At 39.6% G+C, this 72089-nt stretch overlaps 1 protein-coding gene and 3 long non-coding RNA genes across 12 annotated transcripts; 2 read left to right on the top strand and 2 right to left on the bottom strand.

Moving 5' to 3' along the window:
• On the top strand, positions 11578-12538 carry LOC109706831. 4 transcript variants are annotated; one of them, XR_002215330.1, is made up of 4 exons: positions 11578-11792; positions 12052-12118; positions 12216-12283; positions 12430-12538. It is a non-coding gene; the product is annotated as an uncharacterized LOC109706831 (long non-coding RNA). The 4 variants fall into 4 exon arrangements; XR_002215328.1 differs by having other exon boundaries at positions 12049-12118; XR_002215327.1 differs by lacking the exon at positions 11578-11792 and having other exon boundaries at positions 11829-12118.
• On the bottom strand, positions 18393-18985 carry LOC109706798. Its single transcript, XR_002215318.1, has 3 exons — positions 18946-18985; positions 18782-18849; positions 18393-18666 (listed from the first exon to the last, which is right to left on the bottom strand). It is a non-coding gene; the product is annotated as an uncharacterized LOC109706798 (long non-coding RNA).
• LOC109703689 (small RNA degrading nuclease 1-like) lies at positions 33508-65470 on the top strand. 6 transcript variants are annotated; one of them, XM_020224419.1, is made up of 17 exons: positions 33508-33882; positions 34963-35047; positions 35464-35550; positions 35623-35704; positions 37749-37830; positions 37983-38064; positions 44811-44990; positions 45091-45180; positions 56797-56865; positions 58810-58950; positions 59129-59245; positions 59326-59395; positions 59517-59617; positions 60626-60760; positions 60826-60933; positions 61013-61120; positions 64712-65470. In XM_020224419.1, the coding sequence occupies exons 6-17, from the start codon at positions 37996-37998 to the stop codon at positions 65057-65059; spliced, it is 1536 nt and encodes a 511-aa protein (XP_020080008.1). In that variant the 5' UTR covers positions 33508-33882; positions 34963-35047; positions 35464-35550; positions 35623-35704; positions 37749-37830; positions 37983-37995; the 3' UTR covers positions 65060-65470. The 6 variants fall into 6 exon arrangements, with proteins under 6 accessions (XP_020080008.1, XP_020080013.1, XP_020080001.1 ...); XM_020224424.1 differs by lacking the exon at positions 35623-35704 and having other exon boundaries at positions 61016-61120; XM_020224412.1 differs by lacking the exon at positions 35623-35704.
• LOC109703726 lies at positions 54896-55739 on the bottom strand. Its single transcript, XR_002214001.1, has 3 exons — positions 55648-55739; positions 55084-55572; positions 54896-54996 (listed from the first exon to the last, which is right to left on the bottom strand). It is a non-coding gene; the product is annotated as an uncharacterized LOC109703726 (long non-coding RNA).

The following is a 72089-nucleotide window of genomic DNA, read 5'->3' as shown; positions in this document are numbered from 1 at the left end:
AACATTAAATTGCCTAAGTGTCATCAAGGGGCACTAGGCGTTGTGAGTGTTTGGAACCTCTTGTAACTTAAACTAGATCTTCGGGATGCTAGTGACGATACCATGTTAGAGACATGAGGATTGGATGCTTGAGACTTGGACTATACTTGCTTGCCATTTGTGCTCTTTCGCACATGCTTGTGAGGGTCGCTCCCCACAAGCCGGCACTCCGGAGTTAGCCTATACGACTTATGTTCGCTCGTGCGGTATTGAGAAGCCTACGGGGTCGAGTGGGACAGACACATTCCAAGAGTAGGGATGTTGGGCTACCACAGGCACTTAGGCGGCACAAGCTGGACTACCTTTGGTAGGTCCTTAATTGGAAATTGAAATCGACGCAGTATTGATAATGACTAATCACTACTCGATAGGTTTAGTAGTTGGGTTACTTGACATGCTCATGACATAGCATTGGGATACATAGTATACTTGCCTGTTTCATTCATCGCATCTTAGCATACTGGGTTGCTTTGATAGAGCTTACTCCTTTTGCATTGACATATTGCATCGTGAAGTTTACTTGTTTATGATGTTATGGCCTATTAGTATAGCATTTCATTTATGCTTTCTTTCAGCAGTTCTTATACTCTCTCTTTATTGTTTATCATTATTGTTGTTACTTACCCTTTTCCTTTGGGGCCTAGTGGTGCATTGAGCTGAGGTCAGTAATTGCCCACTGGGAACTATAAAATATAGTTCTCACGCCCCCTGTTTTATATTTTCTTTCAGAGCCTTCCACGCCGGAAGAGGCTAGGGACCGAGGGAAGGGCGTGGCTTCGAGCTAGCTCTTCTGCGAGAGACGAGTAGCTAGGTGGTCTACCTCTCGATGTTTTTATTTTGGAGAGGTTGAGAGCTGTACCAGTGTACTAGAGACCACCCTTTTTGTGTACCTTTGGGACAGATACTGTACTACCTTATGGCTACTTTTATTGTCTAGTTATGTTTCTTTTACTCTGGTTTAGATGATAGAACTTTACTCGCTCTGATATCATTAGTTGCTATTTATTCTATTTGTTCTATTTCTTGCTTTTACTTCCGCTTTTATTGTAGACGCCTTATATGTGTAGACATATGGCGGGTCTGGGCACGCTACCGGAAGGGCCTCCGTCATTCCCGGGGCGTGACAATGTCTTTCAAATCATGTATTTCAAATTTTGGTTTGTCAATAGATCCAGACGGAAAAAAAAATGATTCCTCTTTGCTTACGTAAAATAAATAACGTAATGAAATAAACTTTTAATTTCTCTTTATCTCTAAAATAGAAAATGAATATATTTATCCAAATTTTTGCTAACTGAAAAATATCTACTGTAAATCTATATTTTAATTCAAAATTTATTTAATTTTGTATCTCTAAACTAGAAAAAATTTATGCTTATCCAAATTCTTGTCATAATATCTCCTATAAATTTATATCTGTCACGCCCCGGATTACTTCCCCAGACACGCCAACAGACCCGCCGTATACATAGAAATTTTTCCTGTATACGAAGCGAAGCTGTAACTGTACCTGTAATCATACAATACTACAACCAGTAGTATAGAGCTGCTAGGAAAATGAACATAAGTATAAACAGAAGTTGATTATACATACATTAAATCCAGGTGTACAAAAGGCTCGCCCAGCGAGATACAACAGAAGTATGTATATGAACTCAAAAACTACAACTACCTGTAACTGGTGATCCTCTAGCTCTGTGACTCGTCTGGAAGGGCTCTAGCTCGCAATGCCCTTGCCACGATCGGTCTCGGTAGATGCAGCAACTGGAACAGAAGGCTTTGCAAAAGAGGGGTAACAACTGGGCGTGAGAACTACTGTAAAAACAAGTAGTCCTCAGTTGGTACCGCCCGCAAGATCATCGATTCACCCACCAAGTCTACAGAAATCAGCAGGGATAGTAATAAAAGCTGGAATAAAATCTACAGCTAAATGTCACTATACTACCATGCTCTAACACTAACTATCATAGAACAATGAATCCTGACCCAATCTCACTAGGGACTGTAGGCATACCCGTCCTAGGGACTGCGAACACGCCCATCTCGCCTGCCAAAGTTAAAGCTACCTTCACCACTAAGCAGTCCGTGGAGAGCAAGTCTAACCAGGACATAACGACACCAACGCAAGCGCACAAAGCCCGACTCCGGAGTGGCACTCGTGGGCGTTACCCAACCGAATATGCAAGCGTGTCTCTGTCGTGCTCAATCAGGCTCTAGTCAAGTAAACAGGGTCGAACTGGTCTAACAACCAAAACACACGTGCCCTAGGCACAATCTGATACAACATCAATAATCTGGGTCTACCGTCAACCCCCAACGGCACTCGACAGTCTGAAACAGTCTGAACACTACTGTAAAAATACACTTGGCATCTCAGCACGAGCGTAAATGCATTCTAAACTACCCTGGGTATCTACCACTCTGAAACTGCGGTGATACAAAATAACAACGGCTCTTAGAGCTAAATCAGGTAGTTGAAGCATATGACCGGTGATAATCGCGGGTTTTCTCCTAAGTCATATCCAAGTCCAACATGTACAAGTATTTTTAGTCAAGTACTAGGCTCCAATTTAGACTTTATAGATAAATATGCCAAATCCATGAATTGAGCAACTTCAATATGCTAAACAACACAACGAGCACATGTCGACAACATATATGCTGAGAAGGTAAACCGACGATTAACCCACCTCGAAAGCTACTCCCAATCCGGCGCGAAGTCGAGAATGGCAGAACCACACGCTTGCCCGGCCTCCAAACGCTGCGACAACGACGCCCGCGTACTCGAACGGCTCCCCGGCGCGACGTCGGCGTCGATCCGAACTCCCTCCGCAAGCTCCACCACGAACGGCTTCAACATAGAGAGAGAGGGGAGAAGGTTGCATGAAGACCCTTCTCTCAGCCTCTCTACACGTATATGAAGGAGTGGGGTAGAGGATGACAACAACGAGGTGAGAAATTCTCAAAAAGCCCCTCACCTACCCTGGTGTACCGGTACAACATCAATGTTGTACCAGTACACGCAGTAGAGATGGCAAACCCGAGAGCAGTCTGGCAAAAACATGTGTGGGGTACCGGTACACCCCTGATGTTGTACTGGTACAACAAGCAGAAAACCTAAATTTTGTAAATTTCCGTGCTAACTTCCTGCTCTCGTGTCGCACTGAGTCCGTTTTGCGTCTATTTCGCGCCAACGCGACTCGGACTTGTCCCGACACTTTCCAGAGCTGTCGACAAGCCTCAACTACTGTACTCCAGGGATACTACAATATCTCAATTCAAAATATAAAATTAGTTTTAAAATTTAAATTTTGGGACTATCAACATATTACAAAGAAAATAATTTAAAAAGATAGATTAGTTGATAAATGTGTAAATCATATTTTTGAATTAATACGATGTACAAATTTAAATTTAAGTTTAAATTATGAATTAAATTTAAATTTAAGTTTAAATTATGAATTAAATTAAATTTTTTATTTTTAATATCAAATATATTCATCTATTTTACATTAAAATTAAAATTTGAGTTTAAATCGTGAATAAAATTTAATTTTTGATTTTTGAAATCAAAATTAAATTAATTATATAATGAATCAAAATTAAATTTTAAATTTTGAAATAAATGTCAATTAAATTTTGATACTTTTAGTTTAAAATACTTATTTAAATTTTAGATTTATTAGAAATAAAAAATATATAAAAATATTTAATGTATATAAAAAAAGAACATATTGTAGATATTTACAAACTATTTTATTCTAATTTTTGAATAAATATGATTTGTAATTTTTTATTGATTTAAAATAAATTAAAATAATTGTTATGTATATTTGTACGTACACTCAACTACTATATATATATATCTATACATATATATGTATATATATATATANGAAATTGAAGGAATATATAAAATTCAGAGTTTACAGGAGAACATGTGCAAGTAAGTGACTGCGCAAGACATATATATAGAACTAGGCTGGAATACTATTAATAGTACCAATGACTTGGTGCTATTAAGTTTTCTGCCCTTGAATTAAAAGATGTGCGGTTAGGATGAGGTGGGCCCTCTAGGGTTGAGTGGGTGGTTTGTTGAATAGTATAATCGAACGGATAAAAATGATAAAAGAGGAAAATCTAACGACAGAAAACTTGATAGCACCAAATACTTCGTGCTATCGATAGCATTCCAACCGGACTCTATATATATATATATATATATATAGATATATATATATATATATATGTCACGCCCCGAGCCCGATCCCTTTTGGCCGGTTCGAGAGCGTCGAACAGACGCCGAACGGACAGAGCCTCCCCTGCCCGCCCAAGACTCAACAACAGGTAGAGTATGGAGATTGCATAAGCGGAAGCATACACAATGGCTTGCACGAGGGCAAGCAATAGCCAAGAGTGAAAGTAAACAACTACACTTAAGGAATCAATTACAATTTTCATCATTTCTTTTCTTTACATCACAGGATCTCAAAATATCATTTCTTGCATTTAAATATAAGGATCTTTTACTTCATACATGTTCTTCCTTTAACAACTAAATCATCAAAGTACAAAAGATGATATAATAAAAGGGGTATGCAACTAGAGTAAGTAGACATCTCGGGCGGTCTCTACCTAGGGCGCGATGCCCTTACCGCGATCGTCCGCCGGCTAGCTGGGTCCCGCCTCTGTGGAAATAGGAGTGTGAGAACTACAACAAAGTTCCCAGTGGGTTCGGCAACCAACCACGCGACTATCCCACTAGGTCTAATCAGGCATAATAGAATGAAAGAAAGTAAGTAACCAATTAGCAAATGCAACTAATATGCCTGAACAATATAAAATGATATGCACAATGTAAAGCTCATGATGGATGCAAAGTCATAATGTCAATACCCAATCTCTTGGCTAACCCGTAGGTTTCGCCCTCAACAAACTCACCAACTCAAAATCCCAATAATCGGGGAGATACTCGCTACACCCGATGGGACCGTCCTCTGGGGAAATACTCGCTACACCCAGTGATGTCGACTCCGGAGCACATCGCCCGAGGGGGAGCTACCACAATCTCGAGCAAGGACTAAAGTGAGTACGATCAATCCTACATTCGAGGATTACAAGTTCAATCCATTCCTTGACTTTAAGGAAAACCATGCTCAAATGACCCTTACACTAAGGTTGAAATGTCATGTTATCTCAATCATTCTTTCCTTTGCATTCTTTACTATCACTAATGTCATATACACTATCAAGTTCTTGTACTCATGCCACACTTGTTCCCTAAGTGCTAGATTCTTGTCCTCATGCCAAATGCCACACTTGTTTACTAAGGGTTCTAGACTTGTCGATGTCACTTGCTAGATCTATGTCAAAGTGTCACTTTTCGTTTACTAACCCTTCTAGATTCTTGTCACAATCATGCATACATAGGGATCATCATTCTCACATTCTTACAAACATTCAACATGCATTTGAATTTACATTAGACTATAAAAAGCTCACAATTAATCCTATTATGCAAGATGCTCAAAATGCACATATGCTCAAAATATGACACTTAGACATAAAGAGATTTCCGATGTCCTTGGAATACACCACCCACCTTAGACGGTTACAACGATGCTACGGTGAATTTCTTGGAATTTTTGAAGCCCTAGTCCGCGTGCTGCGGCTATCTATACGGAAAATGACGTTTTTGTCAATAACTTTGCGTACACTCGTCGGATTGCCGAACCGAGCGTTCCAAAGCGTTTAAAATACCCTCAATTAGGTTTCTACATGATCAAAATAGATCAAAACCCAACTTGGGCAAAACCCCTCTTTGGGATGCCCTAACATGTCATTTTTGCATTTCTCCGAGATTGATCTCATTCCTAAGCAAAAGATAGCTTAGATTCACTTGGGAAGCTCTCTAATAAGATTTCTAAGCTTTTAGAACCATCCCTAGGGCATCTACTTTGAGCCCTACTGATCCACCATGAGAGGGGTCCAAGAAAACCATATTTTTCATGGAGTCATGGTCTTTAGAGGATTTCTAGGTAAATTAGAGGATCAAAACTCTAAATCCCAAGGTTTAAAACCAAACCATAGAGTTCTATGAGCAAAGGAACTCACCTTTGCCACGAGCTCACCCAAGTCCACCTTGTTGGAGAGCCACAAGATCTTCTCCAAGCTTTTCTTCTTCTCCTCCTTGCTTCTTCTCCTTCTTTCCCAAACCCTAGCCTAAGCTTTAGAGAGAGAGAGAGGGAAAATGAGAAAGAAAGAGGGGAAGGGTGTGTGTGCTGCTGTGAGGAAAGGGTTGGCCAAATATTATGTTGTAACAATTGCATTTAGGCCCTTCAACTTTCTATTCTGCAGCAGGCTTACCCCTGCTGCCAGAGGCTCTGCGTACCGGTACACGGGCTCCTGTAACGGTACGGCCCTGTGCAAAAGTCCAAACCCGAGAGCAAGGTCTCTCGGTTTCGCAGCTTGTGTATCGGTACACGGGTCCCGTACCAGTACACCTTCGCGCAGACTCAAACCCGAGAGCAACCTGTGCTCAGGTTACTTGCTGTACCGGTACAACCACCATGGTGTACCGGTACACAATGCTCCATATTGATGTTTCGGCTTCGACTCGACTCTACTTCGCGTCATTCGATGCCAAAACCATTTCAACACTTCTTTAACTCATTTTTGCCCTTCCAAACTCGTTGGAATGCAAAATGGAACTCACCAATCTATTTCTCTCGACACTTTAACCAATTTGATCAAAGTTCGATTATCGTTTTCGGGTTTCGATATGTTACATTCTCCACCCCTTAAATTTAGTTTTGTCCGCAAAACTAGCTTAATTTAAGCCCGAACTCGATTCGTACCTTAGTTCAGCTCGTCGAAGAGATGAGGGTAATGTTCCCGCATTGCGCTCTCAAGCTCCCAAGTAGCTTCCCGGTCGTCGTGATTGCACCAACGAATTTTAACATACGAAATCTCGCGATTTCGTAGTTTCCTTACTTCTCGATCGATGATGTATGCCGGGAACTCCTCATAGGTCATGTCCTCTTGAATCTCGGATGGTTCAAACGAGAGAACATGCTCGGGATCGTGCACATACTTGCGGAGGCGAAACACATCGTGCACTCCCGCAAGTCTTGGTGGTAGTGCTATCCTATATGCTACCGCGCCGACCCGCTCCAACACCTCAAACGGTCCAAGGTACCGGGGACTTAGCTTCCCACAGATACCAAATCGTTTAATCCCTTACATTGGCGACACCCTTAGGAACACGTGGTCTCCAACGGCAAACTCTATATCTTTCCTCCGTTTGTCGGCATAACTCTTTTGCCGGGATTGCGCCGTAGCAAGTCGTTGGCGAGCAAGACGAACTTTCTCCTCCGCCTCCCGCACTACATCGGGGCCAAGAGCCGCCCTCTCGCCCACATCGCTCCAGTGAATTGGGGAGCGACACTTCTTTCCATAAAGGGCCTCGAATAGCGCCATCGCGGGGCTGTGCATGAATGGCATAGTTGAGGGTGTTTTGTGCAATTTTGCACTAATAAGAGGGTATAGAGGCAAGGGCTCTCTTCATCTCTCTCATTTCTCATGCCCTAAGCCAAAAACACACACTCTCTCTCTCTCTCTCTAGAGCTCTCTTTCTCTCTCTTCAAGGTGGGAAGGAGGAGAAGGATTGGAGGAGAAGAAGCAAGAAGAAGGATCATCATCTTCTTCATTTTCTTCCTTTGCTTTGGAGCAAGCTTTTGAGGTACGCTTGATGCCCTCTAATGGTAGATTTCTAGAGCTTTGTTTGTATGCTTTGGAAATGGTTTTAGTAGAACCCATTGATGCTAGATAGATGATTATTGCATGAATCTAAAGTTTTATTAGAGTATGCTTGCAATAATTGTAAGCTAGGGTTCTAAATGGGATTTTGTAAAGTGAAGGGGTTTGATCTAAATTGAACCCATGTAAACCTAATTGATAGGTTTCCTGACGCGCTGGTGAAGTCAGTTCGGCGATCCGACGAACCTACGAGGAGATATTGCCGAAAAAGGTGTTTTCAGCTTCGTTTCTGCCTGGAGGGCCGAGGCGACGTCCAAAAATCATGAAAACGGATTCCTAGCATCGCGACATCAAGCTAAAGCCCTTTAAAACCCGAGGCCGCGGATTGATGCACGGTTGTTGATCGTTGGCAAGATTGGGCCGAACCGGACAATGAGTGCCGCGGGAGGCCGATTGCAAGTGACTACAAGCAATCGGAACGCGATAATAGATAGGTTGTGCTTCACCGAAGCGACTAGGTCGCCTCCATGTCAAAGTGGATATGAATTCGTATTGATGCATATAATGGTAGTTTGTAGCATTTATGAATGCACGTGATAGATGCTAAATATGTATAAACTGCCATTAGATGATGACATAGTCATGGGCATGAAATGCTAGAGAGCATATGCATGTAAAGGTAGAAAATATATGCTAGATGATAATTGCAAATTGACATGTTGAAATACATGTTAGGAGAATGCATAATGACTTAATGTAGAAATGCTAAATGAAATACCTGAATGACATATTGTGGAATATATGCTAGGTGCATTTTAGCATTATGAGAGCATGTTAGATAAGATGTATGTTGGCATTGTGAGCATATGCTAGACTATATATATATATATATATATATATATATATATGCATGCGGACTTGGGTCGATAACTCTAGGTTGTTAGAGAACTCGACATTGGAAATGAGAATGTATAACTATAGTACTCGATGTGGACAATTAGGATGTCGAGTAGATCGAGTGGCATTGAACCTAGTATTATGAAACATAGGTTGGATACGAATGATATTGAACCTAGTGTTAGTAGACATAGGTTGGATATAAGTGGCATTAAACCTAGTGTTAAAGAACATAGGTTGAGAATTGAACCTAGAGTCAAGTAAATCTAGCTTACGTAATAAAGGTATTGAACCTAGAGTCAAATGGACCTAGGATGGAAAGGACATTAGACCTACATAGGTCGACACTATAGGGTTTAAGACCAACCCTTGAGCTATGTGAAGTGGATTCCGGAATCTCAAAACTTGTGAACTCGATAATTCTTGGCCGCGGGTGTGTGTGGCATATTCCCCTCCCACCGGGAGAACTTTGGACCGCTAGGGTGTGTGTGGCATGTTCCCCTCCCTAGGAGTATAGGGAAATGAAAGAACCAAATTGTATTAAAATTGTAATAACTCGGATTGTATTTTGGAAGAAAAATGTAATATGTAATTGTGATGTAAAATGGATCTAATGTGAATGCTTGTAATAGCTAGTTGTTTTATGTTTTTGATACTTCCTTATGCAATCTGTATGTTGACTACTGTTCCTGGTTGGAACCTTTTGTATTGTATTGATTGCGACACCCAGGACGTACAGGAAAAACTCTATCCGTTCGGCGGTCTGTTGGCGTCTCTGAATCTGACCAAATAGGCGGGTGTCGGGGCGTGACAATAATAAGCAAGTACGACACAAGCAACACAAGAGAGAGAGAGTGTTCTAACTATTACATTGCATTCAACCATTTTACATGTTTCTACTCATTATACATCATTGATTTACTCCTTGCATCAAATAAGTAGATCATTCATCTTATAATACATGGATCACTAGCAACCTCACAAAAATACATAAGTCACTCGAACCATAATACATAATCTCTCAAAATGGTACCCGACTCTAATGCACATAGGAGGTAACTAGCTAGCTAGGGCGCTATGCCCTTACTGCGGTCCTCGACCTGTCCGCCTGTACTCAGTCGTGCAACAAAGTAGGATGAGAACTAATAAATAGTTTCCAGTGGGTTCGGCCACCGATGCCGCCGATTTTTCCACTAGGTCTAAGCAGGCATAAGTAGTAAAAGGGTTAGCGATAAACATATAAACATCTAGCATGCTACTATGCCTTTGCAATATGAAATGAGAAGCAAGTAAGGTAAACAAGAAGTACCAACTAGTATGCTCATGATGCATGCCACTTGTCTTGTTTCCATAACCCAATCGCGCATTGTGAGGAGACGTCCGCTACGCTCACCCGGAGCCGTCTGCGGGACAACTACGTCTGTCCCTAAACGTGAAGTGCTTTGAAGACCACAGCTTGGGTGGAGCTACCACTGCCAAGCTAACGGACGAATGTGAGTATGATCCAATCCTCTAGCCCGAGGATACCTTACCAACTAGTGGTAATCAAATCCGGGAACAACACCAGTCCCAATCCTCATATCCGAGTAGTCACATTGTTTCTAGCTAATGCCACAAGTTCACATTGCCTCTAGCTAATGCCACAATGTCGAGTTGTCTCTAGCTAATGCCACAAGTTCACATTGCCTCTAGCTAATGTCACAATGTCGAGTTTGTCTCTAGCTAATGCCACAAGTTCACATTTTCATGTCAATTACCCCTATCAAAGCCACAATATTCAAGTTCTTTATCATGCCATTATTGTCACGCCCCCGCCCCGAGGTCGATACCAATTTGGTCCGGTTCGGGCGCGGCGAACGGACCGCCGAACGGACAGCACCTCCTCTATCCGCCCAAGGCTCGAACAACTAGATTGTATACAACAAGTTCCCAGGATACAACTTGAATACATACACAATCATACAACAACCACGAGAGCACAAACAGTGCTTAACAATCAAGAGCAAGCAACACATGTAATGCATACAAGTGATAAGAGAGAGAGATGTACTTAACTATTAACTCATTAAACTTTATACAATTATTACACTTGCATTCTTCCAAACTTGTACAATGTATATACAATTCTCTCAAAACCTCACCCTATACAACAATCTATTCTCAAATAAGTACAGGGTGCAACTAATGCATAAAGAAAGGTAGCCTCTGCTAATATCACTAGGGCGCTACGCCCTTGCTGCAATCCTCACTAGGGGCGCTCGAACTCGGACCTGCAACATGGTGGAGTCAGAACTACGAATAGTTCCCAGTGGGTTCGGCCGCCGACTCCGCCGATCTCCCCACTAGGTCTAAGCAGGCACAGATAGATATGCAGATATATAGGAATATGAAACTGAAAGCAGTAATGTAATACACTGAATTTCGGCAAACTGTGAATTTGAGGGTTGGAATAGTGATTGGAACTCTTCTACAACTTTTGTAGGATTGTTGAGAGGCTTTAGCAAATTACTGGAGCAAGCAGATATCTGGAAGTGGAAAAGTGCATTGCAAGTGCATTATCCTATTGCAATGCTCTGAAATTGGTCAATTACGAAGTTCGAAGGTGGGAAATGGTAAATGAAACTGCCCTACATATTCTAAAGGGTTTGGATAAGTTTCTGATTAAGTTAGAGAGTGATTGGATGGCTAAAAGCAAGAAAGTGCATTGCTGTGGCTTTCTCTCGAATTTTTGCATTGTGTACCGGTACAACATCAATGCTGTACCGGTACAGCAAGCAGCAGTTGCAGCAACTGCGTGGCAGCAGGGAGAATTTGGTCATTTCACTACCTAAGCTTATCTACAAGCTCCCTGCTCGACCCCTGATGTTCAGATAAACATGCTGGAGTTCTGAAAAAGCTTCTCCCACCTTCTCCCTCTTTCTCTCTCTAGGGTTTTTCTCTCTCTACGAGAAAGTCGCCGATTCGCGTCGATTTCGCGTTCCGCTTGATGTTTGCTGACCTGGAGACTTGAAGGAAGCTCTTGGAACGTGGGGAGGTGGTGTTTCACTGAGTTTTTCGTGAGTATATTATTAGAGAAGCTGAATTTCAGCTGTCGAAAGGTATATGGCTTAAAATCTCTCTAGTTTCAGATTTAGTATCGGATTTTGAATCGTTTTGATTCTTTTGCTCCTAGCTGAATTAAAAGAGAATTTCAGCAGTAGAAAAAGGTGATTTGGCTGTGATTTATATGCCTTTCGTTCAGGGAAAAGTTCCTTTAAAGCTTGATAAAGATAACTAGTGAGTTATGACTCTATTTCGGGATTATATGAAGTCGAATTGGGTAAATTGATACTGTTTGGAATGATGTCTTCGCAGCAGGTTTCCGAAGTAAATTGAGTTTATTTGGTGATCTTGGGGACTGGTTTTGAGGGTGTTCTAACCTGAGGTAAGCTGGAATTTCAAGTAGAAACCTAATTTCACAAAGATGCGACTATAGTAGCTTGTATATAAGTTTATTGATGTCGTTTTGGTGTTGTTCGCAGCGAGAGCGCAACCGACCTTTGGATCATCTTTGGTTGACATCAAAGAGCCTTTAGAGGCTAAACTTGAGGTATTAAACTGAACACCAAACAGGGAATTAAGCCACAATTTAGTATAATTGAGGAATTGCCGAAATTAGACTTGTAGTCGTAATTTCAATACGGTTTTTATTGTTAATTCGCAGCGGGCTTAAGACCCAATTGTGATGCATTTCAGGACACATTTAAGTCGGTTTTAAGATGAACATTGGGAGCCTTTACTGGAAGTGAAGTGTCAATCTGAGAAGCTGGAATACCCGGATCGCTTAGCTACATGAACTCGACAAAAGACGTCGTTTATCGGTGGGTCTGACCTTCACGAAATGGTTGAATTTCTTCTATGTCTCTTTTGACATCTGAGTTGAAGTTTGTACATATTCAGGTGAATATATGTATAGTTCAAGGCGTCGAGACATTCATTAATGAGTAGATCATATCGGATATGATAGCATTTCTAAATAGTAATGGAAAACTTATGATTGGTTCTCGTTACATAGCCACTTGTCGGATTACTATGCATGCATGATATTAGTAGCTTGTATAAGCAATTTCACTTGATATCATTCAAGTGGATATAATGGTAAGATCACGAATGTACCAGTTAACTTGGTTGAATGACAAAGAGATTGATGTACTTAAGATTGAGCTATGTAATGTTATATAGCGAGTATAATGGCTAAACTCTGAAAGGCATTTGTTTGCATATGCATTTAATTGTAAAATGAATGGCATAGAGATCATGTGAAGAGTATCCGATCACTTATCTCACTTGCTTGCATTATCCTATTAGTTTCTACTTCACATGATGGATTCATATTATAGTATATGTTCTAGTAAGTTACTAGAATTTCATGTGATGGCATAACTTGAATAATTATTCAATTGAATATAATCTAGTAAATAACTAGATTTGGATATGATGACATACTTGGATGATCAAGTAGAGGTTTATATTGGACTACAGGATATGTACCATGAGTCTTTGAATATGACATTAGTAAACCACTTTCCTTATGTGTAAGGAGTAGTGAGAGATTTGAGTGACTGACCAGGTATAGCCTGATAGAGTCACTAGTATGATGTAAAGTTTAAACTTGTCAAGTTAAACTAGCTATTGATAGAATCATGTCAACAAGTGTTGATAGTGACTTATGATTGGGCACTACAGTATCGACTTTGGGTCGAGTTGAGATTCCATGTTTGAGACATGATGTAGTTGGAATATTTGTGCCATGGATGACAGCTTGCATGCCATTACGCTCTTTCGTACACGCTTGCGGGGGTCGCGCCCCCCTAGCCCCGCACTCCGGAGTGGCTTGAGATTCCATGTCAGAGACATGATGTTGTTGTGATATTTGTACCTTGGACTACGGTTTACACTTGCGGGATCGCTTCCCCCCAAGCCAGCACTCCCGAGTAGCCTAGCGACAGTTGTTCGCTCATGTACGAAGTGAGAGCCGAAGTGGAATGCCGTGGGGAGTGTACACTACCACGGGGCTATTAGGCACGGCGCGGCTTTGAACTTACCTTGCGTAAGTCTGTTGGAAAATTGGGTTATGATAAGTGCTTTACCCTTAGCTGGATATAGTAGTAAAGCTACTTTATGTCTTTGGTCAAGTGAACTTATTGATGAACATATTAGAAAGTTGATATTTAAAGTGACAAATAACTTAGAAGTTGACCTCATGAGTGGTTAGCAACATAATGACATTATGTTTCTTTCTTGATAATGTAGATGGTAATTACATGATTCTATCTGTAATTTCGGTAATCATGAATTATTTTACATGCAGTCTGGTATATGTTTCGTTAAATTGTCAATCAATATGAATGATAGAATTTATCATAACAACTGATACCTGCAGTCTATCGATATTTATTTATTATTGAGCAATAGCATGAGTAGTTACTTTTATACCTGTTACATTTACTTGCTTATTGCATTAACTGCATTTACTCGCTTATTGTTTGCTACCTACTCATGCCACAGTTGACCTAGTGGTGTACTTCGCCACTCTCGGCGGCTTACCCACTGGGAACTATTGTTTAATAGTTCTCACGCCCTCTTTGTTGTTGTTTTTACAGAGCCTTCCACAGCGGGAAAGGCTAGGGTTCTTGGCGAGGGGTCTGCGACTAGCTAGAGCCTTTTTGGATGTGTACTAGACGACCTCCATCAGTTTATGTAGTTTAGTACAGAGTTGTATTTTAAGTCTTTGTAAATTGTACTTTGTTCTTATTTATTGTATTAAGGTTTTGAATTGTCTAAGTTTAAACTTTTAAGTCTTGCTCTGATTACCTATTTAGAATTGTATGCTTTTATTATTTTGATTGTAGACGCCTGGTGTATGCTTGAGTTGAGATGTACACGGCGGGTCTGTGCACGCAACCGGATATGCTTCCGCTGGTATCCGGGCGTGACAAGTAACAGCAATGAGCAGCTATGAACTACGATCTATCAATGCCTTAATCCAATGTAATGCATGCATGGAACTCATAGTAAGAAGGCTGGCTATCATACTACCATGCTTAACAACGAAATAATTCATCCGATTACCCAATCTCTCGGCGAACGCAAGGTTCGCTCACAGTCTCACGTCTCTAAGTCTCATAGGGGAGGTGGCTAGCTATTTACCTACCCCGAGACCGCCTGCGGACACTACACTGGTCCCCGAGAGCTTTCCATCTCGGCAGAAGGGATTTCGCGTTCGGAAACCGGTCCTTGCCTGAGAGACCGGTCCCCGGGAGACCGGTCCTTGTCCGAGAGACCGGTTCCCGAGAGTTGGATTTTTGTGACTTAGCCAAATTTCGGCTATTTTCGCTGGGCCAACGTTCGGGGACCGGTCCTTCGCTACCAGGGACCGGTCTCACCAAGGACCCCCGCAGCCCAACCTGATGGAACCGGTCCCTCCATGCCAGGGACACGTCCCCGAGAGCATTTCTGCTCCAGTGCAGATTTTGCACTGGTGCTCTCGTGGACCCTTCCTTAATGCACTTTATGCATTATAATAACCTTCAGACTTTCCGAAGCTTACACACTCGACGAGTAGTCGACTCCAATCGAAGTCTAATCCTCGAATTTCGAGGATTCACTTCCTTACCAAGTCCACTTGTAATCTTTTACTTTTCCACACATACTATTTTTCTAGGAGTAAGTTTAAGTTAGATCAATCGAGTCTGTATGCCCTCAAGCGCACTCGTCCCTTGTACTATTTTGCAAGTTAATTCCAATACATAAAAGCATTCGACTCTTCAGCCGACCCAAAGCACAGCGTATTCCATACACTCGGCTCATGCAGCCGAACCGAATCTATAGTAGAAGATTCTGAACTCCGCTGATACGTTCTCTCATCAGCCGAATCGCTTGATCCAGTCGATGGGCGCAAACTTCAAAGGTCATCATTCACAGCCGTTCCGCATCCCTACACTCTTTCCCGAGAGAGATCTTTGACCGGGTCAAGGATCAAGGCATTCGGCTCCTAACACCTCCAAACTGCAGGTTTTGGGGTACTAGGTACCGGGACCAGAGAAGGGGTACCGGAACCGCGTCGCGTGACCGAGAGGGGTGCTCTCGGGTTTGAGCTCTGCGAGGCAGAGTACCGGTCTGCATCGCGCAAGTACCGGTACTAGACTTGGTACCGGTACTGCATCCCGCGGGTACTAGTACCCTGCGCGTTGTTCGCTTGGCAGAGGCTCGGGTTTGCACGTTTAGCTGCGAGGTATCGGTACTCCAGCTCGCGTACCGGTACGCAGTGCAGTTCACAGATTGCATGTTTTTTAGAAGTCTTTTTTGAATTGTAGCAATTCTATAAATAACCCCACACCCTTTGCTAGGGTCTTTTGTGCTGGAACTAGAGAGGAGAAGAGGTAAGCTTCCTCTTCCTTTTCTCTTTGATTTTTTCCTCTCTTTTGCTTGAGATTTCAAGGTTTGATCTCCTCTCTTTTGCTTCTTGTTCATGTAGGTTGCTATTTGGACCATGGAGAAGCCTTGAAGTGAAGGATTTGAGCTTGTTTAAGGATAGATCTTCAACCCTAATACCTTTCTAACTAGGTTTGGAGCTTCAAAAAAGGTTAGTAGCTTTGATCTTCCTTTTGGATCATGCTTTGTTGGATTTTTGGAGATGAAAACTTAGTTTTGGAAACTAGGGTTTTATTTTGGGAATTTTCTTGCTAGGGCCTTAGGGGCTAAATTGTTGGTTCTAATGCCTTCCTTTAAGTTGGATTAGAAGTATTTCTAGCTCTCATTTGGAGATTGGAAGAGTTCTTCACCATATAAGGTAAATTTCTACCTATTTATGGGTTAGATTTTGTGAATCTTGTGGGGTGTTCGTTCGAAACCCCTAACCCTCTTAGAATCTTTGTTAGGGAGCTAGGAGACTAGTGGGCATCCTCGTTCGCACAAATAAAGGGGATTCGAGGGGTATCCGGTGGGTTTGATCTCACCGAAATGGGTGAACTCCCCTATATTATATTCTTTATTGTAAAATAAAAAATCATGCATAATCATGCTAGATAGAGCACAAATGAATTTTTGAATGCTTAAAATACCTATGCTATGTATCATGCTTTACAATCTCTATGTAGTAGAGAGACAAGTATATAGTAAACTTGCATGTTAATGGCACCCTTTATCTATGATTGGAATCATGTTTCATTTAGTGAAATTGACAAATTATATATACTCTTGGACATAGAACTCATACTTCACATAATGAACAATAACGTCATATAGTGACACTTGACTTAGTAAATAGTTAAACCTTTACTTGTTGACATAGAGATAGACCGTTGGGTCATTAGCATTTATACCATATTTTAGATATGATGACAGTGGACTTGGGATGGATATTATGCTTGCTTGCTATTGTCACGCCCGGGTACCAGCGGAAGCATATCCGGTACGTGCACAGACCCGCCATACACCTGCAGTATATAAGGCGTCTACAAGCAACAAGTCGATAGGAAGTAAAACAAAAAGTCCTATCCTGATATCAGAGCAAAGTACAAGTCGAAATACAACGAGTATCCAATCCCAGTCAAAATACAAAAAGTATACAAACCAAGATCTCAGCAAAAAGGAGAAGTAACACCACTATAATCTCATCCCCGAAAGTAAAAATATACATCACAGGTATACAAAAATAGGTACAATGGTGGTTTCTCTATACAAAGGGACATCACCCTCGGCCGTAGCCCGAGTAACAAGGTGATCGACTAGCACGCTCCTAGTAGTCCCTAGCTAGGCGCGACTCCCTTGCCACGATCCCTAGCCTCTCCTGTAAATGGCTCTGTAAAAACAACCACCAAAAGGGCGTGAGAACTATTAACAATAGTTCCCAGTGGGTAAGCCGCCAGCCTCGGCGAATTACACCACTAGGCTCAAGATGTACTAAATGAAAGCAAAAACAATAATTGCATGATTTATAAGCATGATGCTAATAAGTAATAAACATGTAATCAACATGTAATAGCTTTCTACAGTAATGAACCATTTGCATAAAAGAGATATAACAACTTCTGTAATCATGAACATAGACATGAGTATAAGCACGAACATAAAAGTGACTACTGTACACTTTAAGTAATAAACATTCATTACTGTCCTTTTTCATTTAGTACTTTCCTTTCATTCACAGGGACCTATCCAAGGTAGTCCAGCTTGCGCCGCGCCTAATGACCCCGTGGTAGTAAACACTCCTCACGGCAATCCACTTCGGCACCCAATCCCGCACGGGCGAGCAACTGTCGCGTAGGCCAACTCCGGAGTGCCGGCTTGTAGGGAGCGACCCTCACAAGCGTGTGCGAATAAGCACAATGGCAAGCAAGCATATTTCACTGTCCACATGTCTCAATTCTCATGTTTTCATTTGCAATGTTCTCGCTCTCGATCCTTTGATCGGCATTTCAGTATAACAAATATTAACAACAACTAGAATCCACTAGTTTAGTAAGCATGCAGGAGTAATGCTAATTTACATATGGCATTAGAATCTTTCACTATCATGGCACTATCAACATAGGCACAAGCATGTCATAGTTCTCTACTTCAGAGTCAAGAGAATGTCATTGTTCTCTACTTGTAATCAAGCGAGTAAAAAGAGAATGTCATTGTTCTCTACGTTTCATAAGCATAATAACGTGTCTCATTGTTATTCAACTAAACCAAACAGGAATATGAATACATTTAGGCGTGAGGATTCTCTACTTCATAGAGATTCTATGTCAATATAGTAAATGTTATGATGACGAATTCTCAAGCCCTTTAGCTATCACATAAGCACACAACTAACACATTTCTATAATACATATAGAACATAGAGGAGCTTCACTTGCTCTGGTTAGGTCCGACCCACCTATTACTAAGCTCCAAGCAGTCCAAAAGAGGTCCCAAAATCGTCTTAACGAAGCCCCAATGCTGCTGAAAAACAAACATCACACCGTGTCAAAAAGACGACCGAAATGTCCGATTTCGGCCTAATTTGCACTTAGTACAAAGTAACCCCTTAACTCCCAGTTTTGGGCTAGTGTAATACCTCAAGATAAGTCTCCAAGAGCTCTCACAAGTCAGCTCACGACGATCCAAGGCTCGTTCGCACTCTCGCTGCGAACAACATCGAGACGGCATCAATATCAACATATATAGCAAATATAGTCGGAATCTTGCGAATTCAGTTTTCTAACTGAAATTCCTGCTTACCTCAGGTTAGAATACCTTCCAAATCAGCTTCTAAGAGTACGAATTCAGCTCAATGAAGCTCGAAGACCTGCTGCGAAGAAAAATCCCCAATTTGCATCAATTATGCAATTAAACTTCGTATCGTTCCGAATTCGCATCATAAATACGCATTACTTTATTCAAGTAGCAAATCAGCTTATCCCTGGGCTAAATCACAGCTACTTAAGTCATCTTTAATGTTAAAAAAAACAGCCTCTAATTCATTGGTAGCAAAGAAAGCCAACACGACTCCAAATTCGAGACTAAACCAAAATTTCGAGAGAAATCAAGTTAGTTACCTCTCTAAAGCTGAGAGTTAGCTTCCCTGGCAGTAACCTCACAGCAAACACAATAAAACCCTTCTTTCCCACGTTCCAAAGACTTCCCTTGAGTCGTCTAACCAGCGAGAGTCGAGCGCGGCGCGAAATCGGCGCGAAACGGCGACTTTTATCTAGAGAGAGAAAAATCCTAGAGAGAGAAAGAGAGAATGGTGCAAGGTTGCTTCTCTGGTCTCCAGCAACCTCCACTGAGCCCCAGGAGTCGTGCTGGACTGAAATAGATAGGATCAAAGTGTGAAATTACCAAAATAGCCCTGCTGCCATGTTTTCCCATTGTGTACCGGTACACCATAATGGCTGTACCGGTACACCAAGCAGAAAAGGCTGATTTCGCCCAATCAATGCACTTTCTCACTTTTAGCATTCCAATCAATCTCTAACTTGTCCAAAAAACTTGTCGAAGTCCTTTAGAACATGTAGGATAGTTCCACAACTCATTCCACACACTCGGACTCCGCAATTTGCTAGAGTCAGTGTATTACAGCTATTGTACTCATTCGCACATGCTTGTGAGGGTTGCTCCCCACAAGCCGGCACTCCGGAGATAGCCAATGCGACACAAGCTCGCCCGTGCAGGATTGGGCGTCAAAATGGAATACCGTGGGGGAGGCTCATTCCTATAGTGGGAATGTTGACGACCACAGGGCCATTAGGCACGGCGCAAGCCGGATTACACTTGTGTAGGTCCTAGTTGATTAGAACAATGATAAACAAAAATGAAAAGTCGACATCATACTAGTTAGTGCATACTAGTTGTACATACTCATTCATGTTAAATAGCACTTATACATGTGAAACTTCACGTTAAAGTAGAGGCAAAGTAGTTAGTAGATTCCATTTCATGCTAATTATCGATGTTGTTTATTTCAGTTATACATATACTACTTATGCCTCCCTGACCTAGTGGTGTATTTCGCTGATGTCGGCGGCTTACCCACTGAAAACTATTGACTAATAGTTCTCATTCCCATTGTATTGTTATTTTTGTTACAAAGCCTTCCATGCTGGGAGAGGCTAGGGACCGCGGCAAGGGAGTTGCCTCTAGCTAGACAGATCGGTGGTTGTATTATGTGGTCATCTCTCTTTTTGGTTTTAGTTGTGGAGAGATGTTTTGTACCCTATGTATAGAGACCACCATTTTTGTATCTAGTGCTATGTTTTTGGATCTCAGTTGTATGTTTTACTTCATGGATTATGATAGTTGATTAGTTCTTTTATATTTCCACTTGTTATTAGAATTTAGTTGTATTCGTGCCCTGATATCACACTAGATGCTTATTTTCTCTTGCTCTATTTACTGCATTGTTGTAGACGCCTTATATGTTGTAAGCATATGGTGGGTCTGGACACCCACCGAGCGGTCTTCCGTTGGGTCCCGGGGTGTAACACACTGAACTTTAGCAAATTGTAAGGTTCTAGTGTTAGAATATTAATTTGAACTATTCCTGGTATTATTCTTGAGGATCGTTGACGGTGTTCCGACCTATTACTCGCGTCTTGAGGAGAGAGGGTTGGTACTTAGCACCTAAACCTCCAAACTGCAGGTTTTGGGGTCCTGGTTACCGTTACCATGGAAGGGGTACCGGAACCGCACCACGTGACCGAGAGGTGTGCTCTCGGGTTTAAGCTCTGCGTGGCAGAGTACCGGTACTGCATCGCCCGAGTACCGGTACTGGACCTGGTACCCGTACTACATTGCGTGGGTACCGATACCCTGTGTAATTTCTCACTTAATCGAGGCTCGGGTTTGCGCGTGCAGCTGCGTGGTACCGGTACTCTATCCCGTGTACCAGTATGCAGTTCAGAGTGCAGTCTGCACGTTTTTTAGGAGTCTTTTTGAGATTGTAGTATTTCTATAAATAAACCTCCACACCTTTGAGGGGGATTTTTGTGCTGCAACCAGAGAGGAGAAGAGGTAGGATTCCTTTTCATTTTCCTTTTTCTTTTTTCCTCTTTTTTGCTTTGGATTTTGAGGTTGATCTCTCCACTTTGCTTCCCTTTGCATGTTGGTGGCCTTCTGTCACGCCCCGGGACCCGGCATAAGCCTGCCCGGTGCGTGCTCAGATCCGCCATATATCTACACATATAAGGCGTCTACAACAATAGCGAATAAATAAACAAAAAACGGAGAGTATCTAGAGATATCAGAGCAGTATACAGCTAGGTTCTACTAACAAATAGAATCAACAGAAACAAAATCATTACAGTAAGAAGTAAACTTAATACAACATAAATCTCAAGATACAAGTATGGGGTGGTCTCTACAAAATGGTACAAGTCTCTCTCAACCTCCCCAAAACAAAACTCAAAAGAGAGGTGGACCACTAATCGCCGAACCCCTCACAAGCTAACTCGAGGCGATACCTTTCCCGCAATCCCGAGCCTCTTCCGGAGTGGAAGGCTTTGAAAGAAATCATAAAACAGGGGGCGTGAGAACTATAATTTATAGTTCCCAATAGGCAATTACTGACCTGAGCAAAATGCACCACTAGGCCCAAAACATAAGCAGATATGGATAATAATAACTGCGGAAAAGAAAGCATATAATAAAAGCCATACTACTATGCCACAAATATACATGATATGAACATGGAGTACATCTACTCTATCATGATCCAATATGCCAAAACATGTCTAGTATGCTCTATCACGGCACCCAAGTACACTAAAATGCAATAAGCAATACTACTAAGTATACTACATGTCCAAGTGTCCAATACATATCTAGTATGCACTATCATAGAGACCAAGTATACTATATGTCCCAATATCCATTGAATCCAACTACGATTTACTATCAAGTACTGATTATTACATAAACGACTCCGTGTCGATTTTTATTTTCAATTAAGGACCTATCCAAGGTAGTCCAGCTTGTGCCGCCTAGCTGCCGGTGGTAGTACCAACATTCCCCCTCGAGGAACGGGACTGTCCCACACGACCCTACAGGCGCCTTGCCGCCTAGCTGCCCGTGGTAGCACATCATCCCAAGCTGGAATAAGGCTGTCCCACGCGACCCTACAGGCGTCTCAATCCCGCACGCGCGAACTGCGTGGCAAAAAGGCCAACTCCGGAGTGCCGGCTTGTAAGGAGCGACCCTCACAAGCATGTGCGAATGAGCACAAATGGCAAGCAAGCAAAGTCATCGTCTCAACGATCCAGTCATCATGGCTCTACCATGGAAATAATCGCTAGCAATTCATAGGTCTAATTCAATGTCCCAAGTGAAGGTTTAACCATTCATTATGTCCAATGCCCCTTTATGGCATTATATCACATTATGCCAAAATCTTGTTCCAACGTTAATGTCACTTTATAACATTAGGTTTACCAAGTCCACACATAATCCAAGCCTAATGCCCCTTTATGACATTAGCTTACTATACTAATTTCAAGCCTAATATCTCTTTATGACATTAGCTTACCATAACATGCATCACTCAAGTCTAATGCAACTTTATGATATTAACTGATCATCTATGCCAAGCACGAGTTTTAAATCCAAGAGTATATAATACTTGTCATATTCACTAGATGCAACACGATCCAAAGCCACAAATAAGAATGCTATCCATAGGGCTAAGCCCAACACGAAAACTCTCTACTACATAGAGGTCCAACATGCATTGTATATAACATGTGCATTTATACTTGTCATATTCACTGGATGCAACACGATCCAAAGCCACAATTAAGAATGCTATTTATAGGGCCAAGCCCAATATGCAAACTCTCTACTACATAGAGATCCAAAAATACATTATACATAACATGTGCATTTTAAGTATTCTAAAATTCACAAATAATCTATCTTGCATGAATATGCATGTATCTTCATTTTACAATAAGTAAAAACCATTATAGGGATGATTTATCCCGTTTTGGTGAGGCCAAACCCACCAAGTCTCCTCGCAACTCTTCGTTTGCGCCGACGAAGGTGTCCACAAGCCTCCTAACTCCCTAAAGGTTAAACTAGGAGTGTTACACAAACGTTACGAACAACGAATAGGTTAAACATTAACAAACTCAACAAAAGGACCAAAACTCACCTATAGAGTAGAAATCCCCTCACAAGCTCCAAATGGGAGCTAGAACCCTTCCAATCCCACCTAGAGGAAGGCTCTAATCCAAGAAATCAAGCTTCAAAAGCCCTAAATCCAAAACCCCCAAAATAAACCCTAAGTTTTCCATTTCTAGGATTTCTATACAAAAATCATGAAAATCATGATCTAGAGAGGGGAAACAAGCAACTAACCTCAAGAGAAGCTCCAAACACGGCTTGGGATGAGCTAGGGTTGAAGACCTTTCCTCCAACTAGCTCCAAAACCAAGCTCCAAGCTACTTCCATAGTGAAATTCACACTAAGAAGCAAAAAGAGGGAATAAATCATCAAAAATCTGAACAAAAGAAGAAAAATCAAAGAGACGGTTTAGATGGCCTCCCTACCTTCTCCTCCTCTGGTCTCAAGCTCAGGGAACTCCAAAGGGGCGTGAGGTGCTTTATAGATAAGCAACAATTACAAAAACACCCTCCTAGAACAAGCAGTCTGCGGACTGCATTGTGTACTGGTACACGAGAAAATGTACCGGTACAAAACCCTGAACCCGCAAACCCGAGGCTCGGGTTCACAGAAAACAGCCAAGTGTTCCGGTACACTTCCGATGCTGTAACGGTATTCCGGTACAACTTCAATGTTGTACCGGTACACAGCCCTGCTGAGGCAACCCGAGAGCAGCCTAAGTCCTCCACTTCGGCGACCTTAGCACTACTATAAATACCATAATTCTCGGGATACGAGTTATAGGTCGGAACACTGTCAACGACCCTCCAGAATATCTGAAAAAAAAACTCAGATCACAGATCAAACATTCGAACCTTGCAATTTGCAAAAGTCCAGTGTGCTACACCTTCCCACCATTGGAAAAGCCTTGGAGCAAGGATTGGAGCTTGTTTCAGGATAGAACTTTAACCCTAACACCTTTCTAACTAGGTTTGGAGCTTCAAGAGAGGATAGCAGCCTTGATCTTCTCTTTGAATCAAGTTTTGGTGGATTTTTGGGATGAAAACCTAGATATGAGAAATCTAGAATTTTTTCTAGGGGTTTTTTATTTGTAGTTTTTGAGATTAAATTGATGGGTGTAGAACTTTCTTTTAGGTTGGATTAGAAGTATTCTAGCTTTCATTTGAAGTTTGGAAGAGTTCTACACCATATAAGGTAAATTTTGACCTCTTTATGGGTTAGTTAAAGATGTATTTGTGGGGTGTTCGTTCGAAACCCCTAACCCTCTTAGAATTTTTGTTTGGGAGTGTAAGATATTGAATCCCCATCATGATAAACCATTTTTGATCAAAGTGACCAAAGCGTGGCAAGAGAGATGCTTGGACATGTTCCATTTAACATTCCAAATATGTTGGAAGGGTTAAAGTTGAACTCCAAGTGAGATAAATGAGTACTAGCATTGCTCGGCACGAAATAGAAGTCGAACAAGTGCTAAACTGCATTCTGAATATTTTGTTACCAGTTAAACATTGGACTTGTACCGGTATCATGTAGGCAGCCGAGAGCAGCAGCTCTCGGGTTTTGAGTATTTTTGGCTGTTAAACGGTGACAACCCTGGTTAGTACCGGTACCAGTACTGTACCCGAGAAGGTAGCTCTCGGGTTTGGCTACTGCGTAATCGTGGAATCGGTGACAAAATCCCTTGTACAGGTACCAAGTGCAGAAAACTGCAGAATGCAGTATGTTGCAAATGGCAATTATTGAGGGACTTTTCTGCAATTGTGGCAGTCTATAAATAGACCCCACCTCCCTCTCTTGTGTTTACAGCCAGAGAACACCTCCCTTAGCCTTTCTTTCTTTTCTCTCTCTAGAAGCTCTCAAGGGTGGAGATCAAAGAGGAGGGATCGGTGGAGATCGAAGCAAGGAAGTGGATTTCGTCTTCTACATCTTCTTCCTTGGCTTGGAGAGGCTTGTAGAGAGGTAAGCTCTTGGAGCTTTAATGATAGATTTCTAGGGTTGATGTTTTATGCTCTAGAAATGATTTTAGTAGAACCTTTGGATACTAGATAGATGTTTATTGCTTGAATCGAGAGGTTTTATGGTCGATTCTTGCAAGATTAAATATCTAGGGTTCCGAAAGAGGGTTTTGAAAATAAAGACCTAAAGTAGGGATTGATCTCCTTTATACATATTTGCTAGGTAGTCAAGCGCGTTGGTGAACTCGGTTCGGCGATCCGACGAGTTGGCGCGAAGATATTAAAGAAAAGCCTATTTTTTGCTTCGTTTGCCGCAGTCGAGAGCGATAGGCGGCGGAAAGTTCTGAAAGTTGGAATCTAGCTTCGTGATATCACCAGAAGGTGGGGGGTGTCCATCCCAAAGCAGTCGAGCTTCTTCCTATGTCCGAGTCGTTTTATTATAGCATATGTTCATATCTTGTTAGCATGCATTATAGGTTATGTTAAGTAGTTGTACTTCAATTCCGTGCATGTTTTCATTGTAGAAATCATATAGTGAGTTTAGCACTTGATTTAGTAGACACATAATGATTGGGTCTTGACATGGATTCCTATAGTGCCAAAGAACAAAAGATGGACTTGGACATGTAAATGAACTCAAAGAGTGGCATTTGGACTAGTGTAGTAGAGACACTGTGACATGAACTTAGGATAGATAATGATCTCCTAAGTAGTGGCATGTAAACTAAAGAGTGGCATTTGGATTAGTGTAGTTGGAACACTTATAGCTTGATACATGAACTTAGGAATAAAGATGATTCCTAAGTAATAGCATGTGAATTAGTGCAAGAAGTACTAACTATGCTCGAGTGAGAGGATTGGATCGTACTCACATAGTCTGTGTAACCTTGGCGTGGTCGCTCCACCCCAAGTAGTGAGCTCAGAAGTAGATGTCGCGTTTGGGTAACACGATTACCCAGCAGGCGGTCTTGAGCGTGTGTGTGTAGAGCAGGGCCTACCCACCGGCGAGATTTGAGATGTGAGTTTGGGCGTAACCTTTTGGTTAGCCGAGATGAGATTAGATATGAGACATAGTACTTGATAGTAGGTTTTATTACTATGTAGATATTTTCTTTATATCATGTATAGCATGCAGATTGAGACATAGTTTCATGTTAGTAGAGTACATATCTATGTTCATGCATTCATTCTGCTTGTTGAGGCATAGTAGCATATTGTAGTTTTCGTTACTATGTACTAGCTTATTTTCATATCTATCTATCTATCTACTTATGTCTGCTTAGACCTAGTGGGAGGATCGGCAGAGTCGGCGGCCGAACCCACTGGAAACTATATTTATATAGTTCTCACCCCACTTTATTGCAGGGCCGAGTACGAGCGGACTGGGCGAGGACCGCGGTAAGGGCATAGCGCCCTGGTAGTTAAACAGCTTTCCTTTATGCATTAGTACACCTTGTATAGATGAGAGATCTTGATGTATATGTATTTTGGATAGTTGTGGATGAACATGTATACATTTTGGAGATGAATAATGTAAACTCGATGTATATATTGAATGAAATTGTAATAGCTAGTTCTATCTCTCTTTTGTTGATTGCTTGTTATTACATGTATTTGTTCTTGCTTAGATCATGCGTATGGTTAATGTTTCCTCAGCAACCATTTACATCCATGATCTTGTTGTTGTTAGCCTTGGGCCAACAGGGGAGGCTCTGTCCGTTCGGCGTCTGATCGACGTGCCCGAACCGACCAAATAGGGCGGTCGCGAGGCGTGACAGGGAGCTAGGAGACTTGTGGACAACTCCGTTCGCGCAAACGAAGGGGTTGCAAGGGGATCCGGTGGGTTTGACCTCACCGAAATGGGTGAACTCCCTCTATGTTATCTTTTATGGTTTAAAAATAGAAAATCATGCATATTCATGCTAGATAGAGCATAATGAAATTTTAGAATGCTTAAAATGCATATATTATGTATCATGTTGTATGGCCCCTATGTAGTAGGGAGAGAATTGCTTAGCAAGTTTGCATGTGGAATAGCATTCTCATATTATGTTAGAAACCATATGACATTTAATGATATGACAATCTTTTACTTGCTTATGAACAATGGACATGTGCTAATCATAGAAAACAACAATATCATAAAGAGGCATTGGATTTAGTGAACGGTTAAACTTTTACACTATGACAGAGAACTAGACCTTTGGGTTGCTAGTATTTATTCCATATTTGGGACATGACGACTGTTTACTTGAGATGGTGATTATGCTTACTTGCCATTTGTGCTCATTCGCACATGCTTGTGAGGATCGCTCCCCACAAGCCGGCACTTCGGAGTTGGCCTATGCTTTTTTGCCGGATTGGGTGCCTACTGGGCCGGCAAGGGATAGGCTCATTCCTAGAGTGGGAATGTTGGACTACCACGGGCAATTAGGCGGCACAAGCCGGACTACACTTGTGTAGGTCCTTAATTGGAATTGAAAAATGACATTTAACAAATAAGTGACAATTACTACTTGATAGTAGGTATCGGTTGGACATATTGTACACTTGTTGGACATACTTGTTGCATATTAGTATACTTGTTAGACATGCTTGGTGCATAGTAGTATATTTATTGGATATGTTTAGAGCATATTAGTATACACATTGGATATACTCATTCATGATAGAATAGTAGCATCACTTGATGAACATCATACTAATTTGAGGCATAGTAGTATAGCAAAATTCTACTGGTTAAATTTACTTGTTGTCATTCCAATTTCCTTTTTCTACTTTTGCCTCTATAACCTAGTGGTGTATTTCGTTGATGTCGGCGGCTTACCCACTGGGAACTATTAATTAATAGTTTTCATGCCCTATGTGTTGTTGTTTTTGTTACAAGCCTTCCACGCCGGGAGAGGCTAGGGACCATGGCAAGGGAGTTGCCTCTAGCTAGATAGTTGGTGATTGCTCTAGGTGGTCATCTCTCTTTTTGGTTTTAGTTGGAGAGAGAGAGACTTTTGTGTCCTATGTGTAGAGACCACTATTTTTGTAATATACAGAAAATTCGGAAAATAAAGATGTCGAACTTTAGTCAAATTGACCAAAGTGCGAGGACGGTACACTTCGGAAAATCCGAAGGTGTTAAAATGATTAAAAGCGAGTTACGGGAGGTTTTCGAGAGCTATAGAATCAAAATCTGCATTCTGCAGTTTTGAGCTCTCGGGGACCGGTCCCTGGTGGGAGAGACCGGTCCCCGAACGCGTATGAAATGAGACAGCTGAAAAATCGGCTAAGTCCTGAGAAATCAGCTCTCGGGAATCGGTCCCTGCCTGAGAGACCGGTCCCCGAGAGACCGGTCCCCCAAGGAGAGACCGGATGCATCGCGCGCAGCAGCTCTGGCTGCGCTGGGACGACCTTCGGGAACCGGTCCCTGATGGAGAGACCGGTCCCCGCCTGCGCGAACTGCCCAGTTCGGGCAGTGTATTAAAGTGAAAGTTGACGGGTTTATTAGCAATTATGCAACCCAATAGCTATGTTATGAGGGCTAATTAGATTTTCTCTCACTCTCACCCTCTCACACACTCTCTTCTCTCCCTCTCTTTCTCTAGAAGGCAGAGGAGAAGAAGAAGAAAGAAAGAAAGGAAGGAAAAGAAGGAAAAGAAAGGTGAAGAAAAAGATCAAGAGGTGAAGCAACTTCATTTTCTTCCTCTCTAGTGCAAGTTAGGGAAAGCTTTGAGGTAAGCTTCAACCCTAATCATGCTAAAACCCTATTATGAGAGCCAAATGACCTAGAAATGATTTTTAAGGAGCTTTTAGAGTATGTGAAGCTTTTCTTTTGCTTTCTTTGAGATCAAGACTATGGATTTGGTGTTGGAGGTAAAGCTTGAAGAAGAGCTTGACCCCCCTCATGGTTAAATCCAAACTAGGGTTGGAATGAGCTAGGAATGGTTTAGATGAACTCTTTAGAGTGTATTGAAGCTACTTTCGCTTCCCAATGAGATCAAACCCTAGGTTTGATATATGTATTTGAGCTAGGGCACCAAATTGGGGCTTTTGCTCATGGGAATTTCTAAGTGCAATTGACCCTCTATTAACCTAATTGGGGGTATTTCCGACGCGTTGGTGCGCTCGGATTAACGTTACGAAAAGTCTATAGAAAGATATGGGCAAAATAGCCTAAGTTGGCTTTGTTTTGCCGCAGGCGAAGAACGAGAGCCTATAAATCTCAAGAAAATCGTCGGAGCACCTAAATAGACCTACGAGGTGCGTGGTGCTTCTCAAACTCATTGAACTTCTCTCTATGCCTAATGTGTCATTCATTTGAGCATGTATATATTGCATGCATTTTAGGGTAAAGTAATGATGAAAATGTAATGATGCATAATTGTGAGTACAACTTGCATAATATGATGAATGAGAATTATGTAAACGTCGAAAACCCTATGTGTATGCATGAGAGAAAAGTGAGCACCCAAAATGAGCAAAAGAACAGAATGACACAATGACGTAGATCGAGTGGCTTTCGATAAAGTTAACGTGAAATGACACTAGAGATAGTGTGAGGTAAAAAACCAATGTAATGTAAAGAATGATGAAAATGACAATGCTTAAAGTTTAAGTAATGTGGGAAGTAAAGAACATGAAGTGCTAGAGATAGCCAAAAATAAAGAATTGTAAAGAATGTGTTCGTATGAGTTTGCAACAAAAAGTGATGAAAGAATACTAGAGCTAGTGTAAAGTCAAGATTGAACTTATAAATCCTTTGAGTTAAGGATATGATCATACTTGCTATGAGTTCTGTGCTCGAGGGCGGTCGCTCCCCCTCGGGCGATGCGCTCCGGAGTTATACATCACGGGTTGGAGTAAACCCGAAGGATGGTCCTAGCGGGTGAGTTCCTGCAATGATGGACTTAATGTGAAGCAAGTTAATGTGGCGAAACCCCCGGGTTAGCCTTGAGATTAAAGAATAAAGAATAAAGAACAAAGAGCAAAGAACAAAGAACAAAGAGTAACGTGAAAAGAACAAAGAATTTGCATAATCTGCATTTATTTAATGTTGAGCATATTTCTGCTTTATTGTTCAGGCATATTAGCATCATGTATAGATTGGTTACTATATGCAGCTTATTCTTTCTATTATGCCTGAGTTAGCCCTAGTGGGAAAGTCGGTGATGTTGAGGCCGAACCCACTGGGAACTTTGTTGTAGTTCTCACCCCACTATTCCCACAGAGCCGGGACCGAGCGAGCCGGCGAGCGACCGAGGTAAAGGTATCGCGCCCTAGACAGAGGCCACCAGAGTTGAGTTGGGTTTCATTTTGTAGTAAAGTACCCTATGTTCATCTTTTGTATTTGATCGTAAATAATGTTGAGAAAAGAATGTAATGTGTATTTTGAGGCAATTGTGATGTAAGAAAGAAATGATAAAATGAAATGTAAGGAATTCGAAAATGAACAAGATGAATGCAATGTATATGATCAAAAATGAATCATAGTACAAGTGAATGTTTAGTTTTTCTTTCTTTCACTAATGGCTATTGCTTACTCTCGTGTAAGCTGTTTGTGTATGTTTCCCCTAGAGCATTTCTCTATTGATGAAAATGTACATGTGATGAGCTTTGGGCGGATAGGGAAAACTCTGTCCGTTCGGCGTCTGTTTGACGTGCTCGGGTCGGGCCAAATTGGTATCGGTCCCGGGGTGTGACAATTTTTATATCTAGTACCTTGTTTTATGGATCTCAGTTGTATGTATTTATTTTATGATTTATGCTAGTTGTTTAGCTCTGTATATTCTACTTGTCATTAGAAACTAGATGTTGTATGCTCTGATACTGCACTAGATGTTTTATCTTTCTTACTTCTTTTACTATTGTTGTAGACGCCTTATATGTTATAGGTATATGGCTGGTCTGAATACGCACCGGGCGGGCTTCTGCTGGGTCCCGGGGCATGACACGGGGCGTGACATAATGTAATCTTTCCGCAATCCCAAACGAAGCCTTGGGCTTTTGCTACTGTTGTTGCTGTTGTTGTTGTTGTTGTTGTTGTTTTGTAACAACCCTGTTATGCACAGGTAAGTACCATGCAAGTAAGGCAAGTTGAGTAGATTTTTATTTTTATTTTTTTCTTTTTTCTTTATTGGAAATATATGAATTAGATACTTTGCTTGTTGGAGACAGAACTCTTGTTTTACCATGTTTCATTGTCGGTGGAGAGAGGCGATAGTTAGATTGCCCTTAGAATTAAAATGCTTTAGATGCTAATTAAATACAAAGAAATAAGGCGACTAAAAAGAAGACTATTGTAGACTATTTTATCTGTATAAAGGATTAATGGGTTACAGAACTAGATCAATTAGAAACTAATTGGGCCAAAATTAACTAATAAATAGTCATCTCCTATCTCCTTAGGTCTCCCATGTGTATCCCACCTATATCCTATCAAATTTTTTTTTTTTTTCACTTTCTGAAACAAAGCAGATATTTACAAATTTGACACTTATTGGTTGTGTATGAGGTACGTATCCATATCCAATATGTATTTGATACCGCCACAGCATGTAAACCATGCATCCTACTAATTGGCGAAAAAATCAGAATTAGTAGTCTTCATGATAGAGTTTACAGTTCAGGTTCAATAATTTAAGGTAGATTTTTCCTCGCTAAATTTGTAGCAACTTCATATCTTCTTTATTTACATTAGTTGGTTTGAGTTCAATAATGCCTATTGTTGAAAATTCTGAACTAATTTATGGCGGAAATTACATAGATTTTGCGTACTTTATTAATGCAGAATTAACATTGTAGTTACATACGGATATGATCTCGACTTCTTTTCCAAACTCAATCTGCCAAAAATTGTCTCAATCATTAGCACGTTCTTTTTGTCAGGAAATTAATCTTTCTTGTTGCGAAAACAACTATCAAAGTCAATCGCAGCATGCCACCCAAATCCCTAGGGGTTTTTATGACGCCTTAAAGTAAATTGGAGAGAGAATTTCTGTAGCGAGATAATTTTAATTTTTTCGTTCTAATTTTTTATGTAATTTGTGGCTAGTCCATCATGTATTTATCGACTATATGGGAGATACCAGACAGTACTTAACAATGCATCACAAACTATTTGAAAAATTGGCCTATACCATCATTGACCTTACCTTATACAAAAATGTTCTATTTTTTCTCTCTGCTACACTATTTTACTGCAGAGTATAAGAAATTGTCAACTGCTTGTGTATTCCTTTTTCCTCGCACAATTTTTTGAACCAATTTAATAAATACTCTCTCTCGACCTCTGTCAGTGCACAGAACTTTTGATGTCCTTTATATTTGTTTCTCAAACTCTATTAAGAAGCGTTTGAAATAATCCAATGTTTCTAAAAGGTGAGACAACCGATATACTAAAGTCACTATATAAAAAAAATGCTTGTAGAGGCGGCTGTATAGAGATGGTTGATACAACGGCCTCAACTTTATAATGATAGAGGTGGTTTAGCAGTGGTTTTAAACAACCGCCTCCAAATCTGCTAGGAAAAAAAACACAAAGTCTACCTAAACGTTAAATCCCTAAGCCCCAAACCTAATCATCCCATCTCCTCTTCCTTTTTCCATATTCACGCGCTTCTCCATTTTGCAGCGTCAACCCCCCACCCCCTCTCCTCTCCCTCTCCCTCTCCCTCTCCCTCTCCCTTTTCTCTTTTCCTCTCCTCTTCCTGGTACAAAATCCTAACCCTAGCTCCTCTTGTTGGTCTCTTTCTCGTGATCGAGCAGAGAAGCTTGTAGAAGAGAAATGACAAACAATTATAGTCGTAGACCTCTATCGTGACCCCTGACAAGATCTCTATAGAGTGGAGCAAGAGCTTCGTCAAAGCTCTACAGTTTTATCTTTTTATACCCTAAATCTTTTATATGATAAAGAAAAAGAATATTCGTGATATCTACATTAGATCTTTTTTCATTATCTTCATCTTCCCCCCCGCTCTTTTTTTTTTTTTTTTTTTTTNTAGTAATAGTAATGAAAACTTTTGTTAATTAATTTATAAATTATTAAATAAATTATACATAATATTTTTTAATTCGAAATAAAATACGTAGTAGCCGGTTTAAGCTCAAGCACAAAAAAGCGGGCTTATCTTGGGGTCTCCGTACGTACACTCTTCTTCGCACGCTCGCTCAAAACGTTAAAAAAAAAATAAATAAAAAAAAAGGAAAAAACCACTCGCACAAAACTTTTTGCCCTAGCTTCCCGCCCCTGCCCCCGCCCCTGCCCCCGCCCCCATCCTTTCCCCTCCACCCTTCCCTTCCGGCCGCTCGCCGATCGCCATCAGAAGCCCCCGCAGGGCCACACGCCGCTCGACATAGACTCCTCGCCCCGGGCCGCGCCATCGGAACGCCCCGCGAGGCCGAGCTTTGCCATCGGAAGTACGGAACCACCCCGGCAGCGCGTCGCTCGCCACCGGAACCTCCCGCGAGGCCGAGCGCTGCTAACCATCGGAAGTTTGGAGACACCCCGGCCGCGCGCCGCTCGCAGCTCGCCATTGGAACCCCCCGCGTGGCCGCGCACCACTCGCAATCTGCTTCCGAGTTCCGCTGTTCCGCTGCCGCACGCCCACTTCATCTGGTACAAAACTACAAATTCATATTTTCCATGACTATGAGTGGAGTTAATATTTGCTATTATCTGCATGTTAAGTGCCAAATTTTCAGAATCCTAGCAATATTATTTTTTTCTCCCTAGTTAATTTTGATTTCTATTTATAACAGTTTTCTCTTATATATATATTGTTGATATTATTGCTGTTGTGTTTTTCATTCACCCAAAGCATCCTTCTCTTCCTGTAAACTCCAGATTTCCATATTAGTGCTAATTAAGTTGTTGTTACATACTTACATCCATTAATTTGTCTGAAGACTCAGAACCAATGGAGTGGGGTTAATTATCTTTTATTTGTTTACTGCTTAGACTTTAGATATGTTAGTATGCACTATGCAGAGTGCAAGCTTTATCTTGTATTTAATTTCCCAACTATGCTTGTATGTGAACGTTGTATGTTTTGTATTTAAATATGGACTATCTTAATCTCTTTCTTGCTTGATTATTTACATATTGTGGGGCATAACATAGTTTGCTATTATTTTTTTTACTTAATCTGCTTAATTTTGTAGCTATTTATTTTTATATTCTTATGAATTATGAGTATATTTATGCTAATAGCACAAATCTAGAGGGAAAAAACATAATTTAATAGCTGAATTTTTAATTGGTGAACGTATAATATCCGTATAAATCACGAATCCGAATAATTGGCGAATCCCTTTTTTAGCCGTATTTTTCAACGAATTTTAAAATTAGGATATGAATTTTATTCATATTATACCCGTGCCGAATTTTTGCCGAATCCGAATTAACTAACTATGGTTGAAATTGGGCCAATTTTATAAGCAGATAAGAGATTCAACCTGATTTTTCATGTAATATGCAATGCATTGGTGTAAGTTTTGCTCTAAATAGAAAAATTGTTGTTGCAATGATTTTGTTGTGCTAAAATTTGGATGATGTGCTTAAAATTTAGAAAATTTCTCCTTTTGTGTAGAACTTATAGTATCTTCCTCAATGAAACCCTTCCTATGTTCAAACAGTGTTGGAAATTATTCATGTAGATAAATATGTGCTTAACAAAAAATAATTTGCTGTCTGTAGGAACTAAAGAACCCGAGACTTCAGCTTTACTCTGCTGCAAAGTACTACGATAAGTCTTACCTTCGCACACTGAATAGTAGCAGATGTAAGAAATCTTCTTTGGTTGGCTCCTTTTGTGATGCTTTTTATTTATTTATTTGATCTTTTATTCATTTATGTACTACTTAGTTTGAATTTCTATAGTTATTGAGTGGAATGCTTTCAAAGAACCCTATTTAGTTTGCATATCTAGTGACTAGAGGGTAAAAATTTCTTTTTCTCAACTTCCATACTGCAATGGCAGGTAGTTTGTCTATGTTAGACATGTATGAAGTATCTTAGAAGGTTTATATCATCTTAAATGACTGCATACTTTTATATTTTTATGCTTTTTCTGTGTTAAAATATAGAGATGATTTTTCCCTGTTTTCGCAAACGAGTTGGAATCTTTTCATGTAGGAAAGATATTTTTCTGTTCTCAAAGTTTGAATTCTTCATTGCTTACAATTTAGTTTTGTTCAGGCATATTGACATCTTCTACAACACCTTTTAGAGATCTTAGGGATCGTTTCAACATAATTTCGGTGAGGTTGGTGTCATCTTCTACAGGTACATACTTCTATACTTTTCTTGCTCTACCTAGGCAAATCCTCCAATACCCCGGCCCTCCTCCCACTGCAGCCTGGGTCTGCCGCACCACCTTGGCCCCACAAAACTAGGACAACGGGAAATGGGAAATGGGAAATTCCATTTCCTATTCAAGGTGACATCGGAAATACCAATTAGGTTCTAAGAAATTACATTAAATATATTTAGTTAGTAATAAACATGACAATTAGGTGCCTGTTCGGCCTAGCTTCTATGCTATGTTGATAAGTTGCAGCACGTGTCGTAAATTTAGCAAATAAAATTATTTGAGGCTTTTATTATGGCGGATATTAAAATAAGAATTTATGGCCTAAGAGAAAAAAAATCTAGTTTGGAGCTTCTGCTTTTACTTCCACTCTAAAACACTTAGGCTGCGTTTGGTTGGACAACTAAGTTTTCGAGAACAACTTTTGTTGTTTCCGAGAACAGGGAATATTTCGGTACAAGATAGAACAATTGTAAATTTGTGTTTGGATGCATTTGGGGATGTTTTAGAGGATATCTTTAGTAGCGTTTGGATAAAAATTCTAGAACAATGTCTAAAATATAGTTTTAAAAATAAAATAATTAATTTATATTATTATATTTTATATAAAATTATTTTTATAGTAGTTATAATATAATATTTTATGTAATAATTTAATTTAAAATATTGTATTTATTTTATTATATATAATAATTTATTTTATGTAATAAATTTATTTTATATAATTTATTTATAATATATGTAATGAATAAAGTATAATACTAACAATATCCTTATAATTTTAATTAATAATATTATAATTTCAATATAAATTAAAAAATATATATAATACATGAAAAAATAATTTTTTATATATAATACTTAATATAAAATAAAATATTAAAATATTAAAATATAAATGATAAAACTTAATAAAATAAATAATATATCAAATTTAATTAATTTATATTATATAATAAAATTTAAGTATAAATATATTATCATAAAAATGATTTTTATATTAATATATTTATTTATATATCTATTTAACTAATAAAATAAAGAGAAGAACAAAGTTGTTCTCAGTTCCCCTAGGAACAATTTTTAACGGGTTGTTCGAGAACAACCTAGAACAACCCGCTTTAATCAAAACAACCCGTTCCCTCTAGTTCTGCTGGCGTTTGGCTAGAAATTGGAGAATATCCCCTTCTGTTCCGGGATATCTCTCGTGCCAAATGCACCCTTAGGTGTTGTTTGGCTGGGGTATAAGGGGAAGGGATAAGACCTTATTCCCCCCCTTGTACCCAAACAAAAAAAGAGTGAGGTGGGAACAAAAAAAGAGTGAGGTGGGAACAACAGTTCCCACCTCTTAACGTGTAGATCCCCTTAACGAGTAGATAACCTGTTAAGGAGTGGGAACTATTGTTCCCGCCCCCTAGGTGGGACAAGCTGGAACAAGCTTGTTCCAGCCTAGAGAGAGAGAGAGATAATTTTAAATTTATTACAAAGTTTATATTTTGTAATTTAAAAATTAAAATTTATAATTTTTTAAATTTTAAAAATTTCAAATTTAAAATTTGATATTTTTCATTTTTCAAATTTAAATTTGATCTTAAAATTTAAAATTAAAATTTTGAATTTTGAAATTGAAAAGTTAAAATTTTAAATTTAAAAATTCAAATATGAAATTTAAAAATTCAAATTCAAATTTAATGAGAGGGTAATATCATCATTTTTTATTTATAACTAACTGCCCACTATTCTTTTTATTCCATCTTATCTATCCAAACTCCAAAGGCTATTTTTCTTATTCTCGGGAACAATCCAATTTTCATCCAAATGCAAAATTGGTCTAGTTCTTGTTTATACCTGAACTTGTACCTATCCTTGGAATAAACAGTTCTTACTTATACCCGAACCAAACGAAGCCTTAAGGAATTAGATTTCCAAGTATAGAATTGGCCACAAGACTAATTAAAAGAAGTTGTTTGGGCTTATCCATCTGATTCTATATGGTGTGTGTTGTGTTCTATTCTTTACTTAGTAAATTAAATTACAAATGGACCATCTCCTGGATTAAAAAGAAAAAAATAAAAAGAGATATTAGGCTGAATTTCAACATAAGCATAGATTGTAGGGTTATTTTGAGTAGGTCATAATTTAAATTGACTAACCCAAAGTTTTATTTTATTAGGAAGAATAAGTGAGGGAAGAAATTACTTGTGGGATTGCCGCGGTTGAGGTCGTCTTCTATTTCTCCTCGGTTAGAAGATTAGGTCAGTTATACTGTATCCCCTTATAATAATTTTTTTATTCTTAGCTTTTGTTAAGATTTTAGTTCTATTATCACTAAATCGTTATCATTAAGTTAATTGTTAGTCTCATAACTATGCATTGGTATTTAACAAATTATTTATTATTTTTTCAGTTGTTTCGCTATAATGGATAAGAGTTGGATGACCAAACATAGAAATAGCGATGAATATAAAAAATGGAGTCTCAATTCTCAGGTATACTAATATGATAGCAAGTTATTATTAATAATACATTTGAATATTTTTTGTATTTTAGTAAAAGTAACAATCTTTATATTGTTTGATACTTTTTTAGGTTGTAGGTGCTGATATTAATCTGATTGATGCATTTTCTTCAAACCATCAATTATTGAATGCAAGTCATGAGCCTACAAGTGAAAGAAACCACCGCACTATTTAAACTTTTATAAACTATTGAAAATTCAACTATTGACTATCTTTAAAATTGTTTAAACTTTTTTTAATTTAGTGTGTTGCTACTATTGAACATATATTGAATGAAATTGTGTTCTAGATCACATGTTAAAGAGTTGGTTTGCTCCTTGTTGAGAATTGATTTAATTCTTGTTACTATATCATTTTGATTAAATGTTAAATTATCTTTTTTATTTTGTTTTTTGGGTGAGAAATATAATATTTGATTTGTGTTAATATTTAAGATAATATGATTGTCAATAAATTTATAAATTTTTGCTCATAATTGTATATCAAAATAAATATGAATATAATTTTTTTACTATATTTCTAATGTAGAGGCAGTTGAAATCGCCTCTACCTACTGTCTCTGCATAATAATATTTGTAGAGGCGGTTCAACCTGCCTCTACAAATTAATATTTGTAGGGGTAGTTTGTTCCATCTTTATATTATTACTAAATCATAAATAAAAACTATTAAAAAAATAATTAAGGAGAAATATTAGGGTGGTTAAAACCGCCTCTATATACCGCCTCTAAGCTCTCCCGGCAGTCCCTCAAACTGCCTCTACATTCTAGAGGGCTAGAGGCGCTGTCTACATCGGCGGCCAAGAGGTGGTTGCAAGAATCGCCTTTATGAATTGTAGAGACAATGTAAACCGCCTCTACAACAACTAGAAATCGCCTCTAGAACCGCCTTTTCTTGTAGTGAGTATAGCAGGAGCAATCGTCAATAAAAATTAGGAAATAGGATGCGCCATGACGTGCTCTTATATTCATAGATCTGCCTATGTCAAAATGAATTATCTCCAACGGATGAGTTGCCCAAGGACCTTGCAGGAAGGCTTTATATAGGCCTTTCCTGCTAAACGTAGTTCACAAGTAGGCAGGCTAATTCCAGCGAGTGGCCTCAAACGGCCTTCTTTAGTTAGTCTAGCCATTCTTTCTTGTCCAATGTGACCTAATCTCGCATGCCATTTTGTAGAATCATATGCAATGTTAGAAGAGACCAATAAAACAAAATTATTGTTATTATAAACAAAAGTTATGTCTAAATCTAAAACAAATTATTTGTTTAACAACCATAATCATAAAAGTCTTTGTGCAAATAAATAACTAATTAGGTGTCCTCAAATTGAAAAGAAAAATCTAATCTAAGTAAATGCTAAGAATGAGAATACATTACGTCGGACGCTAGGTGCCTGTAGCACATTATGTAATACCAAATAATGTTTATTGCGCAATTTGAGCTGATATACCCTAATTCCAAGGACTTCTTTCTCAATGTCGTTTCCCATGGTGACATAATGGCTGCCAGCAGTTACTTGACGGTAATCTACGTAACCTGCTTGATCTTGTGCTACATGCCTTATTACTCATATGTCTACAATCCAATTAGAGAGACAATAAGCTACAAAGACATGTGGACATACGTAATAAGAGAGCCAGGATTGGGATATACCTTTCCCGAATATCCACAGTTATAGCATTTTACTTTGTTTTTCTTTCCATGCCTGCCCTTGTGGCGCTTCTGGATTCCGCTCTCATCTCGTATGAGGTTTCCGGTGTTTGCTTGCCTATTTTCTTCATTAGGATGTTTGCGCTTAGGTCACTAGCTTTTGCATTGACCACCCTGGGCAACAAGTGCATTGGTACGGTTTGCCTCTTTGCGCTCCACTCGCAACCTTAACTGTTGAACTATGACATCAAAGGTCTTAATACCCTCATTATGGGTTAGCACCAACTTAACACCAAGATGACTCCGGTAAGGATCCAATAATCGATTGAACCTATTGTATGTTAGTAAGCTTACAATCAGCTTCTTTAAGCTCTCTAATCATAGTAGACACCATCCTCAAGTGTTCTGCTGTGGAGTTCTTGGGGTCCATCACGTATTGATTGAATTCGATTCAAGGCACGAAGTGTTGTGGCTGAAGTGCTACCATATTTCACTTTGAGCTGCTCCCATGTACTCTTAGCAGTCGCATAATTCTCAAATTTCTTGATCAAGTCTTCATGCATATATCTCAACATTGTGTATCGTGCGCTTTGGTGTTTCTCATACCACTTATAGGCTTGTAAGATCACGGCAGTGCTGAGCCGTCGAGCCTTCCTCGGGCTGAATCATATTTTTGGTCAGATGGCTGAGTACTTTCTTCTTATTGAGGAGATGTTGAATTTTTCTATGCCACATGTCATAGTTCGTTCCATCAAACCTATTTTGATTTAGCAAATCAACGATGGAAAAACTCTTAGAAGCCATATATCACTACATTTTAATGCTCAACATTTTAAATTAGGCACAAATATCCACGATCTTGTTCTCTAACGAATCTGATAATAAAATTTCTCACTACATTTTCAGATTGAAAATTTTGTTTTAGAAAGCTAACAATCATCTCATCCAATGCAGGTATAGTATATCAAACTGATTATGAATAAATCCACGTTATTAAGGGTGGAATTGGGCTCGGGCCTAAACAAGGCTCGACCCAATGAGCCATTTATAGGCTGGGCTGGGCTTTGGGTATTAAAATTATAACTTCGGGTTTGGGTAGGGCTTAAAAATTTAAGCCCAAAATACTTTTGGGCCGATCTGGACATGTCTAAGCCCGGGCTGATCTTGACCCGAAAGTCCGATACATTAGTTATCAAAATAAGATATTTAGTTTTATATATATAATATATTTGTCCTATAAGGAATAAATGATATATATAGTATATAGTATTATTAAGGATATACATTAGTATTATGTTATAAATATAACTAAATATTTAGTTTCCAAATGAGGATATATTATAAATAATATTTAAATAATATTATTATACACAATTATACATATCTATAACTTAAGTAAAAATATATAGTATGTATCATTTTATATAGTTATATACATAGAACTTAACATTATATATAAGAGTATAGCTACTATGCTATCGGAAGCATAAAAGATCTAGTGCTTTCGACTTTTTTGGTCCTTAGATAAGCCCCTTTAATCATTTTTAACCTTTGGATTGATACTATTACCCTGTAGGGACCACTCAACCCTAGGAGTACTACTCAACCCTAGGAGTACTACTCAACCCTATGGGGGACCGCAATCATCCTAACCGTGCAATTCTTGATCGAAGGGTCAAAAAATCAGAAGCATCAAATCCTCTATGCTTCCGATAGTATAGTAGCTGTAGCTCTACACTTATATAATATATCTTATTTATTAATATAAGAATATTTTATTTTATTTTAATTTTATACAATAAAAATATATTTGTACTATGTGACAAATACATAAAGTGGGCCTCCACAAAGCCCGATAGGTATTAGGCATTGGGCTTGGGTTTGGGTCGGGCCTTAATTTTTTTTAAAAAATTGGGTAAAAGCCCAACCCGAAGCTCGATATTTTTTTTTCGGGCTAGGCTTGCGTATAGTATGACCAAGCCCGATCCAATTCCAGCCCTACACGTTATTCATTAGTGATAAACTAGATGTAGTTATATCATTTAGTGGGAACAATAACGTATATTCAAAAATATGATATAAATCAATAATGTGCAAATATTAAAGCAAGTGGAGAAGGTTCAGTTAGTTAGAGGGTATGAGGTAGAAAACATATAATTGCCACTGGTTGTGGTTGCGAGTCCCTATACAAACGTCTTTTTCTCTTTTTTTCTCTTTTTTTTTTTTATTTTGTAAGGTCACCAAGACTAGGCCCCTGTGCCCAGTGCAAGAGGTGCGCAAGGGGGTCTCCCGCGGGCCTAGTGCCGGCAGCCCCCACGCGGGCTAGCACTCTGGTTGGCCTACACATGAGCAGGCTTGCGTGCTCGACCTAGCGGGGTGGGCGGCCCACCATGCGAATTAGATCCTTGCATGGGTGGGCCCTCATGGGCCCAGCACGCGGGCACCCCCTTGTTAGCGGTACGATCCCGTGTGGCCTATCTGGTTTGGGCCCACATGCGGCCCAGTCCGCAGATCGGGCTAGCACCTGGGGTTGGCCCAAAGTAATGGTGACCCTGCGCGTTGCCTCACGTGTGAGTTGGCCCTCTCGCGACCTAGTGCACAGAAGGGCTCAGTGCAACCTTGTACGCGGGTCTGTCTTGCACAACTTCGTGCTTGGTAGTCCAGCGCTTGATCCAATGTGTCCAACAACGTGCTTAAACCGTGCAAATCACACTCACAGGTGGAATCACATGTGATCCTTCGCTGTTCTTGGGTGTAGCTTTCTTGTTGCGTGCTACTCAGGACAATCCTGATCAAGAATACATATCGAAAATACACATATTAACTAAAATATAATAAGAGAAAACAAGGACAGTAAGGCACTTTGATACCAACGTTGAAAATTATGCACTAATTTATGGTGGAAATCACATTGTGACATCCCAATAGTCCCACAACGGATAATGTGGGAGAGTGTGATGGGTTTATAAGTGGACACACTAGTTATAATAACTGGTCTTTAGCATTTTGGGCCGGTGGTTTGGGCCCAACGACTTATTATTGTTAGCGAGTCGGGTCGTTACATTTGGTATTAGAGCCTGATAACCAGCCGGAAGTGTGAGATAAATCTCACATCACCTGGTGAATCTGGGGCTGTATGACTAGGCTGCGCTGATGAGGATGTTCAGCACCTAAACGAGGTATGCGACATTCCAATAGTCCCACATTAGATAATATGGGAGTGTGTGATGGGTTTATAAGTGATAGACACACTAGTTATAATAACTGGGTTTAAGCATTTTGGGCCGGTAGTTTGATCCCAACGAGTTATTATTGCTAGCATGTCGGGTTGTTACACATATAGATTTCACAAACCTTATCAATTTAGAATTAACGTCGCGGTTACCCATGGATCTTATTTCGGCTTGTTTTATGAACTCCTCGATCCTCCAGAAACCGTCTCAATTGCTAGCACGTTTTCCTTAGGAAATTGATCTTTCTCGTTGCGAACTGGCTACAAGAGTCGATGGTAGTACATTGCCCAAGTCCCTAGGATTTTTGTTGGTGCCCTAGAGTGAACCGGAGAGAGAATTTCCGTAGAGAGATAAATCTAATTTTTTCTTGGTGTAATTTGTGGCCCGTCAATCATGTATTTATTGACCATAGAGGAGATACTAATCTTATTTGATTCTAATATGATCCCACATAAATCGAGATTGAAACATGATAGGATTTATCTCTTATGTTTATTCCTTATCTCTCGTGGGCTAGGAATACTTGGGAAAAGTCCCAATGCGAACGAATGCTAAAACCTACGAACTATGCATAACATTATATCGATGAGTTTCCCTTGTGTTTCCTTGTTTCTTTTGCACCTATTCATATTTACACTGATGGATATATCCAATATTTGGACCTTTTGGTATTACTTATATTATTTTCTCTTGTTCTTTCTCTCTTTAATCTTCTTTTCTGACTCAGAAACCTAAGCTCACTCTAATACCTAGGGCTGGCAAACGAGCGAGCCGGCTCGCGTTCGACTCGTGTTCGGCTCGATATTCGGCTCGCTCGAGCTCGACTCGAAATTAAATGAGCCGAGCTTGAACAAAATAAAAGACTCGAAATTCATTTCAAGCTGAGCTTGAGTATTACTCAGCTCGTTCGAATTAGGCTCGAAAAGCTCGAATATATATATATATATATATATATATATATATATATATTATTTATATATATTATATATATATTATAGTTCGGCATATGTGCTTGTAAACGTACCAAGTATTTCGTGCTGGTAAATTGAATTTTTACGCTAGATCTACGCCTTTGATCATTTTCACCCGTTAGATTATACTATTCAACCAACCGCCCACTTAACCCTAGGGGCCCACATCATCTTAACCGCATATTCCTTAATCCAAGCGGTAAAAACTTACAAGCACCAATGACTGGTACTTTTAAAACATTAGGAGCTCAATCCTATATATATATATATATATATATATATTATATATTATATATTATATATATATATATATATATATATATTAATGTATTTAATTATTATATGGCTTAATTTTATTGGGCTATTATTATTGGCCCATAAAATAAACCCAACAAGTACAACCGTGCAATTGAGCCCAACTCTAAATTTACATAACACACTCTCTCTTTCAGACTTTCACTATTGCACATAACCTAAAATATGATAACATTCAAATTTTCAAATCCCTAATTTTTTCTTTCTCTCTCTCTCTTCACTCAGACCCTCACCCAGTCAGGCAGTCACCTAGCTCACATTTCTTGCAATTATTTTGTATTTTGAACTATTTGACATGTGCATCACAATTGCTAGATAATGTTCTATTAAAAATAAACTATTTGATATATTAATGTCGAGAATTTCAACGGCTCGTTTAGAGCTCGAGCTGGCTCGACTCGAATTAGGCTCGCTCGAAGCTCGGCTCGAATTAATTTCAAGACGAGCTTGAGCATAGATTTAGGCTCGAAATTATTTCAGAGCGAATTTGAGCTGACATAAGCTCGATCGAGCTCGGCTCGTTTCCACCCCTACTAATACCATAGCAGGTTCTTGTTGAGATTGTGAGATTCACCCAGAAGCAGGGCTTAAAAGGAGCTGTTGGAGGATGGAAAGATTTTCTGACACGCTATGATAAGAAATTTGGTTCTAGCTTAAGTGATCCTGCAAAAAGGTCTAAAGATATCTTGATTGCTTTTCTTGAGACGTTTCCTCAACAATTCCAGAAGGTAACCTGCATTCGATATTCTGAATTGTTAGGATTTAAGACTTCTATTGACTATTTATCTGCTGCTGGAATTTTGATATTTGTCTGCTTCTCAATTTTAGTATTTTGGCAAAATGGTCAAACGTCACTATGATCGCAAAACCATAGAGCAGTACATCAAGGACTATCCTGACAAGGAATCTCCTGAGCAGGTATAACTTGGATTTCTTTCTTTTGATCATTAGATAATACTCTATTGGATTAAATTTTAAACTTATTTAATGGAACCAGAAACATAAGTTTGTACATGGGATTGAACTTCATTTGTAGGACTCATATCTTGCTGTATTAATCGAGCCATTTTAAAAGGAATAGAAGTCTTTTGTCATCACTCTAATTAATCAGGAGATGCCTCTGATAACGAAAATGATGGTAGTGAAACTCTTGTTTACTGTCATAAACTTATTTTTCCACAAGTGCAGCACTAATAACTCCAAGTTTTTTGTCCATTCCACTGTTTTGTGATTCACCTGCTCTTGTATAGCTAATAACAGCATAACATGCCTTAAATATTGCTGGAATGGAAGTGTTGATCTTCGTTTTTACTTGTTCTTTGGTGTTCAACGGAAGGAGTAAAGTGCCTATTTGTATGCTCCATGTTGAATATTTGTCACGCCCCGGGGCCCTTTTTGTAAAGCCTTTTATGAAAGAGGTGTAATTTGAAAACTAGAATTTGCGAAAAACGCCCATTTTTTTTTTAACACCCAATGGGCGTATAGACCCGCCACAAATATAGGGACCCGTCCGTCAACACGGACAGAGTCTCCCCTTTATTTGCACAGTATAGCAACTAGATACAACATTACACAACCACCCATTTATACACACCAACTAGTATTCCACTCATATACATAATGCGGATGCACATACAACTAATCAGTCCTTAGCGAAAATGATGCATGCGCTGTATATTCAGCTAAGCACTCCTTAGGCGAAGATGATGCGAATGCACAATACAATAATTATTAAAAACCATCTATCATTTGAAAGTGTTTTTCACTCGGAAACTTTATTTTTAAAGTCCTAAGGATATGATAAAAAACTAAAATCATTTTGAAAACTGTTTTCCACACAAAAACATAGCCTTTTTGAAAACCGGCTACCACGAGGGTTAGAAAGTGCTTCGCCATAAAACCATAAAATCGATGTCATAAATTCACGTAGCCATGCCATAGTATAAATGTACAACCGATACCATTATTAACCGAGTATTTAAGCATCTAGAATCAAGCACACAATCAACTAACTGAACTACCACAAAATCTAGACTAAATATGGTAAATAAAAGGGGAAAAGTAATGTAACCGAAACTATGTAAAACGTATGGGATCGCTAATGCAGCTAGCTAAATCAAGACCTCACATCGCGACCTGATCAGCCTCTCCATTGGTACCACCTGTGAAAACCGTTAGGTAAGAAACCGACTTGAGATTTTCCAATGAGTACGACAAAGCCACGAAAGCGGGCCGTAATCATCGGGAAAGAAAGTAATAGATGTGTAGATAGATATGATAAATAGAAAAGTAAACCTACAACAGCAAGAAACATATATGTATGTCAAGATAAATAAACTGGAATGCCGTTATTGTAATGAAAATCTATTCACTATATGCCTAAAAGGACGAATAGTTCAATGTCTGTTCCCAATCCACAATCTGCCATATTGGTCTATTGACCTTAGGCACTGCCCACCACCGTAATGCACCGAACCTGATCCACACGTTATAATGAATGACTTATCCGGATAAGTACACCTCTAGTCGGTGGCTAGACTGACACAGTATCTATGAATATTCCCAAGTGCAGTGGCAAATCATAAGAAATGATCAATGAATCTCGGCGAAAAGCCGATAACCATGGCCTAAGCGAATGCTATGGCATATAAACGCCGAAATCTGAGACAAACGGTTTGAATCACACTGATATAAATTATGCCATGTCACCCGAACCTAAAGGTCCCCTGATAGTCATGAGATATAGAAACCTACTCTACAATACATGTCAAGTACGAGACCTACTACTATGCTAGGTAGTAATATATGCCAAAAATGAAGTAGGTAAGCAGTCATGTAAAGAAGAATATAAGTGTCGCAGATTATAAGGAAAGAAACTAGGTAAATACAATTTCAATGAGTACTAGCTCGAAACACCCACCTCTATTGGGATCGTCACCTGGGTCGTCGACCTCCTATTGGTGCCCCAAACTACCAGCCGGACCTATGCAAAGTCCAATAATCCGTAATTAGCCCAAAATCCGCTAATTACAAAATCCATGACTTTAGTCACGAATCCCATTTAGAAGTATGTTCGATTTTCGGATTCCATTTATCGGCCACCAAAAACTCGCTTGATCGTCGCACTGACTTGTCGGAATACCACCCCAACCTACGGGTATCCCGAAACAAGATGATTACCTAATCTACCTCACCTGCTATCTCAAAATACCAATTTTATGCTGTTGGGATAGCTGCACGAAAAGTGCATTAAAGCGGAAAAAATCGGGACCTCGAACATTGCCGATTTGGTTTCCCGGGATTCCTATTTCGGTACCGAAATCACTCACAGCCCTCTTGCTGTGATTAGAGGTGTCAAACCTCACCATATGATCAGTCAATAAGGGCCCAATCACTGTTGTGAATAATTGCAACCCGCATGACATGATTTTGCACCATGATTTTTGCATTTGATGGTCTGGTTTAGCTCCAAAGTGTTCTGAAATACTTCGAAAGTCACTCAACCTTCCTTACTATCCCAAAACACTCACTTTTGGGTGTCGGGACAGCCGTATGCCAATTGGTGCGAGAACGGGTGAAACATTCCAAATTTAACCTTATCGGATTTTCAAAAATTTTCGATTTTGGTCCCGAAACCCATCGTAAACCCACCCACTGTCCTTTGACGCATGGGACATCGAGGTATTCAGCCCACAACTCTCCATGACAGATCCTGGGCATTCACATTACTTAAACACAAATCCTGAACCAAAACCTCAATTTTCGATCGGCGATTTTGCTGCAATCCGCACCAGAACCCTAATTACGTTCCATAAAAGCAATCGAACCTTGGACAACCAGTTTGAAAGTCCACTAGCAGTGGGATCACGCTGCCCGAGGTAGCCCCTATGCTGCAATTGCATAAAAGACCCCTAACAACACATAATTGCATAATTAATATAGTAAATGTGTCACGCCTCGGGCCCCGCCTATTTGGCCGAGTTCGGGCGCGTCGACAGACCGCCGAACGGACAGAGTTTCCCCTGTACGTTCTAGGCGTCGCAATCAATACAATGAACATTACAAGGGTTCCAACCAGGAACAGATATCAATCATGATTGCATAAGGAAAGTATCACAACATAACACATCCTATGTTATTACATGCATTCACAATAATATATTTACTTTACATCCAACTCCCAAATGCAATTAAGTTATTACATCATTTGCTTATTACAAATTGATACATTGTATTCTTTTCATTTTCCAAACCCCTAGGCTATGTCGATGGGGTATTGCTATCGCTGGTCTCTGGGTAGGGCGCTATCTATGGAGCTACGCCCTTTCCTCGCGCCGCCGCGCCGCTCACGTGCGAACCTGAAACACCCCAAAACAACGTGGGGTGAGAACCAACTCCATGGTTCCCAGTGGGTACGGCCACCCAAGGGAGGAGCTCGACCAAATGGTCCAAGGAGGCAACAACACGTTAGTTCAATAGATAGATATGAAATCATAATTTAAATGCAACTAACATATATCATGCTTTGCCTCACAATATGCAACAGGAATATTATGCAACTATGCAACTGTATAAACAACTAGTAGATATGTTAATTCTACATTTACTTTGCTAACTTTAGTTCTTACCTTTATCACTAGCTTATAAGGTTTCTATTAACCTAATCAAGCTAACCACCCGACTCGGCCTCGAGTCAATCGTCCGCGGATAGTCCGCGCACTGGCTGCATCTCAGCCTGGCTGCCGTCACAGCCTACCGCACCTCTGACTTAACCATCTGGCAGCAAATTCATCGTATCGACCCAACAATGACTCAAGTCATGACTTAGCCACCTGGCGGCGAACTCATCGCATCACACCCAACAATGGCTCAAATCTTGGCTTAGTCATCTGGCAGCGGCCACTCGCTCTCACCCAGCAATGGTTCAAGTCAATCTAGGTGGCATCATCTGATAAGCTAATGGGCGAGGAGAACCACACATACCCAATTCCAGCTTATTCTCATGGCATCCCGGGCGAGGAGAACCACACATACCCAATTCCAGCTTATTCTTATGGCATTCCGGGCGAGGAGAACCACACATACCCGTTGAATCACTGCCAGGCGAGGAGAACTACACATACCTGCAGTTATGATTCGCTTGCCATCTCTTTTACCACAAGTGCCACTGCTTCCTTTGCGGCCACTTCACTAGGGATTCCGGAATCCATTTCACGACTCAAGGAAACCCTATAGTATCGGCCTATCTAGGTCCAGTGTCCTTTTCACCCTAGGTCCAACTGACTCTAGGTTCAATGCCTTTATCACGTATCCTAGGTTTACTTTAACTCTAGGCTCAATTCTCAACCTATGTTCTCGACACTAGGTTAATACCACACACCTAGATTCGATTAACTCAAGGTTCATTCTCAACCTATGTTCTTTAACACTAGGTTAGATGCTACTCGATCTAGTTCACATGACCCTAGATTCATTCACCACCTATGTTCTTTAACACTAGGTTAAGTGCCATTCGATCTACTTGACATCCTATTGTCATCTCGAGTCTACATGTACACGAATCTTATCCAACATGCTCATTATACACATATGTATTAATATGCATTTACTTACTAGCATGTACTATCAATGCATTATCATGCAAATATCACTAGCATGGTTTCTTATCATATTAACATGCACATTACATTTAGCATTTCTAGACTATGTCATTATGTCAATAAGCATTATCCAACATGATCTCATAACTCATAGGATTAACAATATGTTAACTTCTATTCATATATCCATGTTCTCTAGCATGCTTTCATACTTGTCAACATAAGTCTATAATGCTATTATGTTCATATGCACAAACATCTATGCATCAACAAGAATTTACATTCTCTTAGACATAACGGCGACCTAGTCGCTTCGGTAAGCACAACCCATCTTAACTTACTCTCCGATTGCTTGTACTCACTTGCAATCGGCCGCCTGCGACACCCGCAATCCGGTTTGGCTCGAACTCTCGCGCGACCACCCAAACGATCTCCGATTTGCGATCCGAAAATTAAAGGTCTTCGGTTATGTGCCACGGTGCCCCAACATAAGTCTATAACGGCTCGACGAATTGCCGAACCGACTTCGCCAACGCGTTCGTTTACCTAGCAATTAGGTTTACGGAAGGTCAAATTAGATCAAACCCTCATATTTCCAAAAATTGCACTTTGAACCCTAGGTTTCATCTATTGCAAGAATACACAATATAACCTTGGATTCAAGCAATAAAACATCTAATTAGCATCTAAGAATGCCACTAAATCCATTTCTATAGCATATAGAGCTAATCCTAGAGATCTATCATGAGAGGGCTCAAGAAGCTCACCTCAAAATTAGCTCCAAACCATAGAGAAGATAAAGAAGATGAAGACGATTCACCTACAAGCTTCAATCTCCACCAATTTCTTTAATTTTGGAAGAGATTTAGAGAGAGAAATGGAAGTTTTCTCTCTCCCTTCCATGCGTGTGTGTATGCGTATGTGTGTGTGCGGTTTGGGGCTGCTGCGGCTGAGGAAGGAGAAGAAAAGGGATTAAACCCCTTTTTACAACTTAGTCCCTCACCTATGCACTATTCACTTCGGGCAGTTTAGAAACTGACATTTTTTGCCGGAGCCCTTCTGAATGTCCGTTTGAGCTCAAATTTGACAGGCAGGCTCGATTTTACTTAATAAGTCCAAAGAAATTTTAATATTTCAGTTTCGACCTCGTTTGGTCACCGAAAACTGTACCAAACTGTAATCTTTATCAGATAGCTTTCGGATTCTATTTTTCACCTTCCGGGTGGCAGAATGGCATGAAACTTTAAATCTAGCCTCATAAAAATATTTCTGACATCTCCGCCAATTTTCATAATTTTTTGACACTGCATTTTCTGCTAATTTATCTGCCCCGTTTCTTACAGAAAATTCTAAATTTTCTGTTTTCGCTCCGATTTCAGCACAGGTCATTCCCAACTTATATTTCACTTCTCTAAATCCAATAAAAATAGTATCTCATACTATTTTTATTTATTTTCACTTTTATATTTAATATCCGGTATGTTACATTCCACCGCAACCTCACCGGAACCATTTAAATGTACACTGTAACTTCATAGTTTTAGAAGTCCGGTACCTTACAAAATGCTAGTGTTTTAGTCTGTCACCGATGATTCCGCATTTCGGAACAGGATAGCAGGGTCCAAGAAACCCTAGCGCGAGCCTTGTTTTGGAGCTTTCTTATTCTCCTCAGGCTTCGGCTGCTAGCGGCATCGAGCTCGGTAGGGGAGGGTCGAGGCCGACCAGACAGGGTTAGGGGAGGTAGTAGCCGACAACGAAAGGCGGTAGCAGTGTCGGCGCTAGGAAGCTCGCGGCCAAAACCTAGGGCTCTCGGCTTAGGATTTAAACATCGGCAAAAGGGGAGCCCTGGGTTGTCAGGGCAGCGCCGAAAGATGTTCTGGGGTTGCCGGAGGTGGATCGCTACGACGGGGAGTGGTAGAGGCGACGACCAAGATCTTGGGGCCAAGATCACCCCACCAACCAGCAAGTTGGGCGAGGGGGGGAGGGATCGCTTGGGTAGCGCTGGGGTGGGTCACTGGACCTGCGGAGGGCCGGCGGTGATGACAGGAGGTGGCGCGGCCTCCTAGAAGATCCTCGAGTTCAAGATTGGGGGGGAAGGGGGGTAGAGGGCTGGGGATTGCCTTGTCGGGGCTTCGTTGGCCGGGGTTTGTGGGAAGGTACGGAGGTGGCGGCGGGGTTGCTGTGAAGAGAGTATGGCGACTGGGGGGTTTGAGGGAGAGAAGATATTAGCGTTTGGATTAAGTAAACCCTAATAGCAATTTTTATAATGATTGAAAAATCGCTCAGAAGTCCCCTGAACCTTTAATATCACAGCCTGTGTAATTTGCGAAAGCCTTCTCCCAGCCACTTTTTGCAGATTTCTGTACATAAAATAAAGCACCTAATTACAAATTTCCAATTTTCGGCGAATTTTCGGTTTTCACTTTATTTTCCGCTTTTCTTGCGTCAAATCCAAAAACGGACTTTACCACGACTTTTGGCACTGCCAGGCCTTTCAAGTGGTGATTTCGTTTCGTCAGATTCCGTTTTTGTTACGCAAAGTTAGTCTTCTCTTTCTCGAAAACCAAATTTCGACTAAAAATTCAAAAATCAAATTTCTTAAAAAAATTAAATTTTGCTAGTCTCTACAATATTGTTGGAATGTAAACCTATATGTTTGGGTGGGGTAATTTTGGGTTTGGGTCACTTAACCCCTTGAGTTTCAGGTTTAAGGTTTCTTGGGTTTGGATTGTTTCAAGTGTTGAGTTGCAGGTTGCTTGAGTTCAGGTCACCTTGGGTCTTCACTCACTCTGGTTCATATTAGGTATCAGACTCTTGGTTTGGATTGTCTTGGGGGCCTGGGGCTCAGCACTCCATGATTTGATTTGCTTTGAGCTTTAGGATGCTCAAATTTCAGGTTGTTCTAATCTGGGGCAATTTGAGTTTCAGGTCTTTTGTGTCAGCTTTTAGTTCTGTTGTTAATTGCGATGCAGGTTACTTCAGGTTTTGGCTTGCTCTTGGTTTCGGATCTTTTCGGTTTAAATATCACGCCCTGGACTTCAGCGGAAGCTCACCAGTCACGTGTACAGACCCGCCGTGTACACCACAACCTCAAGTGTACACCAGACGTCTACAATTAACACAATAAAAGCATAACATCTTAACCTGGTAATCAGAGCAAAACTTAAAAATTCATAAACTTATATAACACATAACCTTATTACAACTGATAAGAACAGAATACATTCTACATAAACCCAGTATACAATACTGAACTAAACTAGAAAGGCTGGTATGGTTCCATCTATTTAACATCGAGGAGGCTCTAGCTATCCGCTCATCCCTTGCCAGGAACCCTAGCCTTTCTCGCTGTGGAAGGCTCTGTACAAAAACAACCAACAACAGAGCGTGAGAACTATTAAACAATAGTTCCCAGTGGGTAAGCCGCCGAGAGTGGCGAAGTACACCACTAGGTCAACTGAGGCATGAGTCAACAACAATAAGTAAATAAAGTAAATGCAACAAGTAAATGAAATACATCAACTATAGCATGCCTCACCAGATATGTTTCTAACATGTCTTATGTACTAGTTTATCATAACGAGTTCTATGACCTATGCTAATTAACAGTTTAATTAGCTATATGTCAGGCTGTATGCAGAATAGCATCATTATAATTTAACTAGCTAATGACATCATATAGCTATTTCCCTACACTAGCAAGAGTGTAAACATTCAGGAATTATCACTAAACTATTGACCAACAGGGATGTCAACCTTCTAGTATACTCAATACTAGGTATATTCAACTAATGACATAAAGTATTTTTACTACTATGTCCATCTAAGGTTAAAGTTTCTAACATTAACCCAATTAACAAGAGACTTACATATGGTAAAGTTCCAGCCCGTGCTGTGCCTAATGGCTTCGTGGAAGTCAACACTATCCACAGCAATCCACTTCGGCGCTCAGTCTTGTACAGAAGCGAGCAATCTGTCGCTAGGCTAACTCCGAAGTGCCGGCTTGTGGGGCGCGACCCTCACAAGCATATGCGAATGAGCACATTGGCAAGCAAGCGTAATCCATAGCATAGGTATCACAAGTTCATCATGTCTCTAACATGGAATCTCAACTCGACACAAGGTCGACAATTAACACTAAGTCATAATCCACTATCAACTACTTGGTGACATGTTTCTACCAATTGATAGTATGACTTAACAAGTACATGTTTTACGTCATATTGATGTTTCTAACGGGCTATACCCTCATACTCACATATAGTTCTTCTCACTACTCCCTATACATAAGGAAAGTAGTTTACTAAGGTCATACTCAATGACTCATTTTAGTGTTCATGTAACTCGTGGCACATATTCTATGGTTCTATAAAAACCTCCACTACCTGGAGTAAACAAGTATTAAGCAAACACTTCTACTCGACTACACACGTATATCCTCATGTCCAATTCTAGTTATTTAACTAGAACATATTCACTAGTATAAGATTCATATTATATTATAATGCCCAATTCTAGTTACTTGACTAGATCATCTAGATAAGAACATGAAATTCATGCTATCTCTATTCCGTCATTTCGTGAAAGCAATAACCAATACAAATATGCGAATCATCCTCTACTATACTTTTAACATGATTTCCATATAAATATATGATACAGGATGTGCTAAGAGTTCTGTCATCATGTCTACAACATGAAATTGCATGAATTTAACTTAAAGATTAACCACTATAATGCATCATTCACTTAGTTATACATCTAAACTAAGTGTCGTCTTCATAGCTTTATATCCCTTCATTCGTGAATGATATCCTATTTAACTTGTCTACACAAATATACAATATCAAGTATTGCATATTAAACAAGCAAATGTTCTATTTATGCAAAGCAATTTCATAATTCTCTCCTACTACATAGAGATTTCCTTTAATCCGATATACTATGCAGATTTATGCATGTATCCATCCATTCAAATATACACATATATTCACATGAATATGCAACAATTCCACTTTCAGATGTCAAGAAGACATAGAGGGAATTTACCCATTTCGGTAAGGTCAAACCCACCAAATCGCCATCGACTTTTGTCGATCCCGTAAGCGAAGATGTTCTCTAGCTTCCAAGTGCCCTAGCAGGTATACTAATCCAGTTAGAAGTTGAACTTCAACTTTTACTAAAAATCTCATGTATGCATCCAATCTAGGTAGAATCATACCTAGTTTAGAATCCACACTTGAACTTTACTTCAAATCAGGTTGAAGTACATTAAAGCAGCTTTTAAGAATCATCAAAACTCAGCTCAAGGTGATCTGAAGCCTCCAAGCACCCTAGCAAATATCCCCAAATTCAGCTAGAAGCTTAACTTCAATCTCTACACGTAAATCTCACCTATTTACATAGTTTAGGCTTAGAATCTTACTTAGTATAGTATCAAGGCTTAATTCTTCACTTCGGTTCAGATTGGAACATCGAAACCGGCCTTCGAAAGCTCCCCAAGCTCAGCCAAAAAGGATCTAATACCCTGCTGAAAATTCTGTTGTAAACATACACCATAGACTTCATCACTACTCCACCAACACATACCAACTAGCAAAAAGTTAGGTTGCTCACCTTGCACGGCTCCAACTCAGGTTGAAGCACCTCAAAGTCAGCTCATAAGAGTCACTAAACTCAGCTCAAAGGAGTCCAATTCCTTGCTGTGAACCTGCTGTGGACTGCATTAAAACTGCTTCAACACTTCAATCAATACATCCAACTAGAGGGCTAGTAGGTAGTATACCTTCCAATAGCTTTAGTTCAGCTTTTCCTTAGATTAGAGTTGATAAACCACAGCCAAACTTTCTTCCACAGCTGCTGGTAGCATCTCCCACACCAGCTGCTAGCAAAGCAACCAACAACATGCTCAACTTCACTACTAACCACTCAAACTTAGTAGCTAGTAGAATCACTTACCTCACAAGACTTTAACTCCGCTTCTCACTGAGTTTGGGCTGCGAAAAGCCTCCAGAACTTCTCCCTCTGTCCTTCTATAACAGCTTCAAAGCTTCCTAACCAGCAAGTATCAAGAGAAGGAAAGGAAACAAGCTCAAATCCATCTTTTCCACTCAATCATGGAAAAACCTAGAGAGAGAAAGAGAGAAAGGGTTCTTACCCTGTTCCCTGCCCCCAACCTGATAAGAACAAGCTGAGACTCGAGCTGGACTGATAAAGGATAAGCTCAAAGGGTGAAATACCCAAAACAACCTCAGCCACGCAGCTGCTGTGTGCTGGGTACCGGTACTCATGCATACTGGTACCGGTACTCTGTGCCAGGTCCAGAATTTGCACGTTGCAATGCACTTTCGCTCTTCCGGCCGCTTAATCACTCATGTAGCTTGCTGAAAACCTCTTGGCAACCCTTCAAAAGCTGTAGAATAGTTTCAATTACTATTCTAACACTCAAACTTCGCAATTGCTAAAATTCAGTGTACTACATTAAAGGTCATGTGGGTCATTGGATGTAAATTTTGGGTTTCTTGGGATTTAGACCAATTTGGGTCTAGGTTGCTTTTAGTCCATTTGTTGACATTTTATGTCGGGTTGGATTAATCCAGCTTAGTTTCTGGCACGACAGGTTGGCGTGGGTCAGTGTTTTCTTCTGCTGGTGTAAGTGTAGACTAAACAATGCAATACGGAGTGTGTAGATTTATATTAATAAGTGGACTTGTACTACAGATATAGATACTAGCAAATTGTAGAGAGACGATGTTGCGAGAAAGCTAATAGTGGAATTGTATTAGTAGGGTAACTGAACCTCCAGCTATCTTTTAGGTTACTTTGATTTCTATTTGCTTGTTTTGTCCGACCATTGTTGGTCAATCTCAGTTTGCGATAATATCTGTTATTTATAATGGTTTTAAATGTTCAGTTTTGAATCTTGAATATGCAGAGATTGGTCCGGTTGACGATGGAAAACCCGCAGCACATGCAACATTACTTTTTTCCATCCTATAATGAGGTTTGTCTGCTTCATCATTTATGTTTAATTTGAACAAGCTACCATTACTTAGTAAATACTGCTTACTAAATACTACTCAGGGCCCTGATTTGAGGTTAACTAATGCAAGTCATTAATTTTATGCATGCCCAATTAATGCATCTAGAAGTTTTGCCTTAGTGTCTCTCATTCTTTTTCATAGTTGGTTAATATGTTATATGCAATCATGAAATTTCAGGGTTGACATGTTGGCAAATGATGGAGTGATACTTAATGAGAATGATTATTGAGTTATCTGTAATCATATCATTTCGATTTTCATTTTAATAAGTTTGATTACTATTGTAAATGATCATATATTTGGCCTTAAAACTGCAGTGAACTTTTAGCCTTCGGAATATCATGTTCTATATGTTAGTATAAGACTTCCATGTCATTTTAGGTTAACTCTAAATTTTTAGATTTGTTTGTGAGCTCTAAAATGTATTTCTTCTTGAATGATGATAATATATTTTTACTCTTAAGAACCTTAATTGTCCAACTTAAAACATGTATAGGACCTGCTGTTGTGTTTTCATTAGCGTTCCATTTGTTTACCAGACCATAAAATGTATAGGACCTGCTGTTGTGTTTTCATTAGCGTTCTATTTGTTTACCAGACCACCTTTTATGGAAAAACTCCTTTTCTATTGGCAGTTCCTAAATGATCATGTTCAAAACAGTAAATTCTCTTTTCATTCTCATTTTAGTTATTACTGATTCTTAGCTCATAGCATGAAGTATCCTTTTGGGTAAATAACAATTTTGGTCCTCAAACTATGAGGCTTGTGACACTTTGGTTATCAAACTTTAATTTGTTCTAATTTCTAGCTCGAACTTTCTGAATTGTTGCAATCAAGTCCCACAACCCAATTTAATTGGCTAAATATTGACAAATTATTGATACAGAAGTGATATAGCATCTTAATTATTAGGTAAAAATGTATAGAACTTTGGACCATTTTGAGTTGGCTACTTGACCTTTCAAAATTTTGATTTTACTACTTAGGTTTTCAATTTGTTTGATTTGAGTCAGTGAATGACACTTTGACTGCAAAATTTAAACTAATTACTTTAATGAATTTATAATTGCGAAAATTGCATGAAGTATACTAATTAAACTTGTAAAGATAAACGACGGGTTCAAATTTTGAAATCAAAATGCCGTTGATTGATTCAAATCAAACAAATTGAAAAGCCAAGTAGTAGAATAAAAAATTTGAAGGATTAGGTAGCCGACTCAAAATGGTCTATAGTTCAGGTTAGTTCTATATGTTTTTACCTGATTATTATCTCATCATCAATCACAATATTTCCACATTTCTTGTACGTCAATAATTTGTCAACATATAGTTTATTAAATTGGGTTGTGGGATTTGATTGCAACAATTCAAAAAGTTATGCGCCAAAATTGTAACAAACTGAAGTTTGAGGACCAAATTCTCACGCTCATTGTTTGTGGACCAAATGTGTAATTTAGCTATCCTTTTGAATGCTAAGTTTGGCAAAAATTTTATTGTTTTCATCCGTGGTCCTAATTTCAAATACTCTCCTATGAATAAAATTTGATTTCATTTACTTGTTCGTGTCCTTTGCTTGGTACATTGGTAATTCTTGGACTCGAAACCACATAGTTGGAGGTTCAAAATCTTGAATCTAGACACTTCATGCAAAAGTGCTCTAGGTTAGTGATACCGTCATTACCCTCCCCTAACATCCCACTTTGGTATGACATAACTGGGGAGAAGCATTTATATTCATTCGCCAGTTCATCGTGAGAGCTCTTTGAGAACTAAACTGGGCAGTGACATTTGGATTTAAAAACTTTGACAATCAAATCTTTGATTTAAAAATCCATTTTAGTGTCACTCTAGCGCCCCTAACCAGATTCATTTTCAGATCTTATGTGATAAAATTTCTTGTCAGGGGTGGAAGGTAATGACAATAGGCAAAACCTCTGAGGTGATGAACTCAAAAGCGATGATTTCAATTGATTGTGAGATGGTCCTTTGCCAGGATGGTACTGAATCAGTCGTCAAAGTATGTGCAGTTGATCAAAATTTGGAGGTACAGTGCCTATTGCATTAGGAGACAATTTCAGGAGACAGTCTTTATGAGCAAGCGATGAAATGCAAACTTTTCTATTCAATGAATCGTATAATAGACTAATATTTGTATGAGTCCAGTTTTCTTCATGCGGGAGCATTTCTTTGGTCACTTGGTTACAAGTTTCTAATGGATTTAGGTTAAGCTGAACAAAGTTGTAAACCCCAATAAAGCTGTTGCCGACTATCGAACTCACATCACTGGCATATCGGCTAAAGACTTGGAAGGAGTTACTTGTTCATTAGTTGATGTACAGGTAGTCATTTTCTGTCTTATGCAGCTACCTTTTGATCTTTCTACGTTGAAGTAACATTGTTTGTCCCCTACATTTTCTAGAAAAACTTGAGGAAGCTCCTATCACATGGATCCATTTTGGTTGGCCACAGTTTATATAATGATTTGCATGGTAAGAATAAGTGCAAGCTTAGTCTGTTAGTTTTATCTATTTCCGAGATTCATGTTAAATATTTCTTTAGAATTCAAACATGTGCCGCTCATGATCAACTTCTCTCTTCTACTTTCTACAGCACTAAAATTCGATTATCCCCAAGTTATCGACACATCGTACATTTTTAAGTATATGGATTTACCTACAGGAGCATCTCCTTCCTTGAACAACTTGTGTAAGGTATGCATCAAACGTCAATGTATTTTCCTGGTTGTTAAGTTTTTGGGTAATTCTCCTGCAGGTGAGGTTAATGTCAGTGCTGTATCTTCCCCCAATAGGCCATCCTTATCATTTTCTGGATTTTAGTGTTTTTATGTATTATACCTAATTCAGTAACACGCCAGCGGACAAATGTGTTAGGGTCCATTCGCTTGAACAGTGCACACTGCACCTTCATCCAAAATGGACTCTCTTAAGAATGTAGGGGACTACGGTGGGATAATTATGTCACAATGCCAAAAAAAAAAAATCAAGGCAACTGATAACTGAATAATGTAAAACTGAAAATGCAAACTATGGCAAATAGGTGTATATGCGTAAATGTGCACGGAATGGCGCTTTCGCCATCAGGCCACACGCTCCAACGAGCCATTAGTTTATATAATACTAAGTTTCTCACAATACGGTGATTTTCTGACACCAAGTTCCAAAAAGGTCCATATTTTTGTTTCCAGGATGATTGGTTGCTGTATCATTCTAGTGTGGTACATAGGGGAAACAAAATCTACGTTTGAAGGAGCTCGCACATGCCCTATTTCTGTATTGCTTTTTTCACTTTTTCTGCATTGTCAGAATGGGTACAATCATTCTTCATTTCACTGCTGAGTGTGTAACTGCTTTGTTCTTGAGCTTATTTCTCTTCTTGATATTTGCTTTGATGGATCAACTGTCTTTCGGGAAGAACTAGCATGTGATATCCATCCAAGTCTGTGGTAGACTAATAGTATTTGCAAGTTATCAGAATAGTTGCTGCTATGAATCGCACATATATGACTTTATGAATTGACTACAATTTTACAGCAAAAGATAAGGTTCACTGCTATCAATATCTCTCTGAAAAGTGAGCTCAATTTAATATTTGCACAAATATATCAACATATATTCCTTGAGAAGGAAGTAATGTACTTTCTTTCTCTTATTTGTGATTATGAATAACATTTGGTTGTGCTGGTTCTTTCATTCTGGCAGTCAGTGTTGGGATTTGCTGTTCGAGAGGATGGTGAACCGCATAACTGCTTAAATGATGCACGGGCTGCTATGAAGTTAGTACTTGCCAAGTTGGAACATGGATTTGATGATCCCATTGAAGCGTCTGGAAATAATGTATGTGTGAACAAAAATAGGCTCCTCTTGCGAACGTGTACTTATCATTTACTCTATCATCTTAGGCGCCTGAAGTTAAGCTGGAAAAGCTGCTGCTTCACAAAATTCCAGTTGATGTACCTTGTCAACTACTGCTTAGTGTATTCCCAAGAGATTCTTGTGTTGCTGTCGAGGTGTTACTTGTCGTTGCCTTTTATATATTATGAAATGATGTTAGCTTTGTTTCTGAAAATTGTATTATTGCTTTCGCAGCAGACAGATGTAAGAGTGCGAGGTGAAAGCTATTCAACATTTGTCTCCTTTAGAAATGCTGCAGAAGCAAATGAAGCATTCAAAGTGCTTGATGGACGGGAAAGCAAGGTATATACAGTAATTCAAAAGTTTCCAATTTGCTTTTCCTCTTTAGTCTTTCTGTGCCATCATGTCATTTTTACATGTCTACAGTTTCTATACATCTTTATGTACCCTAATCAGGTATAAGTAGTGCGAAATTGACAATCTTCTCAAAGTTTTCTTGTACACATTTATACGGTATGGATGTAGTGGAACACTTTGTACCCATTATCAGCAAGTCTTTCTCTAATAGTAAGTGGTCAACTGTGGACCACAACTCAAAACTGATGACTTCAAGGAAACGGGTAAGTTACAACGTTAGTATCTGCAGTATTGGTTCTGAAACCTTGGTTTGTTGCGTGACAAAAATTCAACGTTGCATACCAAGTCATTGTTCCCACGCTTATCAATTATGTGCGAGCAGGAAAAGTCCTTCCACAGAAACCTTATAACTCCGTGTTAAGTTCTCTGTTACCCTTTAGATCCATAAAAAATTCGGCATTAGTGTTTTCATTGCTGGAGTTTTCCCATTTAGACATAATCAAGGGGCTTAGGAAGAGTGACTTAGCATACTACATCAGATTTCCATCTATCTGGACGACAGAAGTTGATAAAGGACAAAGGATTGGAACATTTTAGAAGTTAAAAGAGCCTGCTAATGCTACAAATCAGTGTCCAGGACCACAGTTAAACCCAACAAATAGGATAGGGACTAAGTGATAATTTACCCGAGAAACGACGACAAATTTTGTGATCACTGGCTGAACTGATTTTAAATTCTGATTGACCAATGTTGAGTTAAATGAAGGCACACTCTGCGCGGCGCTCTGTTTCAAAAGAGCCCTTCATTAAATTTGGGGATACAACCTTTTCAAAATTTTATTTGAGGATATGTCCCTCTTCTCGCGATGTTGGTGCCATGTAGGTGGTCATTGGAGAAAATAATTAAGATGGCCTCTTTCTAGAAAGAAAGCGGCGAATGATTTTATCGCTTCTTCCTGTTTTATATATAATCCCAACCCAGTGCCGACGTGGTGCTGATGTGGCAAAAAATAAGCTTAGATCCCCAAATATATATTTTTTTTAGGTGGTCATATCATCAAACATAAAAATTTTAAAGATTATAATGAAAAAAAGCCCTTATATGTGTGCACGTTTGGGAACTTTTGTTTGATCAATTAAATTTTTGGTCTGTTTGTTTTTGGTTAAAATCTAATCCATGATTTGTGGTTATTGTTAGACCTAAAAATTCAATAGTCAGCTTGATCTGACTTTGATTCAGCTAAACCAATTAGAATTCTTTTTAATTACGAAAGAAAATAGTAGGATCTTTTCTGCCTACTAACTAGAATAGAGACTAGTTCCTCAAGCGTGCTAAAAATGTATGGAGAGCTCCCTCTACTGCAATTTCCCAAGTACCTTTTCTGCAGCTGTTGAAATTTCTTTATTGCTAAAATGTATGGAGACCCCTAACTAAAGGATTTTCCGAAATGGATTCTGGACTTTTTTTTCAAGATTGACAACCTCTCAAGTTTGGGCTAAGTCAATTGAATTAGGGTGTCAATAAATTAATCAGTGATTTCCTAAAAATATCACAGCTTAGATCTTTTAAGCTGCAATTATGGATTTCATTATTACCTGTGGCAAATATAGGGGTGAAAACGGATCGGATACGCCTTGGATATTGGACAAAATAATATTCGAATCTATTTTTTTTGGGATACGAATTCGGATATGTTTATATGTGCGTTATCATATCCGCTAAAAACGGATTTTGATACGGTCAAATATTTCTTCGGATTCAGATATGGATCGCATTTGAATTCAGATATTATTCTAATTTTTATATATTCTAACATGAACTAGCATTAGCAACAATGCAACTAACGTTTCACACTTATGTTTAAGTTTTTATATACCTATATTTTATTGAATAAAATCTAAGATTTAACAAATATAAATGCAATTTTAATATAAAACTCTTATAAAATAAATGGAAGAACACAAAAAGCCACGTTATTTTCCTACTATATATATATATAGAGAGAGAGAGAGAGCTAGGCTCCTATGCTTTCGAAAGTACGGAGGCCTCTGTGCTTGTAAGTTGTTTTCGATGATAGAATATCCGATTCGGCGATCGATTTCGTTAGACATGATCTACGCTATTGGAACTATCTAGAAATCAAATTTCATAATTTTTTGAGTTCGTTTGTCTAGTGAATGAGTAGCCTCAAAATGAACGACTGAAAATAAAAATCTCATAAAAAACAGTGATAAAGGATTCAAATTTCAAATCCGAAGTATTGATCTTGCTATTGATGTGAAGTAGAATTTTTATTAAATTTTCATGTAATTTGAATACTTCTACACCATTGAACTTAAAAATGTGCTACATCGGCCGTTAAAATAGTTATTTTTGTGACCTTTTGATCGCTTGGTAAATGATGTCAAAAAATTATAAAATTTGGTTTCTAGATAGTTCCAATAGGATAGATTATACCTAACGGATCCGATCGTCGAATCGGATGTCCTATTATCGAAAACAACTTACAAGCACGGAGGTCTCCGTACTTTCGAAAGTACCGGAGACGTACTCAATATATATGTATATAAAATTGAACTCCTATACTTTTAAAAGAACCAAGTCATTGGTGCTTGTGGGTTTTCGGCCTCTTTTTGAAGATTTGTAGGGTTAGGAAAATAGTGGTCTCTTTTAGGGTTTAGTGGGTGATTGGTAGAATAGCATGACTTAAGGGGTGGAATTGGTCAAAGGGATAAATCTAACGGTGGAAAACTTGCCAGCACCAGGTACTTGGTGCTTTTAAAAGCACCATAGCCGGAGTATATATAAATATATATCATCCCCCTTACATATTAATATAAATGCAAATGTAATGCTACTAAAAATCCAGATATTTGTATTCATATCTCTTTTTTTCAGACATCCGGATTTTTTTTGGCTCTCTAAAACCGTAACAGCATCGGTATTCGACTGGATTCAGATTTTTTTAATCGGGATGTGGATGAGATCGGATATGGATGCGGATATTGTAGGATAATATCCGATCCAAGGATTTAAGTGCCGTGGCATGAGGGCATGCTGGAAACTTGCTAGCACGGTACGGCACCGTGTGTGCCGAGCCGTGCCGATGCGTGCCGGTCATAAAAAATATGTGTGCCGACATATAATGGCATGAAATATTTATTTTCTTTAGCAACAAATTATACCAATTATTTATTATTGTATTTTTATCAATTTTTTTGAACTTTATTGAGAAAATTACTTACTAATTTCAAGAATAGAGGGTTTTGAGTTGTGTCATCGGCATGGAGGCTGTATCGTGCCGATATCTTGCTAGTACGACACGGCACGGTGGATACGGCCTGTGCTGATGGGTAGTTTAATCCTTGCTCCGATCTGTTTTCACGCCTAAGCAAATAGCTAATAGATTGTCATTATGCACTCATGCTGGAAATGAATTTTGCCATCAGATGAACTGCTAGGATAGGTTTTTTTCGTATAATTTCCAGGTCATTCTATCTGTTGTTTAGAAGATGTTAGGAGCCTTGTGCTTTCACTTAGTGACTCTTGCTTTCTCTCCTCATCCTTATTCACAGGACTCCTGTGGTCGGCCCCAGAAGCACATCTTCTTGAAGCTTAGCAGCGGACAGACCACCAGCTTTTATGCTCGAAAGATGACAGCAGATGCCGTGTTTAAGAAGTGCGACACGTCAAAGAAGAGAGCGGGAGAGGTCGAGAACATCAATTCCGAACTCGAACAAGCACAAGATGATACCAGCGAGTCAAAGAGGCAAAGAACATGTCCGCATCCGTGCAAACATGTCACAGAGATTGAGAGGTTGAAGCAGGAACTCCGAGAGAGGGAGGATGAGATATTTCATTTGCAAAAGATCCTTTGCACTGTAGCTAAGAAACATGGCTTACAGCAAAAGGACTGTTGTTAAGACCATTAGCGAATTATAATTGTAGGACATTCTTGCTATTTATTGAACAAGCATGTAGAAATGACATGAAGAAATGATCATTCATTTCCTCAAGTTAGCATCTGCTTCTTGATTTGAGAAGAATGCAGCTAAAGCAAGCAACACAAATTTCTTTCTAGCCAATGCAGCGTTTTGTTCTTAGCTATCTTCGGTTGTGGGGACAGTTGCGGCACAAGCGCAGGATCAGAAAGTGTTCAGCCTTGTAAATAAATTACAAAAATTGTCGGCTGCAGTTTTAGCTCTTCTGGTAATTATCCCTTCGCATGCAACTTCTAGTTTACAGCTGCACATCTTGTAGGTTCTATATCTCAATGTCTAATTTGCGGCTTTCCATAATGCAGTTTGGAAGTAAAGATGATCTCTCTTACTATTGTTACCCTTTTTTTTTTTTTTTTTTTTTTTTTTATAACACTTTATGAGGTTGCCGAGTCAATTCATGTGATTGTATCGTGTAAGCATTCAAATTGAAAATTATTCTAAATTGGTGGAGCTACTGTGAAAATTAGTTAAGTACAGATGGAAAATGGTGCCATTGTTTTATATGAGGAGGTAATTGGGGCGTGAGCTAAAGTGCATAGTTATTTTTGTATTTTATCCTAAAGGCATGATTGATTCATAATTGGAATAGGAATGAAAAATAAAATGACGAATCATTCAAAAATATATGGCTCGTTATTAGAATATAAATGGGAATAGAAATTTAGGTTTTAAGAAGGTCTTGGTTAAGAGAGGGGAATGATGAAAGGAGAATAGGCTGGATGGTGTTTGCGAGACAGGGTTTTGAGTGAAATGTGCTAATTTGGGATTCGAAGTCGGATTTAGCCAATGGATTGGGTCATTCCTATTCCGGAGTGGAATAAAATCTTTGAATTCGATTCCTGCAAAATAAACAACTGCAATGACGGTCAGAATTAATAAGTCCCACTCAATTATTATAGATTTATTCTGTGATAGATATGATATGAGAAAACTGTGGTTGGGCCCGAACACCCAGTTTATTTTGCCAACTTGGGCCTGATCTTGCCTTAAAAAGTTACATTTTCAAGCCCAAGTGTAGTAGTCCCATTTTTTTTGAAAGGAATGTATAGGGTATTTATTTGCCTACACATTTCATTGAATATAATATAATATTTATAATAGGAGGTACGAGTAAAACAAGTGCAGCATTCCAAATTGACTATGTTAGGATTTGTCCACATTGAGACTTATCTAAAATATTTCTAATCCATATAGGATAAGAAATAAATATTTGTAATTATCAGTTATATTCCTAGTCCACATGAGATAAGGAATAAATCTAACAGATAAACTGTAAGGGAAGTGAATTCTCGAAACCCGAGAATTAGACTTCGTCAAGAATCGACTGATTGTCGAGCGTGCGAGCTTCGGAGAGTCCGAAGGTGATCGCAATGCATGAGGTGCATTGAGGAGGTGTCCGCGAGAGCACCAGTGCAAAAGCTGCACTGGAGCAGAAATGCTCTTGGGGACCGATCCCTGGCAGGGAGGGACCGGTCCCATCGGGCTGGGCTGCGGGGGTTTCTGATGAGACCGGTCCCTGGCAGGCAGGGACCGGTTCCCGAACGTTGGCCCAGCGAGAGAAGCCGAAATTTGGCTAAGTCCCGAAGGTGTTGCTCTCGGGAACCGGTCTCTCGGACAAGGACCGGTCTCCCGGGGACCGGTCTCTCAGGCAAGGACCGGTTCCCGAACGCGAAATCCCCTCTGCCTAATTGTGCAGCTCTCGGGGACCGGTCTCCCCGACCTGGGACCGGTCCCTCACTGCGAAAATGCCCAGTAAGAGGCTGTGTAATAAGCGGAAAGTTGAGGGTTTTATTTGCAAAGTGGCTTATAAGAGAGGCTAGGGGGACCCCTCTCCCTCTCAGTTGCTCTCTTCCTCTCTCTCACTCTTTCCCTCTCTCTCTCTAGAAAGGAAAAGAAGGAGAAGGAGAAGAAGAAGAAGGAGAGGAAGGAAAAGAAGGAGAAAGAGAAGGAGAAGACTAAGAAGAAGAAGAAGATCATCTTCTTCTCTCCCTCTTCAAGCTTGGAGCTTGGTATTAAGGTAAACCTCAAACCCTTTAATGGCGGATTTTGGAAGCTAGGGTTTTATAGCTTGGAATTGGTTCAAAAGGAACCTATTGAAGCTAGGGAGAAGGTTCGAGCTCGAAATCGAAGTTCGCACCGCGGATTTCTCCAGTATCGAGATCTAGGGCTTCGATTTGGGATTTTGGCAAATCTAGGATTTTGATCTAATTTGATGGGTCGCAAACCTAATTGCTAGGTCTCTGAACGCGTCGGCGAAGACGGTTCGTCGATCCGTCGAGTAGGTGCGAAGTTATCGCCAAGAAGACCTTCGGAGCTTCGTTCTCGCTTAGAAGGCCAACGAGGCGTCGAAACGTCGGCGAATCGCAATAGAAGAGTTACGGCATCACCAAGAGGTGGGGGAGTGCCATCCCGAAGCGGTCGGGCTGCTCTTTATGTCTGAGTACTAATGTTGATCATTTACATATTGCGATATAGCATTATAGGGTGTTAAATGTGATTGTACATATCCTTGCATGCTAGTGATGTTTTAGGTTGTGGATACCATGAATGAAAACCTAGTATGCATGAGTTGAATACCATGAGATAGTTCGCCCTATATATGATGAATATGTTTATGCAGAGATGAACCTAGTATACTGGAAAACTAGTGTATCAAGAACTTGTCAAGAGAACGAGTGGCATCTAGTTAACCCTAAACATTGAACGAGTGGCATTAAGTAGTGCATGAGTGGCATGAAAACACTAGTATAGTTGAGATACTATGTTGCTATCACCCCTGGTTAGTTAGGGTGTCCCAGTTCACGAGATTGGATCGAGCTCACTTAGCCTGTCTGCACCTGTGGAGGTAGCTCCTCACAGGTAGTGCACTCCGGAGTTTGGCACGCGAGGGGGCCAGTGTAGTGCCCTTGGACCAGTGTAGTGTCCGCAGGCGGTCTCGGGGTAGGTGAATAGCTAGCCACCTCTCCTATGAGACTTAGAGACGTGAGATTGTGAGCGAACCTTGCGTTCGCCGAGAGATTGGGTAATCAGATGAATGACTTTGTTGTTGAACATGGTAGCTTGATAGCCAGCCTTCTTACTATGAGTTCCATGCATGCATCATTCTGGATTGAGGCATTGATAGATCATAGCTGTTCATTACGGTTACTGCTTTCAGTTTTATATATCTATCTAGAATGATGCATGTCTATCTGTGCCTGCTTAAGACCTAGTGGGGAGATCGGCGGAGTCGGCGGCCGAACCCACTGGGAACTATTCGTAGTTCTCACTCCACCATATTGCAGGTCCGAGTTCGAGCGTCCCCTGTGAGGATCGCGGCAAGGGCGTAGCGCCCTAGTGACATTAGTAGAGGTTTACTTTCCTCATGCATTAGTTGTACCCTGTACCATTTTGAGAGTAGTTGAATGTATAGGGTGAGGTTGAAAGGATTGTATATACATTGTATAGGTTTGAAAGAATACAAGTTGTAATAATTGTATAAAGTTAAATGGATCAATAGTTAAGTATATCTCTCTTTTATCACTTGTATGCTTTACATGTGTTGTTTGCTCTTAGTGGTTAAGCACTGTTTGTGCTCTCGTGGTTGTGGTTTGATTGTGTTATGTATTCAAGTTGTTTCCTGGGAACTTGTTGTACACAATCTAGTTGTTCCAGCCTTGGGCGGACAGAGGAATTGCTGTCCGTTCGGCAGTCCGTTCGCCGCGCCGAACCGTGCCAAATTGGTAACGGTCTCGGGGCGGTGGCGTGACATAAACCCTAATCTGTTTAAATCTCTATCTATGTGAGATTTAGTTAGAATATGATTAGAATTAATGTTTCCCTTATGGCCTATAAATATATGAGGTATTCGCCACATAGGACACACGAAAGAAAACGAAAAAAAAAAAAGAATCATCTCTCCACAAAATTCTCTCTCTTGGATTCGCTCTAGGGCACCATTATAAACCCTAGGGATTTGAGCAGTGTGCGGCGATCGACTCTAGTAGCCGGATTGCAACGAGTAAGAACTATTCCGCATCAAAAAGAGGTATGTAAAAATCTATGTGATTCTTGCGACTTGTTTTATTTGGGTATTTAATTAATTTTATCCAACAGTGGTATCAGAGCCTCAAAAGTGCTTGTTTTCGCTCGATGATTTGTTTTTTAACATCGAATATATATTTTTAAATTGTTAAAATATAATAAGCCGTGGATTGGGTTGAGGCAAGAAGCTTGCATGCAAGCACACTGTCAGCCTGTCCAATTATTAATAGCTCAATAGCACAATAGGCTGCGTATAAGAGGCCCGCCCATGCCAGGCGCCCATGCCAGGCTTGCGGGGGCTCGCATGCGCAGGAGGGCCTTCTATAAAAGATAATAAAAATATATATAAGTATATATTTTGACAGCGATGGAATTGGAACCCACAACTTCAGCTTCAAACTGCTTGCTCTTATACATCCTGACTAACAAATAGTTATGAAAATTAAGCATGTCATTCTTTTATATATAATATTATGATATGCAATTATTATTATTATTATTATTATTTAATATATTGCATATTAATTAATTTATGACGTGGATTTATTCTTGATTAATTTGATATATTATTTTAATCTGCATTGGATAAGATGATTATTAGTCTTTTCTAAAGGCGAAATTTTCGATTTGAAAATGCAGTGAGAAATTTAATTATCAAATTGAATTGAGAATAATATTGTGAATATTTGTGCCTAATTTAAAATTATGTGCATTATTGTAGTGATATATGGCTTCCAAAAATTTTTCCATCGCGGATTTATTAAATCAAAATCGGCTTGATGGAACGAATTATGACATGTGGCATAAAAAAATTCAATATCTCCTAAATGAGAAAGGGATGCTTAGCCATTTAACCAACAGTATGGTTCGGCCTGAATAAGGCACGACTGCGCAGCACCATCGCAATTTGCAAGCCTATAATGAGTGGCTTGAGAAAGATCAAAATGCATGCTATACAATTTGAGCTGTATGCATGATGATTTGACCAAAGAATTTGAGAATTATGAGACTGCTAAAAATATGTTGGAGCAGCTCAAAGTGAAATATGGTAGCACGTCGACCACAAGGCTTCGTGCCTTGGATCTCAAATTCAATCAATACATGTTGGACCCGAAGCATTCTATGGCAGAGCACTTAATGGTGATGTTTGCTGTGATAAGAGAACTTAAAGCAGTCGGTTGTGAGCTCACGAACAACAGGTTTAGTCAGTTATAAGGTCCTTACCAGATTCATCTTGGGATCAAATCAAGGTTGTGCTGACTCACAATGAGGGTATTAAGACCTTCAATGATATAGCTCAACTTCTTGAGTTGGAAGTGGAGCGTAGAGAGGCGTACCGTGCTAATGCACTCGTTGCCCACGGTGGACAGCGCAGAGGCAAGTGGCCTAAGCACAAGTGCCGAAATAGAGAAAATAAATATGCAATGACTGGGAACCGCGCGCCAAATGAGGGCGGAATTGAAAAGCATCGCAAAGGCAGGCGTGAAAAGAAAAACTTAAATAAAGTGAAATGCTATAACAGTGGAAACATGGGACACTTTGCTCGTGATTGCACTGAGCCGAAGAAGGTAAATCCCAATCCTGACTCTTTTATTTATGTATGTTCGCATGTTTTTGTTGCTCACGCTCTCTCTGATTGGATTGTAGACACAGGAGCAACAAAGCATGTAACGAGGGATCGAGCAGGATATGTGGATTATCATCAGGTGTCTGCTGGCAGCCATTATGTCATGATGAAAAACGACACTGAGGAAGAAGTCCTTGGTATAGGCGCATACCAACTTAGATTGCGCAATGGTCGTTATTTGATATTACATGATGTGCTGTATGCATCGAACATCCGATGTAATCTATTATCAGTTTTAGCATTACTAAGATTAGGTTTTTCTTTTCAATTTACGGATACTCAGTTAGCTATTTATTTGGGCAAGGACTTTTATGGTAATGGTTGTTTAAAGAATGATTTTTTTGTCTTAGATTTGGACTTGGATTTCATTAATAATAACAATAATTCTACTTTATTAGTTTCTTCTGATATTGTGTTTGATTCTATCAAATGGCATGCGAGATTGGGTCACATTGGACAAGAAAGAATGGCTCGACTAGCTAGAGAAGGCCTGTTGGGGTCACTTGCTAAGTTTAGTCTACCTCCTTGTGAACTATGTTTAGCAGTGAAGGCCTGCAGAAAGCCTTTTGGTAAGACACGTAGAGCAACTGATCCATTAGAGCTAGTTTATTCAGACATATGCGGACCTATGAATATGAGAGCACGTCATGGCGCGTACTATTTCCTCACTTTCATTGATGACTACTCCCGTTATAGTTCAGTATATCTATTGTCTCACCGTTCAGAAGTTTTTAGATTATTTCAAACGCTTCTTAGTGGAGGTTGAGAACCAAACAGAAAGAACTCTAAAAGTTCTACGTACTGATAGAGGACGAGAGTATTTATCAGAGCAGTTCAGGAAACTATGTGAGGAAAAGGGAATAAGCAGATAGTTAACTGTTCCCGGCACTCCGCAACAAAATTGTGTTGCAGAGAGGTTAGAATAGGACACTTTTGAAAATGGTTAGGTCAATGATGGCGCAAGCCAATCCCAATTAGTTTTTGGGGTGATGCACTGTTGACTGCTGCCTATATACTTAACCGAGTGCCCTCTAAGTCAGTCCTTCAACTTCCTATGAGCTATGGCATGGTATAAAGGCAAATTTGAAAACCATATACCCATAGGGATCGGCAAGATATGTGCATAATACTTCTCATAAATATGAAAAGTTAGGCCCTAGAGCAAATAAATAAATTTTTATTAGATATTCTGATTGCTCGAAAGGCTATGTGATGTATGGCAAGCATCCTGATGGAGGAATGACTGAGATAGAGTAGCGCGATGTGGATTTTCTTGAGAATATTTTTTCAGACATTGGTGAG

Source organism: Ananas comosus, linkage group 2, assembly GCF_001540865.1.
Source record: "Ananas comosus cultivar F153 linkage group 2, ASM154086v1, whole genome shotgun sequence".
Taxonomy (NCBI): Eukaryota; Viridiplantae; Streptophyta; class Magnoliopsida; order Poales; family Bromeliaceae; genus Ananas; species Ananas comosus.
This window is presented reverse-complemented; position numbering and strand designations above follow the sequence as displayed.

Bases quoted from the DNA above. Each gene is read 5' to 3' on its own strand.
- LOC109703689 (XM_020224412.1), top strand. From the start codon at position 37,996: ATGGATAAGAGTTGGATGACCAAACATAGAAATAGCGATGAATATAAA. The intron at 44,991-45,090 runs GTAACCTGCATT...TCTCAATTTTAG, and splicing joins TTCCTCAACAATTCCAGAAG to TATTTTGGCAAAATGGTCAA. The intron at 59,246-59,325 runs GTAGTCATTTTC...TACATTTTCTAG, and splicing joins GTTCATTAGTTGATGTACAG to AAAAACTTGAGGAAGCTCCT.